The sequence below is a fragment of the Trifolium pratense genome, linkage group LG4 (assembly GCF_020283565.1).
Source record: "Trifolium pratense cultivar HEN17-A07 linkage group LG4, ARS_RC_1.1, whole genome shotgun sequence".
Classification (NCBI taxonomy): domain Eukaryota; kingdom Viridiplantae; phylum Streptophyta; class Magnoliopsida; order Fabales; family Fabaceae; genus Trifolium; species Trifolium pratense.
In genome coordinates this window covers 23,718,273-23,786,120 of record NC_060062.1, presented here as the reverse complement: position 1 = coordinate 23,786,120, position 67,848 = coordinate 23,718,273, and the positions used below count along the sequence as shown (strand labels likewise).

The window sequence follows — 67,848 nt, the reverse complement described above, 5'->3', positions numbered from 1 at the left end:
CACACCAAGTCAGCTTGCACAATATGAATTAATCATTCTAGAAACTTCTTAGAATCAACACACCCCCTTAATTCATGTTGTCCACTCTCTCAATTCCCATTTCACTTCTCAATTTTTCAAATATCTGTGTTTTTACTGCAACTTGCTCATCACTTCTGCAGTGCATTAGGGCCAAGTTGCCATTGCTTACCTGCTCTCTTAAGTAATGGAACCTTAGCTCTATATGCTTGCTTCTTCCATGAGCAATAGGGTTCTTTGCAAGATTGATAGCAGACATATTATCAATCTTCAAAGTAACTGTCTCACACTTGTCTTGACTGATCTCTTCAATTAGGTTTTTCAACCAAATAGCTTGACAAGTGCTGAGTGATGCTGCTATATATTCAGTTTCACATGAGGATAAGGCTACTACAGGTTCCTTCTTTGAACACCATGATATTGGTGATCCACCATAGAAAAACATATAGCCAGCTGTTGATTTTCTATCTTCATGATCACCACACCAATTTGAATATGTGTAGCCTATCAGCTTGCATTCTCTGTCTCTGTCACTTGCAGGGAACATAATACCATAGTTCATAGTCCCTTTCACATATCTAAGTATCCTTTTTACTGCAATCATGTGTGAACCTTTAGGCCTTTCCATAAACCTGCTAGCAATCCCTACACTGTAAGCCAAGTCTGGTCTTGTATTGCACAAATACCTCAGAGAACCAATCAGCTTTCTATAGAATGTAGGGTCTACATCCTCTTCTTCTGCACACTTAGTTAGCTGTGACCTTGGCTCAGCAGGTGACAATGCAACATTGCATTTGTCCATCTCAAACTTCTTCAAAATCTCTGATGCATATCTAGTCTGGTGCATTAAGATTCCTTGCTCATTCCTCAGAAATTCAATGCCTAGAAAATATGTCATGAGGCCTAGATCTGTCATTTCAAACTCTTCCTTCAAGTCACCCTTGAACTCACTAATATAAGATTCATTGCTTCCTGTGATAAGCAAATCATCTACATATAGACAAATTATAATGACTCCCTTTGCAGCATCTTTCTTGACATACACTCCATGTTCTGTGACACATTTCTTAAACCCTATTTCATTTAAGAACTTGTCAATCCTTTTGTTCCAAGCTCTTGGAGCTTGTTTCAGACCATAGAGCGCTTTCTTAAGCTTATACACCTTAAGCTCTTGACCTTTCACTTCATAACCAGGTGGCTGGGCAACATACACTTCCTCTTCTATAGGACCATTCAGAAAAGCTGACTTCACATCCATTTGATATATTGGCCAATCATTTAGGTTAGCAAGAGCAGTTACTAACCTAATTGTTTCCATTCTAGTAACAGGTGCAAACACTTCATCATAGTCAATACCTTCTTTCTGAAGAAATCCCTTTGCCACTAGCCTTGCTTTGTATCTGGTTATCTCACCCTTTGAGTTCACTTTCAGCTTGTAAACGCACTTCACATCTATTGCTTTCTTTCTCTGTGGAAGATCCGCCAGCTCCCATGTTTGATTGCTTTCAATTGAATCCAATTCTTCTTTCATAGCACCTCTCCACTTTTCACTTTGTAGAGCACTATGCACATCAATTGGTTCAGATTCAGCCATGAATGCTAAATGGATCAACTCACCATCATTGTTCACTTGACCATCTGAGTTCATTTCACACTCTTGTAATCTTGCTAGTAGAGTTCTAGGCCTATTTGATCTTCTCACCTCAGGCACTGGCTGATTTACTTGTTCTTCACTAACTTCTTCAATCATCACACTAGTTGACTTCTTTCTGTCATTAGTGTTCCAGTCCCATTCCTTGAGTTCATCAATTATTACATCTCTACTGATCACCACATTGTTGTTGATTGGATCATAGAGTTTGTAACCTCCAGTTGAGTGATAACCAACCAATATCATCATTGTTGACTTATCATCCAACTTCTTCCTCAATTGATCTGGTGTGTGTTTGAAAACTAGTGAACCAAACACTCTCATATGATTCACATTTGGCTTGTGTCCTGACCAACATTCTTCTGGTGTGATACCCTTCAATCTCTTTGTAGGGCACCTGTTCAATGTATAAGTAGCAGTAGAAACTGCTTCACCCCATAACTCCTTAGGTAAATGCTTTCCCTTCAACATACACCTCACCATATCCATTATTGTTCTATTTTTTCTTTCAGCAGTCCCATTTTGCTGTGGAGTATATGGTGGGACTATGTCATGTACAATGCCTTCACTGTCACAGAATTTTGCAAATTCATGTGATACATACTCTCCACCCCCATCTGTTCTTAGGGTTTTGAGCTTCTTACCACTTTGTCTTTCAAACACATCACTTTTCTTACTTATCGAGTAAGTCCATAGTTTTCTGCTAAAGTCATCTATGAAACTTACAAAGTACCTGTTACCTCCAATTGAGTTCACTTGCATTGGACCACATACATCTGAATACACCACTTCAAGTACACTATTGGTTTTACTTGCTGCATGCTTGCTGAAGCTCCCTCTGTGCTGCTTTGACTGTACACACTCTTCACAAATCTCTTCAGGCACTTGCAGGCTTGGCAAGCCTGTCACCATCTTTGATTTTTGCAGCAAGCTGAGATCCTTGAAATTCAAGTGCCCCATTCTATAGTGCCATCTCCATTCTTCTCTGCTTGATGCAGTCATCAAGCACTTGTGATTCAGAACATTGAGCCCAATCTTGAATGTCCTATTCTTTGACATTTCAGTTTTCAACATCAAGTTACCTTTAGTGTTGTACACTTTCAGCAACCTATTCTCCATTACAATTCTGTAATCTTTCTCTAGCAATTGGCCTATACTGAGTAGATTACATTTCATACCTGGTATGTACAATACACCAGAAATCACTGAACACTTGCCATCCTTTCTCTTGATTGTTACATCACCAATGGCTTGTACTGCAAGACTGCTATTGTCTGCAAACTTGACATTGTGATTCTGAGTAGCCTTTAGGCTTGTGAACCAATCTTTCCTCCCTGTCATGTGTGTTGTACATCCAGTGTCAAGATACCATTTCTCTTGAAGATCACTTTCATCTTTTGTAGTTACAAGAAACATAACTGAGCCTTCATCATCATCATCATTTCTAGCAATTTTGGCCTCAGCATCACTTGATTCCTCTCTGAATTTACATTCATCTGCAAAATGACCATAATTTTGGCAATTATAGCATTGTATGTGTTTCTTATCAAACTTGCCTCTTCCACCTCTGCCACCTCTTCCACCTCTTCCACCTCTTCCACCTCCATTGTAACCACCTCTACCACCATTGAACTGTTTCTTCTGATTTCCACCTCCTTTGGTATCTTGATTCTCTTTTCCATTTCCATTCTGATAACTATCTTTTCCCTTATTGCCTTGCCATTTTCCCTTTCCTTTCTTATTCTTGTTACCCTGCTGAACTTGTAATGCTACCTCACCATTGGATTTATCAGAATTTCTCTGATTCATCCTTTGCTCATGTGCTTCTAAAGACCCTTGCAGTTCCTCAACCTTGATAGTGTCAAGATCTTTAGACTCTTCTATTGCAGCTACCACATAGTCAAACTTAGGAGTTAAAGATCTCAGTATCTTTTCAACTCTCATTGTACCAGACACAATTTCACCACATGCTTTCATTTCATTAACTAATTTTGCAATCTTTGTAAAGAACTCACTTACAGTTTCTTTTTCTTCCATTTGTAGCTGTGCAAACTTGCTTCTTAGGGTTTGTAGCTTCACTTTCTTCACCTTCTGATCTCCAGCATAAGCTGTAGCCAAAATATCCCAAGCTTGCTTGGCTGATTCACAATCTCCAACCTTTTCAAAGATATCAGGGCTTACACTTTGATGAATTATGAACAATGCCTTGTAATCTTTCTTCTTCAATTCTTTGTGTTGTGTTCTTTGAACCTCTGTTGCACCTTCTGAAAGTGGTTCCACACCACTAATCACTTGTTCCATCACATCTTGATAATTGAACAGAACTTTCATCTGTTTGCTCCAATTATCATAATTCTTTCCATCCAAAACTGGAAGATTCGCAGGGAATTGACCATTGTTAAAGGTTGCCATGGTTAAAGCACGAACCAGGCTCTTGATGCCAGATGTTGGCGCAGCTGAAGCTTTTGGCTTCGATCACTTTGGCCTGCACAGGCCTAGCAAGCAAGCAAGGATACACGCGCGCGCTGCACTGCACTCTGGCCACGCCAATGAGCACAGTTTCTGCAGGATCTACTATCCTTGTTGCTGTAACAATGGTGAATGACTGGAAAGAATGAAAAGCACTTGATTAACAGAGGAAGAAGAAGAAGATTAGAGAAAAATAGAATCAGTTTTATTCATCCTCAATGGGGAAAAGTAGTTGAATTACAATCACTAATCATGAGCCATTTATTTATACTACTAGATCATCACATTAGTTGATGATTCTCTTAGGCCCTAACCAACTAACAACTTCCTAACTGACTCTAACACACTCTAACAACCTAGGTGAATCAAACCTAACTGATTCTAACAAACTACACTTAACAAACTAACTAACTTGCTTCTCAAGCAATTAGTTACACTTTCACTTTTGCTTAACTTGCACACCAAGTCAGCTTGCACAATATGAATTAATCATTCTAGAAACTTCTTAGAATCAACAAAGCTCATTAACCATTTGAGCCCAATAACTTGGATAAGAGAACCACTAACATTTAATTCATCATCAAGCTAGAACCCAGAAATCGAACTCAGGTTCTTCTGAAATCCGTCCTTTTTGTTATTTTTATTGAAGTGATATCTCAATCGTCATAATAATAAAGAGAACAACCAACATTTAATTATAGGAAACATATATATCGTCGTTAGAGTTTTGAACCACTAATGGATTACATGAAAACGTGCTTTTGTTTCAATTGCAATTTGAACCTTTTCTTTTTCATCCTCCCAGCAATATTCATTTGAACAAACTTAATTCATCATCAAGCTACTTGTCTAGTGGTGCTATTTAATCTTTTGAAATCGCAGAAATATGAAAAGCTAGAAGCATTAATTAAAAGTCCATACACTTTATCCCCCCCTCTTTCTTTTGATGCTATATTTCTTAAAATGCCACAAATATTAAATAATTAAACTACCTAAAAAATTAAACTAGAAATAAATTGTTTTTTGGCAGAAATTTGATCTTTGTGGACTATATTTAATCACAAATCACAAATAATTTAATGTTGTGGCATCGTTTTTTAAAATTGATCTTTTAGTGGCGGTCTAATTAACCGCAACAAATTAATAACTTATTGTTCTTTTTTTTATATTTTATTTGGACGGCGTATTTGTAGCTATTTGAATATACACAAATGATTTTGCATAGAAAAAAATATATATACATTTTTAACTATGTTATGACCCCGTTTAGATTAGTTTATTTTTGAACTTATGTAAATAGCTTATGTAATTTTTATGTATTATTATAAGTTTTTCAATGTAGTTTATTATAAAATAGCATACAAAATAGAATTTTTACTAGTGTGAACTTATAAAATAGCATAAAACATAATTTTATTGCATAAACTGTTTGCATAAACTCAAATATAAACTAGTCCAAACAGGGACAGTATGTAGTCTCCGTTTTTGTTGGCCACCAAAAACCATAAACTTTCAATTTTGGCCTTTTTTGCGGTAAAAGTTTTTTTTTTTTCTTGTAATGTATGGAAGATACCATCATGCAAGTTTAAAAAGGGATAGATTTAAATTTATATTCATGTCACATATGGTGCAAACATACTAGATCTAGCTATATTTTGATGAAGTAGTGTGGCTATTTTTTTATGCCATTAATTTATTTATCCACATATCCTTTGTACAACAACTAAAGTGTTCTAAAATTTCTATATAATTTTTCTCTCCTCATAACATATGCATGCAATATGTCCTATCATATCAAAATCATAAAAACAATGACATTTACGTGGGAACTCCTTCTCTATCGTTACCGAATCTTTGACACTTTAGAATTTATGCAAATTAGGCTAATGCAAATTATTTTCACTAATTGAATGAACAAGACATCACATTAAGACCCCTCTATATATATGTACTCTTCCTATACATTAAACTCATGCCTATTAGTACTACAAACTAATACTACACTAGCAAGTTCCAAAATGCATACCCTAAAACCATTCTCTTTTACACTAAAAGTACTACTCTTTCTACTTTCTCTTTTAACTCTAAAACCTCTTGTCGATGCTAATACTCGAAACCTAATCGGTTTTAACATCCAGCAAGTTACTATCAACACCAACAACGACTCTTTTGCATATGAATTTGATGATGAAGACATCATTAATAGAACTCCTTTAACCATCGAATCTGATATAATTGCAGAAGAATTTCGATATCTCATGAAATTCGGTGTTAAAACTTACGGCAATCATGACGTCGATACATATGCCATTCCAGACACCGGAAGCGATCTCATATGGCTTCAAGATAGGATTTGCAATGATGGAAAAGGTGTATTTAATTTTTTCCTTATCGAATAACAAATGTTATACTATCTGGTCCTTAATATAAGAAAATGTTCATTAGATACATCAATTTATCAATGTATTTAAAAAAAATGAATTCTTTCTTATATTAAGAACTGAAGGTAGTATTAGTTAGTCGGTTTTATTCTACCAATTTATTATTCATTTTTTAAATATTATTTTTTTTTTTTTGAAATTGTGATATATATTGGTTTTAATCCTTAAACATGTGTATGAAAAATACTAATAAGATATTCACTTACATCTCAACCAAATGAAATGAAAATCATGGGACCTGAATATATGAGCTTGACAACTTTTTTAATCGTCCTAATGAGATACATTTGTTTGGTCACAAGCTTAAATAAAATCTACTCTTTTTTTTTTTTACTCAAAATAGAATCTACTTAGATACACAAATAAATGAAAAAAGTAGGAAAGAGAAAAGTATCAAATAATATTTGTTTTTCTTTTATAAGCAATATTATACGAGAGTATAATAGATAAAATATAATCTTAAATTATCAAAACGACAAGTAATTTGAAACAATTTTTTTTCTAAAATGACAAGTAATTTGAAACAGAGGGAGTAATTATTAATATGTTATATGTTAGTTTTTTTCCTTGCCAGAACTTGAATCCTGGACTTCCAACTCCTTAACCCTTAGCTCAACTAGCTTAACCAGTTGAACTACCCTTCCCACCCAAATAATAATATTTGTTTTTAAAATAATTCACTGATATGTATTTTAATAAAGTGCGCCTAAATGACTTTTTATTTGGGATTATGACATGTATAAACTTTTTCTATATTAAACGATGGGTTAGGATTAAATGACACCTGCAATAATTCTTTACCGGATAATCGTATTACAAAATCGACTGTTGGATTGAAAGATACTATAACATAGATCATATATATAAAATATATATAACATTAATCAGAAAACATTTGATACGTCAATGAGATTCATCTAAATTAACGTCTTATGAACATTCAAAAAATGAGTTCATTTTGATGTATCTTGTTGACCTATCAAATGATTTCCGATTAATGTTATATTCAATATATACGATTTGTGTTATAGTATTTTCAATCAAACAGTCGGTTTTGTAATACGATTATCTGGTAAAGAATAACCAGAGGTGTCATAATTTTAAGTTTGACACTTTGGTATCATTTGATCCTGACCCATTAAACAATATTTGTGGACCAATTAAAATTGTTCACTTCAGCGATGTACTAGTACATATCCAAATAACATGTGTATTTTTTTTTATAAATAATATTATGTGTATTTAAGTGTTCACAATTTCTCTCACTTAAATAACTCACATTCATGTGTCAAAAAAAAAAAAAATCTCACATTCATGTGACCAATTGAGATGTCACATAAACATTTCACTTCTGGCTTCATAAAAATTTAGTCTCAAAGTCTCCGTAGCTCAGTTGGTAGCGACATCACACTATATGTGCAGGAGCCTTGGTTCGAACCCAGAACACTCCACTTATTCACCTTTAAGCTAGATTTTCTAGCCACTAGGCTAACAAAAAAAATTAGTCTCAAAACATATAGATATAGCTAGAAAAGAATTAGTAATTCGTAATTTTTAAACTTATACTATAAAACTGTTAATTTAAAAATAAAGAGATTAAAATTGTGTAACCAAAAAAAAAAAAAAGATTAAAATCGTAAATGAGACAAAATTGAGTGACTAAAAAACTGCATTTAACTCTCTCTATGGCTCAACTCTTTAACTCTTTAATTTGTTGCAATTACATGCAGATAATAAAAATTGTTATGAAGCCAAAGTCAATGAATATAGAGAAAAGCCTAAGGACCCTATTGATTGTTGGGTTGATGACCAATGTAATAAAACATTGCCAGCGCTCGGTATCAAACATAGATGCACCAAAAAACATAAGTGCGAGTACAGTGGTATAGTTTATGGAGATGGTTCTAAAAATGAATTAGGAATTTTGGGCCAAGCTGATTTTTTCTTCTCCGCAATCACCAGCAAAAGTAAACCTGATCGCCGCGTTGAAAGGAAAATGACGATTGGATTTTCACCAAAATTGGGAGGTGATGAAGGTGAATCAAAAAGCTTATACCAAGGAATTGTTGGACTTGGATATGGAAATCTATCATTGATAAAACAATATGCAAAAACAAGACGGAGATGTTGTGCATTCTCTTATTATCTTCCTCAATTTCGTCGCAAAGATGAAGACGCTATTAAAGCTAGAAGCAAGTTCAAATTTGGAGATGATGTGAAAATTTCGGATAAAAACACGTCTTTATTGTTACCAAAAAACAAAGATGACGAGTGTGGCATTCGTTATTGTGTTCAACTTGAAGGTGTTTTTCTCAAATTTGAAGATGAAAATCATGAAATAAAAACTGACACTGATCATAAGGTAATGATTATTGATTCGGGTACCACAAAAACATATCTTAGACTTACTTGTAAAAAATTTGAGGAATTTATAAATAAAATAAAGGAGAAATTAAATGTGGAGTTAACAAAGTTTGAAGGTTATTATGAGAATTGTTTTGAGAAAAATGATGAGAATAAGAAGAAATTGGAGAAATTGGAGAAAATATCATTTAAATTTAGTGGTACAAAAATAGAGTTGAAGAGGGAAAATTTTTTAGATGATGATTTTACTCCTCCTCCTATAACTATAAAATCCAATGGGGACCAAAAAAAATATATTTGCTTAACGGTGGAAAGAGAAACTAAAAGGGAATATCATATACTTGGAAGTAGAGCTCAGATGGATTTTTTGGTGGCTTTTAATGTTACTGAAGGAAATAAGATAGTGTCCTTTGATCATCTTGAAGTTGAAGATAATAAGCATATTGAAGAATCATTGGTCCTTTCAGAATAAGAATAAGTATAAATATGCCATATGCCATGCATTTGGTAATTAAGGCTACTACGTACCTCTAGTCATGTGTGTCAAGAATAAGAAATGTGTGGTTATATATTAATTATATATATATATATATATGTATTAGTAGTTTTCAATAAGCTAGTTAGCATGCAGTATTGTTATGTAAGTTACGTTGTGTGTAATGTGTGTATGTGAGACTAGAGTTTTGAGTCAAATTGAGTTGTGTCACTGTGTAATGTATGTATATTAATTTATTAATAATAATGGTATGATATGATAAATTTGGAGTTGTCTCACAAACATAACCGTTATAAGCTGGGGTGGAGCCAAGATTATGACTTCGGGGACCAAAATAAAAAAAAAAAAAAAGTGATTTTAGTAAATAAATTTTGAATTTTTATATTGGAAGAAAAACAATCCACATACAATAAAGATACGACCTGAAATGAGTTTTAAAACGATAAGTTTCTTTGTCTTATAAGTTCATTTTATAAGTATAAGTTAGTTTGAAAATAAAAACTAATTAATATGTTATATGTGTCTATCGAATCATTGAATCAATAATCATTCATATCCACGAACAACTTCAATTGTTTTGTGTGTGAGAAGGTTAATGTTGGATATGCCTTGAAATCTCAGTTACAAGAAGTCAGAAAAATCTTTATTAAATATTTGTGCATCTTTGATGTTTTGAAGATTTTTTGGGAAAATTTTTTTTTTGAAAGACACTCTGACTTGGATTTGTTTTATTTTAAAACAGATTTATTATTAATTTTTTGGCATATATTTTTCTATAAATAGGGAGTGTTTTATTCATAGAAAAATAAGAGAGCAACTCAAGAGAGTAGAGATGTAGAGGCAAGGATTATGGTTTGCCACCACCACACAAGAGCTAGGGTCTTAGAGAGGAAAAAGAGTTTTTCTCTTGGTACAACTCTAAGGTGGGCGAACTATCTTTGTGGTACACCTTGGGAAACACTTATTAAATTGATGTCAATTGACTATGTTCAAACTTGTTCAATCTCAAAAGTAAGTTGCAGTCATACTTTAATACAGCGTACACATAACCATCATGAATAAAAAGCTTAATAAAATTATAGTATATGGTAAGCAAGATTTAGTGTAACTGATGTACACCAACTAGTTCTCTATAAGAAGAACTAATACCTTGTAACTAGTATATTTAACATATAATCTTCTGCTAGTTCTTATATATACATTATGAAAGTCCTGACTTTTTCATTGCGATAAGCTTGAATCTGAACATGAACAATGAAGAAGAGTATTAGCAATAGGGCAGAGAGCTTCGGTTAGTTGGAAATGGAATATAAAGGAGTAAATAAGGACATCAATAAGAGTACATGATTTTCAGGCACTAATAAGAGATCATTGACCTTTTATGTGTTAAGGACATCCATCTTTCAAGAATATGAGATCAGTGAACTAAAGAGATTATAATGATCACTCGGTCAAAAATATAATCTCACATTACAACAAGTCAATGTTATATATTATTACTAATTTTAGAACAAAATATGATTAAAGAATCAATGATATAATTTTGCTTACCCAAATATTTTTCGATCTATGATTGACCCAAGGGGAGTCCTTCTTGGTGTGTATTTATACGAAGACCTTATGCAACATGGGGTATCTAGCCGACTCTTCAGCCTTTCGTAAGCATAAAAATAAGACAAACTTTAGTTTTGTGCCAACCGCTTAACTTATTTTAAAACACTTGATGTAATTAAACTCGGATTAAGAGAACATTCTAATTCTAATTAACCAATAAAATCAATCAGTAAGTCATACAAACTCATAATTCATAAGTGCTTTCAAAATAACTTCCATCTTAAAGAGGGTCGCTATATTAGTGCTATTAAAATTCCAATTCACTCATCCTATAAACTTTGAATCAGGTTCAACTCCTGATTGTAAGTGCCTACAAACTTTCTTATAAAATAAAGAAAAACCTTTCGGTTGTTATATATTCATGAAACTTTGCCAAATATTTGTTTTAGGCAATCTCAATATATTGATTCTTGGTTCAGTTTTTCATTTTCATGAAACTGACGCTATTTTGCTGTTTTCTAGTAGTGACTGTTGAGTCAACAGGTCAATGGAGTAGCCACTGCGAACAATCTACACAAATTCATCATCAATCCCAAAATTCCCATTCAATTCGCGACGGAGGAAGAACAAGCCAGCAACACATTCTGCGATTCGTATCGCGAATGGCTTATACAAGATCAAACTTTCACATGGCTCCTCTCTACACTCTATGATGGAGTGCTTTCGCGAGTTCTTGGCTGCAAACATATGGGACATAATTCACAAATATTTCAATTCACCGTTGTAAGCTCGTGCGCGTCAATCATGATCTTAATTGAAGAACACAAAGAAACTTGCAACATCAATTGGTGAATATCTTCTACGAATCAAAACCATTATAATTGATTCGCTTATGGCTATCGAAGACACAACCTTCGATCAAGAACACATCAACGCTATTTTGAAAGGTCTTCCAAAAGAATTTAATGTCATTTTGATGATGTGAATATAAAATTCAATTCAAAGTATTTTCTTTAAAATAATGGCTTTAGTAATTTTTCCAAATATTTTATTTTGTATATTTTAGAATTTTAATATACAGGAGAGGGAAATGAAATTCAAACTTCTATCAACGGAGTGAAGTGTAATCTTATCCAATATGTTATGTATAAGGGAGTGAAGTATAATTTTATCCAATATGTTATCTTGACAACACATTTTCCTTGAGTTGTTTACCTGTTTCAATTTTGTTTTTCTAAAACAACCGATGTATCTCAATAATCTGGTTCATCAAGATCTGACTGATGTTGTCCCCCATAAAATTCTTAATATACAATTTCAACCGGACGTGAGTAGACTCGACCTTATTTGTGGTTGTGTTGTCAAGATGCATGACGCGGTTAGGCCAAGCATACACCACTCTCTCTTTCACTGGCACCAGAATAGTACTCTCCACATAATCCATAAATGTGGGAAACTCTTTACATAGTTCTCGGAAGGTAAGGAAATGAAGGTCATGGACTATATATACAGTTACCCACCGCTAGGGGAATGTTGTAACGGTTCAACAATGTTTCCGTCATTTAAGTAGCGGGGACGGCCGGTGGTCAGAAATTGTGTGGTATTTAGTAACAATCAAATGGTTAAGGACGATGGAGGTTTTGATTAGCAGTCAATGAAGCCAAGATTCTATAAATTCAACCTTTTCGCTTTCATTTTTTCTCATTCTCATTTCTTCTTCTCATTTTTCTTCTCTCAATTTTTTTTTTTTTAGTTTAGGCATAGGTTCATACTCCGTGGTTGATTAGTCATAGTGGTAAGTGTCCTTAGGGTGTCAAAAACTTGGGTGCAAAAACCTTTTATAGGCACACCCCAAGAAGACTAACTGTTATGACTAATCGATACGAATCACTTGGCGGTAAAGGCCGGGACGTTAATTTAATGTAAACTCTTTCTCATGTTTATATTTTATCAAATTTTATTTCTTATATAATGTTCTTATGTATTGTCATAATTTGTGTTATAATTTATGGTCTGGTTTTCTATTATTTTTTGTCAAATAGTCGTCCGCTAAGTAGTGGACGGCAAAGCGTCATAGGGCCTCTGGTAGGATGTGTGTTCTCAACTGATGCATAAACTAACAAATTTTAACACGTACGTTACTTAAGTAACAGACAGTATTCCGCTATGGTGGCAAAAGGAAATCTTCACTATGATTTTGACAACTTTGTTAATCGTCGTAATGAAGAAAAGGAGGATATATTTTTTAATTGTGAATAAGGAAAAGAATTGTTCTTTAATTGCAGTAATCGATTTGCATAGGAGAACTTAAAACAAAAGTCATACTATAGAGTGTAGCACTTTCAGTTCCTTTTTCACCTCAAGCACACGTAAAGAACTTTAAGGAATACTATATATAGATAGTCAGATATATGTTTCAAAGCCACCACAAGCTTGAGCACTTCCAACAATAATTTGGTTTGTCACTAAATTTTAATCATCATACATATAACTCTATTTTCTACATTTTATTATTTGAAATTATATATTGGACCAGTACTTGTTCTTCTTTTACATACGTATTATTTTACACTTCTTTTTGCACATTTTATTTCTCTCATTTGCATATTTTATTTATTTTTATCCTATGATGTGAGGATCAATTGATTAAGTAATGATGAGCTAACTATATTGTTTTATATTTCTATTTTTGTCTTAACTATTCAATTATAGGGAAAAAGATATTGATCAACAGTTGAGATTGTAATATGCCTCCAAAACCGGAGAAAAAAATATTTTTTGGCGCACCATTGCAAGATGAGGACTTATCAAGAAACGTTCCTAGCAATGATAAGGAGGAACCTGAACTTGAAATTGAACCTTCAGAAGTCACTGAAATTATTCCAAAATGTTGTGAATTTGATAATCAGATTAAATTGCTTAGTGAAGCATATCACTTGGTATATGGAGGTCCAACGAATTTGTTGAATGATTCAACTAATTTAACAGAAATTAAGACTCCTATGAACAATACCGTGCTACATATTGCATCTTTGTATGGCAATGATGAAATTGTGACACTTATAATTGAACATTCTCCAAAACTTTTGTTCAAATTTAACAAAAACAATGATAGTGTTTTACATGTTGCTGCAAGAGGTGGACACATCTCAACCGTTAAAATACTATTAGCAAGTTATGCTAATTTTAAAAAGACGGATATAGCCACAGCATGGTTTGAATACACTGGATTTGAGGATGATGATTTAGAAGACTATGATGCCATCTCAAATATGGAGGACCTATTAAATTTTGTGACAAAGGAGAATAATCAAGGAAACACTATGTTACATGAGGCAATGTTATGTGGCGACAAGAAGAGCATTGATAGGGATAATAATATTTTCAAAATTTGTGAAATTTACAATTCAAATGATCGGTTTGGGAGATCATTGTCAAAGTGTTGTTATGAATATGCATTAGATATTGTTAACCATGCCAAGAAATCAGTGCTTTACATAGCAGTTGAGAATGGATACAAGGATGTAGTCAAACTAATCTTGGAGAAATCCCCTAAGAATGATGCGAAGCCGGAGGGATTATCGCCGCTTGTTGCATCAATTATGAAGCATAATCAAGGTATGTAATTAAATAGTTTGTTTAGATAGATGAAATAACAAGTCACTGAAAACTCATACACATAAATGGAAGGACCGGAGTTCAAACTTCGATTATGACATTCAAGCTAACAATTTTAACATTTTTATCAGTTGACACAGACTTTGTGGACTATGGTTCGAACCCCATTAAATAGTTTTTTTAATCATGTAATTAAATAGCTAGGTGATAACATTGTTGCTAAGTCACATGAATGAAAAAAGTTAAACTTGTTATTAATTGATATTCCATTTAGTCTCATACTCCCTCCGGCCTTAGCAAAAGTTATTTTTTAGATTCATTGAAAAATCATCTAAGTTAGATACATTAAATAACGAATGAGACGGTCGAGACATATCCATAATATGATTTCAGTAATGATGATTGCAGCCGTTGATTTTTGATCGATCGATCGTTGATTTTTTAATCGTGTAATATTTATGTGTGTGACAGAAATGCTAAGCATGATACTAGAAAACAAGCCAACTTGGATCCATTCAAGGGACAAACATAAAAGGCTTCCTCTTCATTATGCAGCATCAATAGGTTATCTTGAAGGTGTTGATTTATTACTTAAGAAATGTAAATGTTGCACAATTCAAAGAGACAAATATGGATATTTCCCAATTCATTTAGCATCTTACGGTGGCCATGTCGAAGTAGTAAACAAGTTTTTAGAATATTGTCCAGATCCAACAGAGATGGTTGACACTGTTCATGAACGTAACATTCTTCACATTGCAGCAAACTATGGAAAACATGAAGTGGTACATTACATATTACAAAGTCAAATTCTTGAACATGATAAGATGATAAATCAAAAAGATAATGAGGGAAATACTCCTTTGCATTTGGCTGCAAGATCATGTCATCCAACAACTGTGTACTACTTAGTTAATCAAAACAAGGATAGAGTGGATCTTGATTTAGTTAACCAAAATAATGAAACAGCTCTTGATATTGTTAGGGCACTTTATGAGCTTGATAAATCATCTTTGAGACAGGTAAGTAGTTCTATTCTATCTACTCATACAAAATTATAGGAGTAATTGTAAGCATGCTACATATATGCTACATAGCTTTATCATTGAATTTAAAAGCGGTAGAAGTTTTCAAATCTTATGTGTGATCTTTGAACCAATATCAAACGAAGTTAAGAACTCAAATTTTATATGAAACACGAACTCCGATATGGACATCTGACCTGTCACGACACGAACACAAATACGTCGATGCTGTTAATGTAAAAAAATAGGACACTGGCACTGCTACATAATTAAAAAAATCTAAATTGAGAATCAAAACTTATACATGTGCAAGTGCAAGATATTTCATTAAAAAAAGGTTTTAAAACAATATATCATAGCATTTGTTGGTTTGTGAAAGGAATATGGTAGTAAAATAATGTGAAACTGATGTATAGAAAGGCAAAGAGTTTTGATTATAACTTATATGTTATTACAAGTACTTCACTACTAAGGCAATTTCTACACTATTGCTTGTACACTGTGAGTGTAAAACACGTCACAACATTTAGTTTCAAAATAATCATACAAAAGTGAGGTGATGCGACAAAATATTGAATTTTTATCGGATGTCAATATAATTTCATTCAAGGTGTTTACTCTATAATTTCTTATACTACATGTCTTTTTTTATGTTTCTTTTATGACTCATAGATGTAATAATGTTTGCAGCATCTTACATGGACTGCACTTAAATCTGCTGGTGCAAATCATAGTCCTAGAAAACCATCACTCTATATTGATTCCAAACAAAGTGATTCAAATTCACCCAAAAAAACAGAACAAGAGAAAGACAAAAAACATGACCAGGTTGAAGAAAAGAACAAAACAACTGAAACAAAACAGAGCAATGAAAACTCAACAAAAACAGAGCAAAAACAGAGTAACACAGAAAAAGAAAAAGCCACTGAAAGATACAAAGACAGAATAGAAAACCTCACAATTGTTTCAACTCTTATAATAACAGCATCAGTAGCAGCATGTTTAGCTGTTCCAGGTGAATCAGAAGGAAAAGCAAACAACCTAAATCATGCAATGTTTCATGTTTTCATTATCTTCATCACAGTATCATTGTTCAGTGCCATTAGTGCTACTATCATACTCTTTTGGGCAACACTTGGATTAACTGAACTATTAACTTTCTCTCTCAAAATCGTAATGCCGCTTCTTGGAATCGCTCTCGTTTCATTATCTTTGGCTTTCATGGCTGGTCTTTACACTGTTATCAGTGAACTTACTTGGTTGGCCAATGTGTTTCTTGTTATGACTGTGATTTTTGTTTTAGTTGTGATTTTTTTGTATATACTTCTTTTCCTTCCATCATCATCAACTAACAAATCCTTGCGGTACATTTCTCACTACCCTTATCTTTTTTTAGCATCACGTACTGAGGTTAAAACTGATCAAGATGCTAATGCTTGGTGGTAGTGGGAGTGTAACTGAATATTGTGTATTGTGGCTAAGTTGGGATTCATCACTAAAATTATATGTACATCTCCTTTTATTTTGTGTGTGAAATAAATTTATGTTATGTGCCTATTGTGGCCAATAAATGACAGCAAATATTTATGTTTATGGGCCTATTGAGATTTTGATAAACTTTTTAGTCAAGCAAGCTCTGACACCGTTTATAAGAGACGGCAATTCTCACCTTACAAGTCGGTTTTGTAAGGTTGAGTTGAGTCTAATCCAAAATTCTAATATTTACCAGCATACCCTTTATTATGACACATATTTGTTGATTGCTCCCACTTGTACACACAATGTTACTCTTTATATTATTCAATGTGAGTAAACATTTATTACAGTTCTTGATTCATATCTGCCAATCTTGGAATGTTTAGAACATTTGAGTAATCTTGAGTATCTTCCTTACATATCACACGACACACACGATTTGTTATTGTTGCCTTCTAGTGTATAGAAAGGTTCTCAACAGCTGAAGTTACATAGGATCGAATTTACTCTGCGAGCCATGCTAGGAAAAGAAAGGGGTAGTAGGAAATGTATCTCAATGACTTTCTAGTTGATGATGTAGGGAGGAAAAGGATGATATACAATAGAATCACAAGCACAACAAAAATCACAGTCACAACCAGAAAGAGATTGGCCAACCAAGTAAGTTTACTGATAACAGTGTAGAGACCAGTCATGAAAGCCAAAGTTAATGAAATGAGAGCAATTCCAAGAAGTGGCGCAACAATATTGAGAGAAAAAGTTGCCAATTGAGTTAATCCAAGTGTTGCCCAAAAGAGTATGATAGTGGAACTAATGGAACTGAACAATGATATTGTAATGAAGAAGATGAACAATTGGAACATTGCATGATATAGGTTGTGTGCTTTTCCATCTGCTTCACCCGGAACAGCGAAACATGCTGCTACTGATGCAGTGATTATAAGGGTTGAAACCAATATCAGTGTGTCTACCCTGTCTTTATAATATGTGTTGGACCCTGTCCGAAAAAAATATTGTGCAGTGTTGTTGGAGACATTTTCAATACTCTCATTCGAATTTGACTCACTTTGTCCTTTATGTTGTTCAGAGCTAGAGACCTTCTCATTACCCTGCTTCAAATTTGGCAAGTCTGTGGAGTCGCTTTGTCTCATTTTATCATGGAGGGCTAATCTTCTAAAACTTGGTTTCGCACCAGCAGAATTCAGTGCAATATATGTAAGTTGCTGCAAACATAAAAGACTAGTTATGCTGAAAATCAATTTTGGTGACAAACACTACAAATTATAATCAATCTTGAAGGGAAAGTAAACTCTACTCATAATAACCATATTGAGAATCATTGTAGTACTTGCCTGTCTCGTAGACGAATAACTGAGTTGAGAAATTGCATTAACAACGTCAAGAGCTGTTTCGTTGTTTTCGTTAATAACATTAACCTTCACTCTTTTATCCCATGTTAAGTAAAATATGGTTTTGGAATGACACGATTTCGCAGCCAGATGCAAAGGAGTATTTCCTTCGCTATCCTTTTGATTTATCATCTTATGATTCTTATCAAGTTCACGAATTTGATCACTTTCTAATATGTAACGTACCATCTCATGTTTTCCGTAGTTTGATGCAATGTGAAGAATATTACGTTCATGAGAAGTGTCAAGCATTTCTGTCGGATCGGGGCAGTATTCTAACAGCTTCTTCACTACTTCTACATAGCCTCCTTGAGAAGCTAGATGAATTGGGAAATAACCATATTTGTCCCTTTGAATTGTGCAACATTTACATATGTCAAGTAATAAATCAATACCTTGAAGGAAACCTATAGATGATGCATAATGAAGAGGAAGCCTTTTATATGTGTCCATTAAATGGATCCAAGTTGGCTTCTTTTTTAGTATGATCCTCAACATTTCTGACACATATAAAGAATATAACTTACAACATCGATATTGTACCAATTCTAACTATTAGACTACTCGACAAAAATAAAAAATAACAAGATTTTATTACCTTGATTGCGCTTCATGATTGCAGCTACAACAGGTGATAATCCCTCAGGCTTATCATCATTCTCAGGGCATTTCTCCAAGATTAGTTTAACTGCACCCTCATCCTCATTTTCAACCGCAAGGTAAAGTACCGATTGCTTTTCATCGTTAACAATATCTAATGCGTATTCATAGCAACACTTGTCTTTAGTTTTGTAAAGTTCACAGACTTCGAAAATCATGTCCCTGCCAATGTACTTGTTGCCACATAACATAGCCTCATGTAACATAGTGTTTCCTTGAGCATTCTCCTTTCTCACAAATTCTAACATATTTGACATACCATCATAGTCTTCTAAATCATCCACATTTTTAGTGTATTCTAACCATGCCATTTTTATATCATGCCGTTCAAAATTAGCATAAGTTGTTAATAGTTTTTGAACGGTTGAGATGTGTCCACCTCTTGCAGCAACATGTAAGACACTATCATTGTTTTTGTTAAATTTGAACAAAAGATTTGGAGAATGTTCAATTATAAGTGTCACAATTTCATCATTGCCATGCAAAGCTGCAATATGTAGCACTGTATTATTCATAGGGGTCTTAATTTCTGTTAAATCAGTGGAATCATACAACAAATTTATTGGACCTCCATATACCAAGTGATATGCTTCACTAAGCAAATTAATTTGATTATCAAATTCACAACATTTTGGAATGATTTCAGTGACCTCTGAGTGTTCAATTTCATGTTCAGGTTCCTTATCACTACTAGGAACATTCCTTGGCAAGGCTATGTCTTGCGCTAAATTGGTACTCAAAAATACAGGCATATTACAATCTCAACCGTTGGAATATCTAGTAGCAAATGATCTTGTGGTTTAACGAAAATTCAAAATGCAGAAAATATATATATATATATATATACTAAAATGCAGAAAATATAGAGTTATTATGATAAATTAAATGACAAACCAAAATTGTCAGAACTGCTTCAAGCTCTCTAAGAAAATAGCCTTTCCCTTGGGTACCGGTGAGTGACCCATAAACATATATCTATATAGTATTGAAATTGATTCTTCGAAGTTCTTTACGTGTGCAATGGTATGTACTCTCCTTTACCTTTTGTTCTATTTAAGCTTTTACTTTGCATATATAACTACAATTAAAGATATATAACTACAATTAAAAGAACAATACTTTTCTCTGTTCACAATTAAACTTCAAAATATATAAAATAAACTACTTTATAAAATGGTTAGGGATGTCAACGGGACAGGGATTGAGCGGAGATTATTTTATCACTCGTTGCCTCATCATTTAAAATGTTTCTCGTCCTCATTCCCTGCTTCGGGATTCTTCCACCATCTCCGTTCCCGTGGACCCCTGCAGTTTCTACGAAGATCCATCAACCTTAAAAAAAGTATCAAATTTTTATTATTTTCAATCAAACTAATTGTAAAAAAATAGTAAAGTTTAATTATAAAACAAATAAAATAAAATATTAGTGTGAGTCCTGTCACAATAATAAACATCATAATATAAACAAATGTATACACATTGTATAAAAATATAATTAAAAATAATTTATAAAGTACTTAAATATACATTTATAAATGTTATTTTAATAAAATTTTCGGGGACGGAGGATAAAAAAAGTAGTCCAATTGATAGTGAGAATGAATTGAACATGTATTTTATCCCATGGTACATGGTTCAATTCCCACATAAGGCAAAAATTCCACTAGAGAGGGGGTGGAGAAGATCTTGATGTACAAGCGTCTTTTTTTTAATGGAACCATATACTATGGGGATAAAGTACATGTTCAATCTATTCTCACTCCCAATTGGAATTTGGAGGCTAATGCAGTGAGCAGGTGGCTTAACAAAATTGCATAGTGACTTTGGTATGTGATCTGGGTTTGGATATGCAATTCGCAATTCGCAACTTTCAAAGAATTAGGTACAGAAAATATACATAGTCAGAACAATGTTTGGGTTCGTTGCGCGTTCAAATATAATACTCGGTATGTTATGAATAAAAAAATATTAACAAACTAAATAGTACCATCAATAACCAAAACATCAACACCACTACAAATACAAACATGCAGTAGCGACATACAACTTACAAAATAGAATCAAAATATGTTACACCAGAAGTGCAAAAACACTGCATAGCCATGCATAGTTGATGGATAATTTTCGCAAGTGAACGAAATACCACGTAGTAATAAAAATATCGATCCACAGGGATTGTGTGATTAAACGAGTCTAATAGTGTTCATAAACATGATGCAAAGAATACACATAATTTGGGGGTTTGGTTGAGTAATTTGACGGTAAGAAAATCGTGCTAATTCAATAAGTGGAAAAGCGAGGTAGAATCATCGGAATCACCTAGCCTATAGCTTAATCACATGCAATCTACCATACAATATGAATTCACTCAAGTATTCGCAACTGGATCAACATGATGGTGAATCGCAATCTCTTGTCAAAATCCACCCTATTCGTTGTCGATACTCCTCCGATCTCTCGGATGAAAGCTACCTACAACGAAGTATTTGAAAACGCGTTGATCGTTCGCTACACTCTATGTTTCAATCTCTCGACCGGAAACACTCAAGTGCTTAATGCAATTCAGTTCAGAAATTAAACCAATACTCTCGCACGTGACTTAAATCTAGATCCATTACAACGCTAATGAAGAATCGTAAGGCATTAAGTATAGATTTGCATTAAACGAACACTATGAACAGAGTGAAATCATACAATATAGCAGGATTACATTAGATTATTCTACATTCTAAGCTATCCTAGATCCTACCTCCACGAGAAATCTAGCTCCTCATGTTGCTTCGTTCGCCTCCACGCTTCAACTTCATGGCTTGAGAATCCATGCCGCTGATGTGCTCGAAGCTATCCAATGAAATCCAGGATCCAATGCTCAAAAAATCAGAATATCAATGAAATGTAGCAGAAAATTCGAACCCTCTAACAGAATTATGCAGAAACCATATATACTGAACGCAACCACGCCGCGCGCCAGATCTATCACGCCGCGCGTGGTTGCAAATTCATCAACTACGCCGCGCGTGATAACGGTATCACGCGGCGCGTGATCAAGTCAGAGAACAATCCACTTCTTGAACAAGGCTTCACGCCGCGTGTGGTCAGGTATCACGCCGCGCGTGATCAGAGTGAAAATAGAGGCTCCCTGTGATCTCCATCACGCGGCGCGTGATGGGCTACGCCCCAGCGTAGTGAAAATCATCAATTTCCTGCAATTTTTCCTGTTTTCTTGCAAAACAAGTAATCTAGCTCATGATTAGATTTCTCTTATATTTATTGCTAAAAACCTACTAAAATGCATCTAATGTTGCTAAAATAGGCATGGATTAGAGAGTGTGACGATCCGTCATCACAACCCCAAACTTAAACCTTTCCTTGTCCTCAAGGAAACAACTTTTACCTCAAGCTTTTGCGTCAAGACCTTGGCATTTTCCTTAAATTCACTCGAATCATACATATGTGAGAATCACCTGATGATCAATGATCCACCTGCAAGCAATGCTCAATTGCACAATCGTTCCCGCAAGACATTTTCAAGTAGTTCACACTTTTCGACCAAGGCTCTATGATTTCATCACACTACTCACATGCACTCTTCAGTTTTGGTAATTCGCTCAAATCAACACATCAATGCAAGTCAACAATAATTTTGCAAGTAGTCTAAGAATTCATTCGGTTCACTTTGTGCACACACATTAGAGGTCTTTTAGGGTTATAACGTGGCTTGACTAGGGTGGATGGTGACATTTTTGGATAAGTAGTAGAAAAACTTGGAGTTAGATCCCCCTATTAGTCAAAGAACATTTTCATAAACCAAACCTTATTCTTTTGAAATATAGTGGACTAGAGAACTTTTTCAAATCATCAAACAAAGTTTTGCAATTCTTTTTGAATTCAAGGCTATCACTTCTTTTCTATATTATTTTTGGTTTTTTTCACATTCATTCATCTTTTTTTTTTTTTTTTTCATTTTTCATTCTCTTTTTTTCTTACTATTTATTTTCATTTCTTCTTTGCCTTGCAATTTTTGAAATTTTTCAATCAAAACTTTTATAAGTTCTCTAGTACCCTCACCCCAAACTTTATTTGTTGCTAATTCCAAAGAGCAACCCCAAACTTAGTGGTGAGCAATGCGCATCAACCACTAATTAGGTGCCTAACCTCCAAGAAAGTCATTCCTTTTTTCTTTCAAAATGTTCTTAAGGTTGTGCAAAATAACATTTTCTTTTTCAGCTCAAATTGGTTAAGCAAAGGATAATTATATGTAAGGGTGGATAGAAAGGCTCAAAGGTACCAAGGAACATGCCTCGTGTGTGCTACAAAAGTACCAATCAAATAAAAAGACGACAAGCAAAATCGAGAGACAATACATGAGTGGATATCACACATAGAAGAAAAAGGAGTGTTTGGCTCAATACCTCTCGGTTGGGTCGAATCAAAGAACCGGTCAAAAAGTGTGCGTTCCCCTCCTTTGCCTCTTGATCACATGAGTGCAACAAGCTAATGCACCGCAAGTTTCACAAATTACACACGGAGAAAATCATGCAATTGATACTCAAGTAACTAGAAGGAACATGCCAAAGTATTGAAACAAATTCTAAAGGTAAAAACCATTCCACAATCAAACAAGACAAAGTTCAAATTCAAAGTTTAAAATAATAAATCCAGCCAAATCCAAAGGAACATCAACAATTATTCATAAAGTAGCATAAGAGTGAAAGGGAAGAAAGGACCGTAAACTCATGGGTTGCCTCCCATGAAGCGCTTCTTTCTCGTCATTAGCTTGACGCTTCATCATCACACGTTAGGGAGGATACTTCAACTTTGATTCAACCCGGCTCCTCTTGTTCTCTTCATTCAAAGGAGCAATATTAATATCAAATAGTAATGATTTCACACTTCCCGAATCACTCTTGAGACCTTCCCATTTGCCTTTCAAATTGGTTCTTTCCTTCTTACTAGACCGTGATGGAGATTTCTTAGAACCTTTCTTCACCGAAGCTTTCAATGTTGAAGTGGAAGACTTTTGAGGATTAACAACCGGATTGGGCTCTTCATCTTTGGCCACCTTGTACAAACAATAGATAGGAACCACACCATCCAAGTCCCATCCTAGGTCGTCATTCACTTTCTCCGCTTCTTTTAACACGTCATTCTCTTCTAGTGGAGTGAGCAAATCACTTATGATCACGGGTTTCCTAGAGTCGCCACCCAAAAACACATACTTCCATTTAGGAGGAAGTTCTTTCAATTCCGGTGGCTTTTTTATCGCTTTTGGCTCTTTCTCCTCTTCTAGGGGGTTATCCAAGTTTTGAAGAAAAATTTCAATCTCATGATCCCACTCTTCGTCTTTGTCATCTTTTACCACTTCCTCTAGCACTTCCACTTTGAAACATTCGGATACCACTCCACAAAATTCAAGGTCTTGGTTCTTGACCCTCTTCATCCTAGGATAAGGCATTCTAGCATATGGTGAAGGAACTTGAAACTTGGGGTCCTTCACAAGAGGTTTCTTGCCTTTCTTGGCACTAGACTCATTCTCCACTCTCTTTTCAACTTCACCCTCATAAGCTTTTTCTTCCTTATTCTTTTCTTCTTTCTTATTTTCTCTTCTATTTTCAACTACACCATCCCTCATCTTTTCAACTACACCATTTTTACTCTCATCCTTCTTAGGATTCTCCACTACTTTTTGTGATGAAACTTCTCTACTCCTCAAATTAATGGAACTACAACTTTCATTACGAGGATCCGTGGTGTTTTCACAAAAACCACTTTGAGTTTGTAGAGAAGAGACTTGCCTTGCTAATTGACCCATTTAGTTTTCGAGATTTTTGATGGAGGCTTCATGACGTTCGCTTGACACTTCTTGGTTTGCCTTCATCACCTCAAAATTTCCTTGAGTCATCTTCATGGCTAAGATAAGAGTATCTTCAAAAGATTCAAGGTGATCTTCAACATGTTGATCTTGAGGAAATGCTTGATTCGGATTAGCTCCATAAGAACAATTCATGTGATTCTTCACTCTAAGATTGAAGGTGTTGAAATGAGGATTATTTTGAGAGGTTGCTTGTAACGACCCAAAATTTAGTATTCGTTGTTTAATTATTTTATTACGCGAGGGCGTGATTTATAATTAAATTATTAAGCGGCGAATAATCATTTAGCGCAAACGTAAGTTAATGAGCGAGAAGTTATGTTGATTGGGCCTTGGGGCGTGTAAGTGGTTATTGGGCTTAGCCAATTGGGCTTTGATCCATGAGAATGGAGAGAGCTATAAGTAGCAAGTCAACCATGAATAGTCTCATAAGTTGCAATTCTTGAGAAAGAGCAAGAGGAGGAGCTCATGAGGGAGAGGGAGAGCTCGTGGGAGAGAAAGAGAAGAGCAAGCTTGTGGATTCGTCGAGCTAAGGTACGAGAGTTAGATTACATATTCGTGAGTGATTCGAAAGAGGGGAGGATGTCGATTCCTCCATTCCCAAACTCTTTCCACTCTATTTTCTTGTGGGTTTTGTGGGTGATTTTCTTAATGGAAAATGGATTCTTTTGATCCTAACATGTGTAGTGAACTCATGGTAGATGAGGTAAACAACTTTGGGGAGTCGAAAGTGGGTATATGTAGATGTTTGATCAATGATTTGCATGTTTTGTTAAACTTGCTTAAAATGCAAGAAATTGGTATGAATTTGTAAGTGTGATGTATGTGGGTGTTTGTGAGTGTTAATTAATGTTCATAGATACCATATATGCTTGAATTAGCTGTTTATAAGAATTTATAACATGTCTAGATGGATTTTTGAGTGGATTCAATGTTAAACCGCCTTAGAGAAACTCAAGAACAGATATTTTTCTGGTATAGTTCGCTAAGCGACCAGGAGTTCGCTGTAGCGAACATGTTCGCTGAAGCTCGCCAAAGCTCGCCATGAGCAGGTGACTTCCTGGTGAGGTTCGCCAAGTCTCGCTAAGGCTTCGCTTAGCGAAGGCCTCTGTGACAGCAATTTTTGTTGATGTTTGTAAGTGTAATTAGGCACTTGTAACATGGTTTAAGGGTGTCCTTACATGTTTGTTGATACATGTTGATGTTGTTAATTCTTATTGTTAATCGTTATATGATTGATAAACGTGTATGCAATAAGTTGTAGCTTAAAGTGAGTATGTATATGTTTTAGCATTAATTTGCAATGATAAGAGAATGATGTATGTTTTATGACATAAGTGTAAATGAAACCTTGTGTGTATAAAAATGAGTATGCAGATAATTATCATGTGAATAATTATGAATTGAGTGATAGGATATTGTGTTATCCTAATGTGTTAGATGTTGGAATTGTGTTTCCGCATCAGTGAATGAATAGCTTCGAGCTAGATAGCGTCATGTATTTGATGTGTTTAAAAGTAATCATGCATTCATGAATAATTGTGTTATGGGAATCATGTGAATTCCAATAATTGATGAAAATGGTTTATGTTTATGAAAAGTGGTCGAAGATGGGATCATGTTATCCGAGATCTGGAACCCATATCCAAACATGATATAAAACTGTGTGACTCCTCTTTATGGGAGAGATGGTTGATGATAACCATATCCTACATGATATAAAACTGTTATTGAGCTTATCCAAGGGAGATAAGGTGGTTCGGTAAGTTCCGACGCATCCAACAAGATGTAAAACTGGGTTCATCTTAAATGGGGTGAATAGCAGGGGGTGAATAGCAGCATCCAACAAGATGTAAAACTGGGTTCATCTTAAATGGGGTGAATAGCAGCATCCTGCATGATGTAAAACTGATGTAGAGTCCGTGCATGACTATAATCTGAACAGTCCGTACATGACTATAATCTGAACAGTCCGTCATGACTGAAATCTGAACAATGTAAATTGGTACCACATGCATTAGTCGTGTCTAGGGATGACATGACATTGGATAATTGGCATTAGATGCATTAGGGTAAATGCACATGTATTTGATAATTGTTATGTGACAATATCTGATTGGATTGTAATGTGTTTTCCGTATGTGTTAAGCTTTGGTATTTACTAATTGTTTAATACTGTGATTGTTGCCATGACTTGGTATGTGAGCAGAGTCCGTCATGACTATAAAATGAACAAGTGTAGAGTCCGTCATGACTATAAAATGAACAAGTGTAGAGTCAGTCATGACTATAAAATGAACACTTTGGTAGTGTCCGAGAAGACGTGAAACTATATGATTGGTGTGTTTGTAAATGAATGATTAATTGGTAGTCGCATTTGACGATGTATGTGCGTGAGTTAGAAATGTATGATAGCGTGTGAAGTGTGTAGTATACTACTCACACTTATATTTATGTTTATGTTTTCTAACTCTCTGCTTTGTGTTAATTGCTGGACCTTTGGGGGTCCAGGTTGACAGGTTATGTGTTAGCCTCGTCCGAGTGCAATGGTGAAGCTCTGCTCTGATTGAGACACGGGAAAAAGGGGTTTTTATATGTATATGCATGTAGTCCTCTTAGTATACTCTGTTGGTCTTAAGCTTTCATTTGAAAAGTATCCGTTTTGTATAACTAATAACGCATCGTTCGATGTGAGGTTTTGTTTTTAGTTCATTCGAATATTTTACTAGATAAATGTATTAGTATTATCTTTGAATGAAGTTTGTGATATTCAAACCAGCGCTTTATAAATCAGATTTTCAATTTTTCCGCTGCGTATTTTCGAAAAAGATTTTATAAAGGCAGAGTTAATTAAATAACGGGTTTGGGTGTTACAAAGTGGTATCAGAGCAGGTCGTCTTCGGACTGTGAGGTTATGTGTCAATTAGAGCCGGTCTGTGCATTCAGATCGAGTGAGCATGTGTGCCAGTGGTGTCTGTTTGTTTTTGTTGTGTATTATTATGTTTATAGCTTGAGTGTTTACTTAAGTGTGAATGTATTCTCGTGTTGAGAAATTGTTGAAAGCATGCTATATTTTATATATATATATATATATATACATGTTTGAATTGATTTTGTGGAATTCATATCTGTGAGTGATATGAAATGTAATGCATGTACTTGACTCGATGTCTTGTGTACATGGATGTTTCATTGTCTTACATATAGTTTAGTTATAAATATATGTATAGACATGTGGTAGTAATTATGTATGCTAATTGTTACGTAGGTTGTTACATTAGCATAGATGGGAATAGTGTGTTTATGTATTTTGTAGAGGTGTGTATGTCAAGAGGACTGCACCGGGGTTTTGAGTAGATGCTTAGATATCTTACCTTATGTTTACCTTTTGCATACGACATGCATGTGAATGCTGTCGGTATTAGATTTCTCTTGGGAGGAATAAATTTGGAATCGATAGGACGGTTAGGTGCTTACACCGAATGTTCTAGTGGAAGTGTAAAGGTGGGTTTGAGATAAGTGGGGGAGAAGATTTTGTCTCTCCAAGATGTTTCGAACGCGAGGATAAGGACGAATAGAGATGTTCTTGAAGTGGATTGTTTAAGATTGAGTAACGTCGTTCGAAGTGGAGTCCTTATTTGGAGAATATTTTGGAGGAAGTATCAGATGATCATTTCGGAGTGAGTCGGAATGAAGTTGTTTAGCCGTAGGGAGAATGTGGCCATTGGGGAACGATGGAGCAGATTGAATGTTAAGTGAAAACTGTTGCTGGGAAACGGAGAAGACGTGTGCGTCGAGGGTAAGAAAACCTAGTGATGATCATACGACGAGTATGCGAATGGTGGATACCTTGAGGGTTAAGTTAAGTGGGAGATTGATGTCAAGGATGGAAGGTGTGGTTAGGGAACTGAAAACCCGATTACAATAAGTGGGACTGGTGGTGTTTCTAGCGGAACTCGTAGCAAGAATGTTCCATTGTTTGGTTGTCTTTCACTTGATGGTTCATCCTCAAAGAGGAGGAAGAGTGATAAAGATGGAAGCTTTGTTGATGAAAAGTTTTCAGAGGAATCTGATGAGAGTTGTGTTGGAATCAACAAGACGGAGATCATGGTTGTTTGGAAATCAACTTTTGATAGTAGCTGAGATTTAAATACAGAATTACTAGGTGATCAAGAAGAGCCTAGGAAGGATTTATAAAGGTTGAGTATGTTTGAACCGAGTAGTCATTTCTTGGAAGGATTTGAGAAGCTTAGAAATAGAGGTGGAGCCTTGTAAACCGTTAGTGTTAGTTAACCACGGAATGAGAATGAAGTTATGAAGATATCATAATAAGATTAGCAAACTTTTTTTTTTAAGTTATCAAGTGGCATATGATTGTACAAGTAGTAGAGTTATTCCAAGATGGAAGTGGGATAACAAATCGAAGGATTTCATAAGAAGTTTATAGAGGAAGGAAATGAATCCATTTGGACGTTAATCAGACAACTAGTGTCTAAGATTGGATGAAACCTTAGAGGTTGATGAGAAGCTAAGTGCGAAGTGTTACCTTTGGATGTTTGGGGATAAGAAAGTTAGCCTTTGGAAACGTGTCGAGCACGAGTATTAGAGAGACGTAAGGAAGTGACTTATGTCAAGTAAGAATTTGCGGAAAGGACTATCTCACACATAAGTGATTGTTGTGTTTGGAAAATGTGTATTAAGAATTTGGAAGCAATGCTCAAAGTAAGTGTCAAATGATGTTTTGTAGCAATTGGAAAAGTTAACTATGAAATGGAAAAGTCGGTGGAGATTAGAGATGTCGGACACATCGTATCTATGGGAATAGTATAGTAATACCATGTGGGAAGGAAATAAATGATTATGGATATTTTCATCGTGAACGGTGGGATGATAGTGAGTCGACGAGTGACTTAAGGTAATATTTTGGATAAGAATATTTCGACGGGAAATAATATCGGGAAGGTCATGTTAAGGAAGTCAGAAATTGGATAAGAGATTATTTGGAAAATAAAATAGTTATGTTGAATGTTCGACGCAATGGTTTGGGAATTGCAAGGAAAAAGGAATTTGACGGTTGGAATGAGATTCGGCACAGTGAAACGATTTAAGAAAATGTTGAGAACCTATGGAACTTAAGGAGTTGCGGAGTATGCAACAGAGGTGTCTTTTCGGAGTGCATTAGACGGAGTAGAATTTGTTTTTGGGGCGGTGCTGTGAGTACCGAAAGATGTTAAGAGAAAGTTTTAAGTAGTTTGACGAGAATGGTTTATGCCATCATCACGATTGTTGACTATCTATCGACAAATCGAGGGATTAGCTGTCCTTGATCTATTGTTGATGAGTAGACGAGATTGTGTCGATTGGGATTGACTGATTTTGTCAAACTTGGTTTGGTTTGGAGTTTGTATGTTTTGTTGGTACGAATCCGGAAGAAGTGTGATTTTGAATCGGAGTTTGTGTAAGAGACCGTATCGGTTAAGGTATTATGACTAGAAAACCCGTTGGTTAGAATGCAAGTTGGGAATTAGAAAGTCGGATGAGGGAGTTTATCCGGAGTTGTGTTTGAGTCGGGTAATTTTCGAGGGCGAAAATCTTTTAAGGGGGGTAGAGTTGTAACGACCCAAAATTTAGTATTCGTTGTTTAATTATTTTATTACGCGAGGGCGTGATTTATAATTAAATTATTAAGCGGCGAATAATCATTTAGCGCAAACGTAAGTTAATGAGCGAGAAGTTATGTTGATTGGGCCTTGGGGCGTGTAAGTGGTTATTGGGCTTAGCCAATTGGGCTTTGATCCATGAGAATGGAGAGAGCTATAAGTAGCAAGTCAACCATGAATAGTCTCATAAGTTGCAATTCTTGAGAAAGAGCAAGAGGAGGAGCTCATGAGGGAGAGGGAGAGCTCGTGGGAGAGAAAGAGAAGAGCAAGCTTGTGGATTCGTCGAGCTAAGGTACGAGAGTTAGATTACATATTCGTGAGTGATTCGAAAGAGGGGAGGATGTCGATTCCTCCATTCCCAAACTCTTTCCACTCTATTTTCTTGTGGGTTTTGTGGGTGATTTTCTTAATGGAAAATGGATTCTTTTGATCCTAACATGTGTAGTGAACTCATGGTAGATGAGGTAAACAACTTTGGGGAGTCGAAAGTGGGTATATGTAGATGTTTGATCAATGATTTGCATGTTTTGTTAAACTTGCTTAAAATGCAAGAAATTTGTATGAATTTGTAAGTGTGATGTATGTGGGTGTTTGTGAGTGTTAATTAATGTTCATAGATACCATATATGCTTGAATTAGCTGTTTATAAGAATTTATAACATGTCTAGATGGATTTTTGAGTGGATTCAATGTTAAACCGCCTTAGAGAAACTTAAGAACAGATATTTTTCTGGTATAGTTCGCTAAGCGACCAGGAGTTCGCTGTAGCGAACATGTTCGCTGAAGCTCGCCAAAGCTCGCCATGAGCAGGTGACTTCCTGGTGAGGTTCGCCAAGTCTCGCTAAGGCTTCGCTTAGCGAAGGCCTCTGTGACAGCAATTTTTGTTGATGTTTGTAAGTGTAATTAGGCACTTGTAACATGGTTTAAGGGTGTCCTTACATGTTTGTTGATACATGTTGATGTTGTTAATGCTTATTGTTAATCGTTATATGATTGATAAACGTGTATGCAATAAGTTGTAGCTTAAAGTGAGTATGTATATGTTTTAGCATTAATTTGCAATGATAAGAGAATGATGTATGTTTTATGACATAAGTGTAAATGAAACCTTGTGTGTATAAAAATGAGTATGCAGATAATTATCATGTGAATAATTATGAATTGAGTGATAGGATATTGTGTTATCCTAATGTGTTAGATGTTGGAATTGTGTTTCCGCATCAGTGAATGAATAGTTTCGAGCTAGATAGCGTCATGTATTTGATGTGTTTAAAAGTAATCATGCATTCATGAATAATTGTGTTATGGGAATCATGTGAATTCCAATAATTGATGAAAATGGTTTATGTTTATGAAAAGTGGTCGAAGATGGGATCATGTTATCCGAGATCTGGAACCCATATCCAAACATGATATAAAACTGTGTGACTCCTCTTTATGGGAGAGATGGTTGATGATAACCATATCCTACATGATATAAAACTGTTATTGAGCTTATCCAAGGGAGATAAGGTGGTTCGGTAAGTTCCGACGCATCCAACAAGATGTAAAACTGGGTTCATCTTAAATGGGGTGAATAGCAGCATCCTGCATGATGTAAAACTGATGTAGAGTCCGTGCATGACTATAATCTGAACAGTCCGTACATGACTATAATCTGAACAGTCCGTCATGACTGAAATCTGAACAATGTAAATTGGTACCACATGCATTAGTCGTGTCTAGGGATGACATGACATTGGATAATTGGCATTAGATGCATTAGGGTAAATGCACATGTATTTGATATTTGTTATGTGACAATATCTGATTGGATTGTAATGTGTTTTCCGTATGTGTTAAGCTTTGGTATTTACTAATTGTTTAATACTGTGATTGTTGCCATGACTTGGTATGTGAGCAGAGTCCGTCATGACTATAAAATGAACAAGTGTAGAGTCAGTCATGACTATAAAATGAACACTTTGGTAGTGTCCGAGAAGACGTGAAACTATATGATTGGTGTGTTTGTAAATGAATGATTAATTGGTAGTCGCATTTGACGATGTATGTGCGTGAGTTAGAAATGTATGATAGCGTGTGAAGTGTGTAGTATACTACTCACACTTATATTTATGTTTATGTTTTCTAACTCTCTGCTTTGTGTTAATTGCTGGACCTTTGGGGGTCCAGGTTGACAGGTTATGTGTTAGCCTCGTCTGAGTGCAATGGTGAAGCTCTGCTCTGATTGAGACACGGGAAAAAGGGGTTTTTATATGTATATGCATGTAGTCCTCTTAGTATACTCTGTTGGTCTTAAGCTTTCATTTGAAAAGTATCCGTTTTGTATAACTAATAACGCATCGTTCGATGTGAGGTTTTGTTTTTAGTTCATTCGAATATTTTACTAGATAAATGTATTAGTATTATCTTTGAATGAAGTTTGTGATATTCAAACCAGCGCTTTATAAATCAGATTTTCAATTTTTCCGCTGCGTATTTTCGAAAAAGATTTTATAAAGGCAGAGTTAATTAAATAACGGGTTTGGGTGTTACATTGCTTGCACCATACATTGAGCTTCTAGTTGTTTGATAATGATTTGTAGAAAGACATTATTGAACTTGCAACTAGTTAAGAGTGCCTCTTGATTGTATGATTCAAACATGTCTTCCTTCAGCTTTACGATTTGCTCGTGCTGTTTTCTCAATCTCAGAATCGAATTCCAGCTCAATTGGACCTGTTCTCCGCATGCACCAGAAAACAAACAAGTAGAACGCTCTCGACAGAAAAATGTAAAAACAGAAAAATCAAAGAAAACACAGAAAATATAAACACTATTGCCTTGTCGAATCAATCACAATCCCCGGCAACGGCGCCAAAAACTTGATGGATAATTTTCGCAAGTGAACGAAATACCACGTAGTAATAAAAATATCGATCCACAGGGATTGTGTGATTAAACAAGTCTAATAGTGTTCATAAACATGATGCAAAGAATACACATAATTTGGGGGTTTGGTTGAGTAATTTGACGGTAAGAAAATCGTGCTAATTCAATAAGTGGAAAAGCGAGGTAGAATCATCGGAATCACCTAGCCTATAGCTTAATCACATGCAATCTACCATACAATATGAATTCACTCAAGTATTCGCAACTGGATCAACATGATGGTGAATCGCAATCTCTTGTCAAAATCCACCCTATTCGTTGTCGATACTCCTCCGATCTCTCGGATGAAAGCTACCTACAACGAAGTATTTGAAAACGCGTTGATCGTTCGCTACACTCTATGTTTCAATCTCTCGACCGGAAACACTCAAGTGCTTAATGCAATTCAGTTCAGAAATTAAACCAATACTCTCGCACGTGACTTAAATCTAGATCCATTACAACGCTAATGAAGAATCGTAAGGCATTAAGTATAGATTTGCATTAAACGAACACTATGAACAGAGTGAAATCATACAATATAGCAGGATTACATTAGATTATTCTACATTCTAAGCTATCCTAGATCCTACCTCCACGAGAAATCTAGCTCCTCATGTTGCTTCGTTCGCCTCCACGCTTCAACTTCATGGCTTGAGAATCCATGCCGCTGATGTGCTCGAAGCTATCCAATGAAATCCAGGATCCAATGCTCAGAAAATCAGAATATCAATGAAATGTAGCAGAAAATTCGAACCCTCTAACAGAATTATGCAGAAACCATATATACTGAACGCAACCACGCCGCGCGCCAGATCTATCACGCCGCGCGTGGTTGCAAATTCATCAACTACGCCGCGCGTGATAACGGTATCACGCGGCGCGTGATCAAGTCAGAGAACAATCCACTTCTTGAACAAGGCTTCACGCCGCGCGTGGTCAGGTATCTCGCCGCGCGTGATCAAAGTGAAAATCAAGGCTCCCTGTGATCTCCATCACGCGGCGCGTGATGGGCTACGCCCCCAGCGTAGTGAAAATCATCAATTTCCTGCAATTTTTCCTGTTTTCTTGCAAAACAAGTAATCTAGCTCATGATTAGATTTCTCTTATATTTATTGCTAAAAACCTACTAAAATGCATCTAATGTTGCTAAAATAGGCATGGATTAGAGAGTGTGACGATCCGTCATCAATAGTAACATAACATCATCCTTTTGAATAAAATAAAGAAGCATCATTTTTGATAAAATACTAAAAATAAGCATATTTCTTAGTGTTGGTATTTGCCTTGTAATTGAAAAATAGGAAATTGAAGTTTGCTGCTGGTTGCTGCGCCAGCCGCAGCATGCATGGCGCCAGGCGCCGGCATGGGATATATATTCCTGTTCTGTTTTTGCAGCAGGCGAAAGGGAGAGAAAATATGAGGTTTTTTAGAGTTCTTCATCCAACATCAATCTAGGATCAAAAGGGGTTTCTTTTGGGTATATTCTAGGGTTGGGGAAGTGTTTCTAACACCTTGTAATCACTTATCATTGAAATCTCTTGGTCACGGGAAGAGATTTTGGAAAATGGTAGATTTAGGAAAACTTTAAATCTTGCAACTCTTTTTGTACTGAATCTCGTTGTAATCAAGAAGGAAGTTTGATAATGGATTGGAGAGTCTCTCTCCCCTAGAGTAGGTTAGTTTGATCATTGACCTTTTAAATTCATTATAAAAGTGACGTATCTAGTCTATCATATAAAAATTAGTAATAAAAATTTGAATTAAATATGTCTTGCTCCCTATAAAATTATCAAATTTTATTTTGGTCTTAAAAAAAAGTGGCATTTTTGGTCTATTATTTTTAAAAATTGTTTTATTATAGTTTTTTTTTACGCATGTTTTGTTGTTTTTTTTGGGTTAAATATGTTTTGGTCCCTATAGTTTTTCAGAATTTTCGTTTTAGTCCTTGATGTTTGTTTTCACACTTTTTAGTCCCTGAAGTTTCATCACTCAATGTTTTTAGTCCCTGCCGTCCACATGAGTTAAAGGATGATGACGTGGCAGTGCCACGTCACAGCCACATTTTTTTCTTGCCACATCACCAATCAGTTTTTTTTTTTAAATATTTTTGTCAGTTTTTTTTTCAATTTTTTTTCCAAATTTTTTTTTGCAACCTCATTCCCAATTAAAAAAGGAAAAGAAAAATTAGTTTGTTAAAGATTTGTTTTTTTAGTTTGTTAATGTTAATAATTAAATGAGTTAAATATATTTTTAGTCCCTATATTTTTTTTACGATGAAAAAATATCCTACATTTTTTTCCATTAACACTTTTAATCCTGACCGTTAAAATTTTAACAGACTTGGCATCTATTTTTACTAATAAATAAATTTAATTTAACTATAAAAAAAACAAAATAAACTTTTATTTATAAGCACAAAAACAAAATAAACTTAATAAACATAACAAAAAGTGATGTGTCCGATGGTTTTTTTACTAAGTTTAGTATTGTTAATCATTAACAAACTAAAAAACAAATTTTTAACAAACTAGTTTTTCTTTTTCTTTTTTAATTGGGAATGAGATTGCCAAAAAAAATATGGAATTTTTTTTTATTTTTTATTAAAAAAAATTGATTGGTGACGTGACAAGCCAAAAAAATACATGTGGCAGTGACGTGACACTGCCACGTCATCATCCTTTAACCCATGTGGAGGGCAAGAACTAAAAACATCGAGTGATGAAACTTCAGGAACTAAAAAGTGTGAAAACAAATTTTAGAAAATAAAACGAAAATTATGTGAAACTATAGGATTAAAAATATATTTTACTTTTTTTTTTATCTCATTGCAGCATGTTTTATTATAGTTGAAGTTTTAAATTATTAAAAAAAAAAAAAAAACCCTAAAACAAACTGCAATTAAAGCCGTCGTTTCGTTCCATTCAACAAAATTCAAAACACGCAGACGCTAATTTGTGAAAAGAACAGAAAAATTGATTCTTTCTTCTTAAAGAAACAAGCTGTGGTGTTCGTTTCGTTGGGTCGCTCAAAGATCAAAGAAATTGGTATGCTCGATCTATGCCGGAAATCTATTCTGATTGCTACGGTAATATTCAATCTTCTGCTTCATAAAATCAAAACACTTTTTTTCTATTTTGATGAAAACCCATTTTTGAACATTCAATCGTCTGCTTATAAAAGGTATAACTTTACCCATTTTTCTCATTCTTGATCATTCAGGAACATTCAATCTTCTGCTTGAGAAAAAAAAAACCTTAATCGTTCAAAAATGGGTTTTATGACAAGATCATGTTTACGATTGATGATACTGATTTTTTAATTCATGATATTTCAAAAAAATTCAATCTTCTGCTTCAAAACAAGAAACTTTAATTGACTAAATGTGTTCTGTCCCAATAACGACGATGGGTTGTCGATTAAATGTCACTGAATGTGAAAGCTAGTTGTTGTCGTAATCGGTGTCCGTTTTTCTATTAAAAAAATTATGAATTTTTATTCATAACAATGCATCAATGGATATATATTCTGATTTGATGACCCTTGGTCCCTAAATTCAATTCTGCAATAGCAATTAAAAGTGATTTTGCAATATGAACTTAATGACCCTTGTTCCTAATGTTTTATAAGTTTTGTATGGGATGAATGCTCAATGACATTTGAGGAAAATGCATTATGAATGCTTTCTTGATGCCCCAAAAATGTTGGATAAATTACTTAATGACTCTAGTCCGTGAATGTGAAAAGGCTAGTTGTTGCCTTAATTGGTACTCAAGCAATTGTCCCTATCGGTGTTCTCTTTTCTATTAAAAAAAATTATGAATTTTTATTCATAATAATGCATGAATGGATATATATATTATGCTTTGATGACCCTTAGTCCCTAAATTCAATTCTGGTATTGCAATTAAAAGTGATTTTGCATTATGAACTCAATGACCCTTGTCCCTAATGTTTCATAAGTTTTATAATGGATGGATCCCTCAATGAACTTTGAGGAAAATGCCTTATGAAAGCAAAGTAATGTAAAAGTTGGATGGTGGCTTTCAAAGCAAAGTAATTTTAATATGAAATTTATTCAAAATGTGGATGGATAGACTTTGTTCCATGATTTTTGTAAGTGTGGCCCAAAAATGCTGGATGATGCCTTAATGTGATAGTTGGTTTTGACCCTAGTCCCTAAATGCTATTATCTATTGTGCTTTGATGGACCCTTAGTCCCTAAATGCAATTTTGCAACTACAGTATGAAGTGATTTTGAAAATACAAAAGAAAGTGTTTCCTTGTGTTTGATTGGTCCACTGATAAGGGTTTCAAAGGATTTCTCTAAGGAAGAAACGAGTCAACTGAAGCATAGTACAAAGAAACGAACTCTTTGGAGTCGTCTATGATATTTATACTGCATTGCATCTCATACACTGATCATCTGCATTATTATGCAGAACCTGATCCAGCATTGAAAATAGGATGTTGCCAGATTTCGCCTATTATATATACCCCATAATTACAAGGTGAGTAGCTATCCTGTATCAGTTTTTACTTTTATGGTTGGCAAAGTTCACTTAAATATAAATTCATGTTACGGTTTTATATATGGGCTGTAAGCGCTATGTGTTTTTAGTGGCTGTTACAGTGTTACAGTTACAGTAAGTTAGTTTTAAATACTTGTTTTTTGTTGAGGAATTGAGTGCAAACTATTTGATATGTGCATTCAGAATTCTGTTGGAGGACATTCTGAATTTACTGGTCAGCACTTCAACCCAAAGATGAAAAATAAAATTGTCGGTTGGTTACTTTACTTCATCCCCACAGCTTGCCTGTACTTTGCATGAGCTGTTTTCTTTAGCCTAAATCCTACTACATAATCCTTACTGCCAAATTTCTCATTGATGTATTAGATTAGTTTGATAAACTTGGACTTGTTTGGATTGACTTATTTGAGCTTATCTACTAACATAAGTTTTGTGCGGCTGTTAATTTGAAAATATGTGCATAGATCCACCTTGACGCCGGTAGCATCCAGTGGCCTTTCCAAAGAGCTCACTCATGACAGCACGTGCAGGAACACCTTTACTGAGTGCATGAACATGATCCCTATAGGTGCTGACGACAGAGTCTTGTTTCTTAAGAAGCTTAATGAATCCAGTTGGGACAGCTTCTTGGTCATTGTACAAGTGAACAAAACCAAACATTTTGCCTCTGTAATACATTTGGGCACACATGTTTTCAACAACCCTATGAACAGAAAAACTCATTCTTTCTTCTTAAAGAAACAAGCTGTGGTGTTCGTTGGGTCGCTCAAAGATCAAAGAAATTGGTATGCTCGATCTATGCCGGAAATCTATTCTGTTTGCTACGGTAATATTCAATCTTCTGCTTCATAAAATGAAAACACCTTTTTCCTATTTTGATGAAAATGAGGGTATAAAACCCTAAATCAAAAACCCCATTTTTGAACATTTAATCTTCTGCTTATAAAAGGTATAACTTTACCTATTTTTCTCATTCTTGATCATTCAAGAACATTCAATCTTCTGCTTGAGAAAAAAAAAAACCTTAATCAGTCAAAAATGGGTTTTATGACAAGATCATGTTTACGATTGATGATACTGATTATTTAATTCATGATATTTCAAAAACATTCAATCTTCTGCTTCAAAACACGAAACTTTAATTGACGAAACGTGTTCTGTCCCAATAACAACGATGGGTTGTCTATTTTTTCATTTTTGAGTTTTCAAGAACTTTCAATCGTCTGCTTCGAAAAACAATTTTTGTAAGAGATTAAATGTCACTGAATGTGAAAGCTAGTTTTTGTGGTAATTCCTACCCTAGCAATTGTCTCTATCGGTGTCCGCTTTTCTATTAAAAAAATTATGAATTTTTATTCATTACAATGCATCAATGGATATATATTCTGATTTGATGACCCTTGGTCCCTAAATTCAATTCTGCAATTGCAATTAAAAGTGATTTTGCAATATGAACTTAATGACCCTTGTTCCTAATGTTTTATAAGTTTTGTATGGGATGAATGCTCAATGACATTTGAGGAAAATGCATTATGAATGCTTTCTTGATGCCCCAAAAATGTTGGATAAATAACTTAATGACTCTAGTCCGTGAATGTGAAAAGGCTAGCTGTTGCCTTAGTTGGTACTCAAGCAATTGTCCCTATCGGTGTTCTCTTTTCTATTAAAACAAATTATGAATTTTTATTCATAATAATGCATGCATGAATGGATATATATATATATATATATATATATATATATATATATATATATTATGCTTTGATGACCCTTAGTCCCTAAATTCAATTATGGTAATGCAATTAAAAGTGATTTTGCATTATCAACTTAATGACCCTTGTCCCTAATGTTTCATAAGTTTTATAATGGATGGATCCCTCAATGAACTTTGAGGATAATGCATTATGAATTCTTTATTCATAATGTAAAAGTTGGATGGTGTCTTTCAAAGCAAAGTAATTTTAATATGAAATTTATTCAAAATGTGGATGGATAGACTTTGTTCCATGATTTTTGTAAGTGTGGCCCAAAAATGCTGGATGATGCCTTAATGTGATAGTTGGTTTTGACCCTAGTCCCTAAATGCTATTATCTATTGTGCTTTGATGGACCCTTAGTCCCTAAATGCAATTTTGCAACTACAGTATGAAGTGATTTTGAAAATGCAAAAGAAAGTGTTTCCTTGTGTTTGATTGGTCCACTGATAAGGGTTTCAAAGGATTTCTCTAAGGAAGAAACGAGTCAACTGAAGCATAGTACAAAGAAACGAACTCTTTGGAGTCGTCTATGATATTTATACTGCATTGCATCTCATACACTGATCATCTGCATTATTATGCAGAACCTGATCCAGCATTGAAAATAGGATGTTGCCAGATTTCTCCTATTATACCCCATAATTACAAGGTGAGTAGCTATCCTGTATCAGTTTTTACTTTTATGGTAGGCAAAGTTCACTTAAATATAAATTTAAGTTACGGTTTTATATATGGGCTGTAAGCGCTATGTGTTTTTAGTGGCTGTTACAGTGTTACAGTTACAGTATGTTAGTTTTAAATACTTGTTTTTTGTTGAGGAATTGAGTGAAAACTATTTGATATGTGCGTTCAAAATTCTGTTGGAGGACATTCTGAATTTACCGGTCAGCACTTCAACCCAAAGATGAAAAATAAAATTGTCGGTTGGTTACTTTACTTCATCCCCACAGCTTGCCTGTACTTTGCATAAGCTGTTTTCTTTAGCCTAAATCCTACTACATAATCTTTACTGCTAAATTTCTCATTGATGGATTAGATTAGTTTGATAAACTTGGACTTGTTTGGATCGACTTATTTGAGCTTATCTACTAACATAAGTTTTGTGTGGTTGTTAATATGGGAGAACTTATGAAAACTACTTAGGACAATTTTCATAAGTTTTTTTTGCCAAGCTCTCCAATATGGCTTATAAAAATAGTCTGTAGCATATATGAAAATAATTTATCTTTGTTTTATCATTTGCTATTAAAATAGCTTGTGTAAGCTTATATATAAGCTCTTATTATGATTGGCGTTTGTGCTATAAGTTGCAAACTTGCAATGGCATCTACAAATTTTTATATGTTTTGCAATTCAATAAGGCATGAGATGATGGGCAGATGCACAGGGAATTTGCAATGAAGGCAGCTGCCCACCCCAAAGTTGCAATTGTGATCCTGTAATCATTACCTTCATTACGAGTTGTCGCGATTTTTCTACATTTCATGATGCTTTTCGCCAGTGTGCCTAACTTTGGTTGAAGACTAGGGAGATGCTTGGCTTCCCCCTTGGTTTCATCTCAGAACCTGATCAGTCTGTAGTGCCAAAGGATGTTTTGAAGGCTGCATGTGAGAAGGTTAGTTTGCATAAATAGGTCACCGGTCACGCAATCACCTTATCTTGCGTAAATCTTTGGTTCTGCTAATATTTTGGAAACACTAGTGCTGATCAGATAAATAGTTTTATCTCAATTTTATCTTGATTCATTCGCTGATCTTTCATTTTTTGGTTACATGTCAGCGATATAGATATAAATACTTGGCCCTTCATCTTTAGTTTAAGTTTATAGGGAAGTTGGTACTAGTCCTTGGCATGTTATTAGAGCCTTTAAGATGATATGGTTTGGAGTTCACTCCTTGCATGCACTCTTCCTAATCAAAATTTATGCACAAAATTAGTCAGGTTTATTTCCATCAGATATTGAAAAAATCTTTGGGATTTCACCTAATAACTTGAGATTTGAATCAATACTATGAATAAAAACATATTTATTACAAAATTCCGCTTCAACAAAAAACGCACTTTTTTGTGGCTTTGTTTCTGGCGATGTCTAAATCATGGCTGCCTGATTGGAAACTATTGGTGTGATATCAATGGAGATTTGATTAGAATATTGAGTAGGCATTGGACTTATTTGATATTAAAAGTAGTACATTATCAATATATGTCAGGAATCATAAAGTTAAAATAATGAATTCATTCACATATTCAATAGCAATATTGTAAGCATTTCTAGGTATCCACGCTTTAAAGAAACACGACTATCCTGTATTTCATGTTACAATTACTTGATTTGCTTATTAATTCAAAACAAACTTACAGATATGGTAGGGGTTAAATCATATTAATTTTTAGCTTGAGTACACATTTTATTAATGATCATTGTTTGACTTTATCTATAAAGTAAAGTAAAATTCTAGCTTTGCTTTGCTTTGGTTTCAGGTTCATGATCATTGTTCTTGCAATTGGAACTGAAGAGTTGCCACCTCAAGATGTTGTTGATGCAAGCAAAAAAGTATAACACATTTTCATCTCATTAAAATCATGATATTTTTACCTACAATATATCAATATTGGAGCTTCATCTCTTCCATTGACAAATATACTTTTACCTTTTTCATATTTCTGTTTTGAATTTCAAGCACTTTCATTTCATTTTTTTTTTTTAAACAGACTGTTGTCATCGCATTCATTATACAGGAGGTTCGAGGTCCTCCTGTTTCAAAAGCATTTGATCAAGAAGGAAATCCAACAAAGGTTTCATTGTGGTTTATATTTTTGTTATTATATCCTAAATTGTGGTTCAAGAATGCTGCCTTAATTTAGCTTTCTTATGTCAGGCTGCTGAGGGTTTTTCAAGTAAATATTCTGTTCCACTGGACTTGGTATACAGAAAGGTTGATGGTTAGTATCCAGAGTCAAATTGTTTCATGGGTTTGGATGTGTTTATTTTTTACCCTACTCATCAAATCAAACAATTATTTTTTTATTGTTGGATTTCATTGTACACTACTAACAACACACAAAGTTGAGTAAATAACTAAGGTAAAATCCTGAAATGTCACTTCCAATGCAACTGGTTACAAGGAAAATACTCATCGGACCATATTTTCATCTTATATAGGATTTTTTGTCTTCCTGTTTTATACTTTTTCTACCTGATACAGAATTCTTTATTGAAGAAAATATGGATGAGTTGTATTACCACCTACTAGTTGATCCTTTAGAATTTTTTCTACCTTACGAGTTGCTGATTTGTAAAATGTGAACTTATTGCTTTTAGAAATTCTTGAGCTTTTAACTTGAGCATCAAGAGCTGTAATTCAATTTGTGTAACTCGTCAATTTTCATGTGAATATGCTGCTATACCACAAGCCAACTCAATATAATAGGTACTTTAATGTGATTTCTTGATATTGCAGGGAAAACAAAATATGTAATACGCTTGTATAAAAGAGTCTTCAAGACATGCATTGGAGGTTTCTATTCTTTATTTTTGAAATCTAGCCATTTTAAGCTTGTTTTTATGTTCTTGGTAGTGTTATTTGGAAAACATAAGTACCATATTTTGGTGTGGTATTTGTTTCTTAAAGGTAATTTTTTCTACTCTTGTCAAGATTTGCCTGCTACTATTGCTAAAATTTCATTTCCAAAGACAATGCGTTGGAATTCTAAGTTGCCTGCTACTCGTTGAAAACATGGTTACTAAGCTAAGTTGCCTCCTGGATATCAATGAAGATACACAACAAACTATCAGAGAAGCTGCCTCACTTGCCATGTTTGACCTTGCCACATCAGTTGTCATTGAATTTACTGCACTTTAAGGAGTAATGGGGCGTCACTATGCCCTTCGAGTTGGATAATCTGAGCAGGTTGTTCAATTTGCCATGTCTGACGTTGCCATATCAGTTTTCATGCCCATTCCAGTTGTAGTACTGCATCTTATTTGGTTACTAACAACTTATTATCTTGCAATTTTTTTCTTCTTTTTCTTGTCACTTTAAATCTTGCAGATCACCGGGGCCTTGTTTGAGATCACACTTCCTAGATTTTCTGGGGACATAGTTCCTAAAAGCGACGCCGGTATAGTTTTGGCAATTGCTGATAAGTAAATATGGTTCCTTAATATGAATATTTTCCTGCTTATTCTAATCAATGTAGTCAGGTTCTCGCACTGGACTTAGGTTCTTGTGATCTTACGAGCTCGTCAAGGCCAAACGAGCTTATAACTTGTTCCAGTTCGTTTTTGGACGAGTTGTCTCTATCGGTGTCTTCTGAAGCAACTGCAAAATGGTTTTGATCCTAAGAGCTCGTCAAGAAGCAATTGTTTCTATCGGTGTCTTCTTTTCTATTCAAAAAAATTATGAATTTTTATTCATAACAATGCATGAATGGATATATATATATATATATATATATTCTGATTTGATGACCCTTAGTCCCTAAGTTCAATTCTGCAACTTCAATTAAAAGTGATTTTGCATTATGAACTTAATGACCCTTGTCCCTAATGTTTCATAAGTTTTGTAAGGGATGAATGCTTCAATGACCTTTATAGAAAAAGCATTATGAATGCTTTCTTGATGCCCCAAAAATGCTGGATAAATTACTTAATGACTCCCCTAAATGTGAAAAAGCTAGTTGTTGCCTTAATTGCTACTCAAGCAATTGTCCCTTAGTCCCTAAATTCAATTCTTCAATTGCAATTAAAAGTGATTTTGCAATATGAACTTAATGACCCTTGTTTCTAATGTTTTATAAGTTTTGTATGGGATGAATGCTTCAATGACATTTGAGGAAATTGCATTATGAATGCTTTCTTGATGCCCCAAAAATGTTGGATAAATTACTTAATGACTCTAGTCTGTGAATGTGAAAAGGTTAGTTGTTGCCTTAATTGGTACTCAAGCAATTGTCTATCGGTGTCCTCTTTTCTATTAAAAAAATTATGAATTTTTATTCATAATAATGCATGAATGGATATATATTCTGCTTTGATGACCCTTAGTCCCTAAATTCAATTCTGCAAATGCAATTAAAAGTGATTTTGCATTATGAACTTAATGACCCTTGTCCCTAATGTTTCATATGTTTTGTAAGGGATGGATCCCTCAATGACCTTTGAGGAAAATGCATTATGGATTCTTTATTCATAATGGAAAAGTTGGATGGTGGCTTTCAAAACAAAATAATATTATTCAAAATGTGGATGGATCGACTCTGTTCCATGATTTTTGTAAGGGCGCCCCGGAAATGCTGGATGATACCTTAATGTGAACGGTGGTTGTTGACCCTAGTCCCTAAATGCTATTATCTATGGTGCTTTGATGGACCCTTAGTCCCTAAATGCAATTTTACAACTACAGTATTAAGTGATTTTGCAAATGCAATAGAAAGTGTTTCCTTGTCTTTGATTGGCCCATTGATAAGGGTTTCAAAGAAATTCTCTAAGGAAGAAACGAATAAACTGAAGCAAAGTACAAAGAAACCAACTCTTTGGAGTTCTCTTATGATATTTATACTATATTGCATCTCTTATACTGATCATCTGTATTATTCAAATGCAGAACCTGATCCAACATTGAAAATAGTTTGTCGCCAGATTTTGCCTGTTATAGCCCATAATATCAATTTTTACTTTTACGGTTTTATATATAAAGTTAACAATAATCGTCAATTTTATTTGGTGCAGATGTCACCTTACTTTTCACATGGGATGTAAGTGCTATGTTATTTTAGTGGCTGTTACAGTTACAATATGTTATTTTAAATACTTGTTTTTTGTTTGAGGAATTGAGTGCAAGCTATTTGATGTGTGCATTCAGAGTTCTGTTGGAGGACATTCTGAATTTACTGGTCAGTACTTCAACCCAAATATGAAGTAAGAAAATTGTCAACATGCTTGCTTGTACTTTATTCTAACATTCATGATACATATCACATTATGTTAGGATGTCTGATGGGGTGCATGGGGTGCTCCTACTTCACAAGTAACTCTAACTTAATAATATCTTTTTAGGCAATGGATGAAAAGAAATATATTTATGAGCTTAATGACCCTTTTCCCTAATGTTTCATAAGTTTTGTAAGGGATGAATGCTTCAATGACCTTTGAGGAAAATGCATTATGAATGCTTACTTGATGCCCAAAAAATGTTGGATAAATTACTTAATGAGTCTAGTCCCTGACTTTGAAAAAGCTAGTTGTTGCCTTAATTGCTACTCAAGCAATTGTCTCTATCGGTATCCTCTTTTCTATTAAAAAAAAAGAATTTTTATTCATAATAATGCGTGAATGGATATATATTCTGCTTTGATGACCCTCAGTCCCTAAGTTCAATTCTGCAACTGCAATTAAAAGTGATTTTCCATTATGAGCTTAATGACCGTTGTCCCTAATGTTTCATAAGTTTTGTAAGGGATGAATGCTTCAATGACCTTTGAGGAAAATGCATTATGAATGCTTACTTGATGCCCAAAAAATGCTGGATAAATTACTTAATGACTCTAGTCCTCGACTTTGACAAAGCTAGTTGTTGTCTTAATTGCTACTCAAGCAATTGTCTCTATCGGTGTCCTCTTTTCTATTAAAAAAAAAGAATTTTTATTCATAATAATGCATGAATGGATATATATTCTGCTTTGATGACCCTTAGTCCCTAAGTTCAATTCTGCAACTGCAATTAAAAGTGATTTTGCATTACGAAATTAATTATCCTTGTCCCTAATGTTTCTTAAGTTTTTTAAGAGATAGATGCTTCAATGACCTTTGAGGAAAATGCATTATGAATTCTTTATTCATAATAGAAAAGTTGGATGGTGGCTTTCATAGCAAAGCAATTTTAATGTGATTTTTTTTTTTTTTCAAAATGTGGATGGTGTCTATAGTCTTTTTATGACCCTAATTGTTAAAGTTTCACTAGTGGTATGGTATGCTTTAATGTGGATGTTGTTTATAGTCTTTTTATGACCCTATATGTGGATGAGCTCACTAACTCCAAATTCGACATTAAGATGGATATACTTTGTTCCATGATTTTTGTATGGGATCGCCTTAATGTGAAAGCTATAGTTGTTGCCTTAAATGAAATTTTAATATAAAATTTCATTCATAATATAAGGCATGGATGTTATCTTTTGTGCTTTGATGACCCTAGTCCCTAAATGTAATTTTAAAGCATGCTGATGTGGTAAAGGCAAGGTTGATGGTTCAGGTGTTGATGTGGCTTGATGCACAAATCAGATCAACTTTCTATCCTAAATTTTAAAATGAAAAGTCTGATCAACAGGTATATGATTCTTGTTTCAATTTTTTATGTTTGATTTCACGAGTGGAGGTTATTATTCAATCTTATGCTTGATAAAAACAAAATAACCTTACTAATTGAGCAAAAGGTGTTTTTTTTCGTAAGTCCCTGTTTGGTACCAATATTTTGAGCAAAATAACTTTTTGTTGTGTTTGATGGGCCCACTGATAAGGGTTTCAAGGGAATTCTCTAAGGAAGAAACGAGTCAACTGAAGCAAAGTACATAGAAACCAACTCTTTGGTGTCTAAACTATTTCTTATAATATGGCATTATGATTAATGGAGGTAGTAACTGAAAAAAGGTAGATTATGGAGGTAGTAACTGAGGTTGCATATATGATAAAATTCGATAAAATATGCTGGGTGCTCTCCCATTGGTATAAGATTTGTGCTGATAATTATAAATGTATGTCTTGGATTTAGTAACCGATAAAAGGTAAAACCTTACCCTTTTTTATCATTCTTGATCATTCAATAAGATTCAATATTCTGCTTGATAAATACAAAACCTTTTATTGCTGTGGTACAACATCGGTTTGTAAGATAAATAGTTATATTCTTTATATTGATTTTAATTTCTATGTTTTAGAAATGTTGGAGATTATACTACAAAAGAAGCCAACTTGGATACATTTAATGGACACATATAAAAGGCTTCCTCTTCATTTTGCATCAGCTATAGGTTACCTTCAAGGTGTTGTTTATTTACTTGGAATATGTAAATGTTGCACAATTCAAAGGGACAAATATATTAGGTCATTTCCCAATTCATCTAGCTTCTCAAGGAGGCCATGTAAAAGTAGTAAAGATGTTGTTAGGATGCTGCCCAGATCCAACAGAAATGTTTGACACTATTCATGAACGTAATATTCTTCACATTAATTGCATCAAACTATGGAAAACTTGAGGTGGTACGTTACATACTACATAGTCGAATTGTTGCACATCATGATATGATATATCAAAAGGATAATAAAGGAAATACACCTTTGCATTTGGCTGCGAAATCATGTCATCCCAAAACCGTTTTTTACTTAATATATGGGATCCAAGAGTGGATCTTGATGCTGTTAACAAAAACAACGAAACAGCTCTTGATGTTGTTAATGCAATTTCTCAACTCGGAAATTTGTCTACCAGACAGGCAAGTACTGCAATGATTTTTAACATGTTTATGACTAGAGTTTACTTATACTTCAAGATTGATTATATAATTTCTAATGTATACATTAAGGCATAACCTTTGCTTGGTGTATTTTGCATATACTCCCTCAGTACGTCCTTTTGTATAAGCCACCTGCAAAAGAGTGCGTATAAAAAAGACGGAGGGAGAGCATTAGTGAAAGGTCACAATAAGAACATTATCAAAATTTGATCCAATTTTTATATATGATACATAGATGTAATGTTTGCAGCGACTTACACATATTGCATACTGAAATCTGCTGGTGCAAAACCAAGTTTTAAAAGATTTGTTGTCGATAATAAATCGAGACAAAGTGACGCAACAAGCTCGCCAAAGTTGAAGCAAAATAATGAGATGGTACCTAGCGCTGAACAATATAAAGAACAAAGTGCTCAAAGTCGAATGAGAGTATTGAAAAAGTTTCCAACAACACTGCACGATACTTTTTTTTGACAGGCTCCGACACACATTATAAAGACAGGGTAGAGACACTCACATTGGTTTCAACTCTTATAATCACAGCATCAGTAGGAGCATGTTTTGCTGTTCCGGGTGAAACAGATGGAAAAGCAAACAACCGATGTCATGCAATGTTCCAATTGTTCATCTTCTTCATCACAATATCATTGTTCAGTTCCATTGGTTCCACTATCATACTCTTTTGGGCAACACTTGGATTAACTCAATTGGTGACTTTCTCAAAATCGTTATGCATCTTCTTGGAATTGCTCTCATTTCACTAACTTTGGCTTTCATGGCTGGTCTCTACACTGTTATCAGTAAACTTACTTGGTTGGCCAATCTCTTTCTGGTTGTGACTGTGATTCTTGTTGTGCTTGTGATTTTATTGTACAATGTACATCGTCCTTTTCCTCCCCTCATCGTCAAGTAGCAACAGTTGCAGGTATATTTGAATATGTATCGTAACTAGGTCGGGTTTCTACATTAAATTCAATATACCCCGCTTAAGTTTGTAAACTGATCAAAGTGTTCGGTTTAGGGGAGTGTAAGTTGGGTGTGTTTGTGTTAGGCTTGGTGCACGCCCGTGCTTGTGTGACAAGGATAGGCTCAGTGCGCGCTATTATAACTGTGTGTGTGCTAGTGATGATGTGTGTTTGTAATTCTTATATAAGGCCATTGCTCAAGTGTGAATAAACTAGAGAATACCCTTTGTATCACAACATCTCTTCAACATGGTGATGGTAGCTAAGTAAGGGTGGAATTTTATGACAAAACTGGATACTCTTGTGGCAAAAATCTACAACGCGAGGTACTTTCCTAAAAGAGACTCTTACATAGCACAACACAACCCCAAATAAAATATATTTGGGCACACACATAAATGAAAAAATTAAATGATAAATAATTTAGTCACATCACTTACTATTAATTAATCATTTTACCTTCTATTTTTTTGAATTCATGTGTGTGTCTAACATGTATTATTTGTGGTTATGCCTAATCAAATATTCCTCATTTCCTAATTCCTTTTTTCATTTATTCCAATCTTGGCAATAACCCGAGCTATGCTTAGCATAACATTTGGAAGTCACGTCAAGGACTAATGAATGGATGCAGGTGGAAAATAGGAAACGGTATACAAGTTAAGGTTATGAGTGAACCTTGACTTAAAAAAGATAGTTTACGGGTACAAGATCAAGATGTGTTTAATATGTTTGTTAATAAACTTATGCTTTCAAATAAGAAAATATGGGATAGTGAATCCTCGATCCCAAAAAAGTAAAACAAAATAGAGCAATTATAAGGAGACAGGAACATAAGAAAAAAGTCTGAACCACCTCTCCAGTAGATAAAGTAGTACCAACAAAGACTTTAATAATTAATGAACGTTCCTCCACGCCACAATCTACCAAAAATATCTCTTTTTGGCAAAATGTGCGATATAACATTTACACCTCACACTTGATTATGACATGCTACCCTTTTGAAGGGCAAAATTGTATTTTTACACAAACATGTCCTATATAAAACCAATCACTCATAGTCATATCCTAACATTATCTCCATTACAAACACATGCACACAAAAATAGTGTCGGTGTTTAGTATTGGTGTTGTTTTAAAATGGTGATGTTGGATTCACAACATCATGAATGTTTCTATTTCATGTTTTTGTTCTTCTTAGTTGTTGTTATTGGGTTTGTTAATGGAGTTGCAGTGCCTGAAACAGTGCATTTGGATACTGGAGGGTTGAGTAGAGAAGTGTTTCCTAAAGGGTTTGTGTTTGGTGTTGCAACTTCTGCTTATCAAGTTGAGGGTATGGCCAACAAAGATGGTCGAGGTCCTAGTATTTGGGATGTTTTCATAAAAAAACCTGGTTTGTGTTTCTTATCCAATCTTATTTTATTATTACTCTTAATTCATTCAAAAATTATAATGTTATTGGAACACATTTTTAGGATACAAAAAGTACAATATCAAGGACAATTTTGTCATTTTTGTCAATAACCGATTATCCCAAACGCTTAAGCTATAGGATAGAGCCATATCAATTATTTTATACTATTTCTAACACGCCCCCTCACGCAAGAGACTACTTGGGCTTGAAGCATGGATAATGCATTGGCTCACCTACCATACGGTTAAGTTCCACTTTTTAATTAGAAAATGAGGGCAGCGGGGATCGAACTCTAGACCACTTAATCATAGAAGCTCTGATACCATGTCAAATAATAACCGATTATCTCAAAACTTAAGCTGTTAGGATAGAGCCATATAAATAGTTTTATATTATTTATAACGATTTCAATCAACAATATTTTCATTAATGAGAAATGTAATTGGAATAACAGTTCTATTTACATAATGATATTTAGACGGATGTTTTATTTTTTTTTACTAATCAAATGTTTTTATATTGTAAGTAAGAAAAACATTTTTAGGACCCGGATTCCAAGTTGTTAAAATTTGACACAGTTTCTCCCATTTTCTAATTTGAAGTGTTTAAGAAGATAAGACTCGCCGGAAAGTGAGAGACTTAGATATTTTTCTATAGTCTCATGCATTTTTTTTGGTAAGTAGTCTCATGCATTTGGTCACCTTATTTAGCCATTCATCTCATTTCTAAAAAGGTAGAAAGATAAATGAAATGAATATTGTGTATTTTTCTTTTTCTTTTTTGGTTAGGAAATAGGATTTAATTGATATGCACCGACGATGTAAAATAATTTTACACTGTCAACCAATACCAACCATGTTTTCCGCCACATCACCCCACTTCACCCCACTTTCTTGATATGACATGGAAAAATAATGGTTGTTTATTGGACGATGGTGTAAAATTATTTTACACCGTCGGTGTATATCAATTAAACTCTAGGAAATATTGTGTATTTTAAATATAATTAAATATGAACAATTAATATATTGTGAATCTGACTAAATAAAGTGATCAAACATACGAGACCATACATGAATATTTTGTGAGAGACGCTTTCGTAACATTTCCAACCAAAAATAAATTTTCAAACATAAATTAAAAAACAGTAACATAAGTGCAAATATCCATCTCAAGAATCTCAATTTAAAAATTTTAGTAAAACTTAAATAAACTACAGTTTAAAGGTATTCAAACGAATTAATAATTTTAATATTTATTCATTTTTTTCCTTGGTGAAATTAATAAAAAACATAAGTCCTTTTTTGGTTAAATTGCATGCTAATGCTCATATTTGAACTCAAGAATTTGGTTAAACTAAAAGAGATTTGTGTCATATCAATTAAGCGTGTTTGCATCTTTTCTTTAGTTCTACATTATATAATCCCATAGATAAATGTTGAGATTAAATTGGTTTAGCTTTTTTTTTATAAAAAAAATTGTGAAATATTTAATCGTTTATTGTTTCGATTCATAACAGGGATTGTCGCAAATAATGGCACAGGAGATGTTTCTGTTGATCAATATCATCGCTACAAAGTAAGTGCCTTTAAAGCTTAAACATTAATAGAAATTTAATTCAAGTTATTTAACCTTGTGTCACAAGTAATCCTTAGTATGAATCTTACAATTTGTGGCTGGAAATATAAAGTTTGCCAATTAAAGCACTTCCTCCGTACGTGGTACTCTATAAGCAAAATTGTATTTTTTTAAGTTCATCGTATATTTAATATTTATGGGAGTTCAGATTCATTAAATATACTGAAACCAGAATTTTCACCTAGGCTATTTGTAAAGAAAAAAAAACTTTGTATATAGTTTTGCAAATTGAATTATGGACTTTCTTTTATGGAACTTAATTAATTTGCTAATTACATCTATAGTTCTTGATGAACCTTCATAATTATTGTAACTTAATAAATACCTTTGATTAAGAGATGATGTGAGCTCAAGTGTGTTTCATTTGACAATTGACAGGAAGATATAGATCTTATGGCAAAGCTAAATTTTGATGCTTACCGGTTCTCAATCTCATGGTCCAGAATATTTCCAAGTAATTCAAATATTACATATTTAATCAAAACAAGATGAAGAAAATTTATAACTCATTTTATAATCGATTAAACTGTTGATGGGCTGCAGATGGAACTGGCAAAGTAAATTGGAAAGGTGTAGCATACTACAACAGATTGATTGATTACTTGCTAGAAAAGGGTAATTTTTTATGTAACATAGTGTACGTTTGGTATCTCGGTAAGTATACTAGAATCACAGTGACATACCGTGATTTTGTAGAAACTATAGAGTGTAGCTTTTAGAAAATTACGGTGGATCACGTGATTCGGACTTAACCAACGTAATACCAAACATAGGCATAGTCTATAAATAATAACATAGTTTTAGAAATGTAATGTTAATGCTAATTGCTTAGTGATTTGTTTTATGTTGCAGGCATTACTCCTTATGCAAATCTCTATCATTATGACCTTCCTTTAGCTCTTGAGTTGAAGTACAATGGGTTATTGAGCCGTAATGTTGTGTAAGTACTAAAATACCCTTTTCAAAAGGTAGTTTACTTGCGTACTCGTTAGAGTAGGGGTCGCGAGAGTGCAGAGTGTACCGCCCTGCCATAGTTGCGAGTCTGTTTATCGTCATGAATGTTGTCATAGTCAACAAGATTGAAACTTCCAGGAAAAACTTCGAATTGGGAGGGGATCCTCCCGGTGAACTGACACTATGAAAACAAAATTGAACAATTTCTTTCACTTTGAGAAAATATTTATGTTTCATTTCTTTTTTTCACTTATAGTTTGAGAATTGTTACATCGTATCGTTTTTAATTTTGATACACAATCAATACAACACAACCATATAAGTGTGACTTTTAGAAGTATATACAACTGATGTCAACAATATTTTCAATAATATAACGGTTATGATTGATCAACAGTATGAAAATTTTATATATATATATATATATATATATATATATATATATATATATATATATATATATATATATATATAATTTATATCGATGAATGTTTTATAATTACACAGGAAAGATTTTGCGGATTATGCAGATTTCTGTTTCAAGACATTTGGAGACAGAGTTAAGAACTGGATGACCTTCAATGAACCAAGAGTTATTGCTGCTCTTGGTTATGATACTGGCTTTTTTGCCCCTGGAAGATGTTCAAAAGAATATGGAAATTGTACAGCTGGAAATTCAGGAACTGAGCCTTACATTGTAGCTCACAATTTGATTTTGTCACATGCTTCTGCTGTTCAAATATACAGAGAGAAGTACCAAGTAATATTTATTATTCTAAGTCTTTTAAGATTAATTATATGTTTGAATTCGCGGTGAGTTTGTCAGAATTATGACATGTCATCATAATTTTGGCAAGGTTACACCTTGCAGCTTCAACAGAATCACGTTGTGCAGTGATTTTATCAAACTCACTGAATCTGAACATGCGCCATGTTGTTATGTTGTGGTGATGATTGTGGTTGTGGTTTTCTTTAGGAAAAGCAAAAGGGTAGGATTGGAATTTTGTTGGATTTTGTTTGGTATGAGCCTCTTACAAGATCAAAGGCTGATAACTATGCTGCTCAAAGAGCTAGAGACTTTCATATTGGATGGTAAAAAAATTTAGTTTAGGGACTAATTTACCGTTTTATTAATTTGAGGGTTTAGATTTCTTGACACTTACGAACTCTAGGACTAAAATACTGATTTACTCATTTTGTTTAAGACGGAACTTAAGTGCAATTTCATATGAAATGTTTGTGTTATTCGCCAACTAAAACAACACAAACATTAACGCCGTAAGAATTGTAACTAAGGGTGCGTTTGATGTGCTAAAAAATAAGGGGTTGGACAGGACAACTTCTGTTGTACTGTGTTTAATTTTCAAACTGTTCCTGGTACTGGACAAACTGGGGGCCAAGGGACAGGACAAAACTTGAAATTCCTGTCCCCACAGAACCACGGGACAACTTTTTGTCCTCAGCACAAGTTGTCTAAAATACCAAAATAACATTTTATCCACCAAACATCGTACAACACAAAGTTTGTTCAATACCTTAAACATTTGTCCTGTGCTGTTATGTCTTGTACTGTCCTGCACTGTTCTGTCCAGTATTTATGTTTTGCAGATCAAGCGGACCCTAAGTTTTGTACTTATTTATTTCGGTGTATGTGTTTAAGGTGTTTAATTTTCACAGGTTCATTCATCCCATTGTTTATGGTGAGTATCCAAGAACCTTGCAAAATATTGTTGGGAATAGACTCCCAAAGTTCACAAAGGAAGAAGTGAAAATTGTGAAGGGATCCATTGATTTTGTTGGTATCAATATATATACTACTTTCTACGTGTATGATCCTCATCAATCAAAACCAAAAGTCCCTGGCTTTCAAATGGATTGGAATGCAAAGTTTGCTTGTAAGATAATATTGCTTTCTTCAAATATATTTAAAAATATTAAATAAACGATTAATACAGTCTCTAATGTAACACTCACTCTCCGATTTAGTCTTTAAAATATGTCATGTTAGTCCCTAACATCTTATTAATAAATTTTATTTACTTTATGGACTATACTTTTAAGAATTAAATCGGAGAAAATGTGATACTTTGGAGAATAAATTAATGGTATATTTTAAAAGTATACTTTTCTTGTTAATTTTCATGTCTGACATTGATTATTTTTTGTTGAACATTGAAGATGCTAAGAATGGAGTACCTATTGGACCAAGGGTAATTTTGTAAATAGTGAAAGTTAATTAATCATGATAAAAATATTAGTGATAAAATCATGCAAATAATTATTTACAAGTGATACTTTGCAGGCATATTCATCTTGGCTTTACAATGTACCATGGGGTTTGTACAAAGCATTAATCTACATCAAGGAGCATTATGGAAACCCAACTATGATCTTATCTGAAAATGGTAACACCTTAGGCTAGTTTTTAGCTTTGTTTGAAATTTTGAATGATTTCTACTCTATGTTCTTTTTTCCTTAAATATATTTAGCATTTTGCAAATATTTTGATTTTCAATTTTAATTAGTTTTCTTATTTTGTTTTTTTTAGTCCTTGAAACAAACAAAAAAGTTCTTTTGGTCTTTACTATTTTGGTTTTAATCCTTATAATACACTTTTTTATTAGTTTTAATTCTTTAATATGTAGACCAAATTAATTTTAGTCACTAAAATATGAATCATATACGCAAGACTCGAGATATTAGTCTTCGCAGTTGTGTGTGAAGGATGCGAAGTATGTCTGATTTTATTAGTTTTAATTCTTTAATATGTAGACCAAATTAATTTTAATCACTAAAATATGAATCATATAAGGAGTAACCTCAATATGAGCATATATTACATGGATTAAAATCAAAGTAATGATTAAAATAAATTTTCCATTTGATTTCAAGGACTAGTATATACTTTGGCTTAACTATATATTTGGTCCCTTACGTTTATTTTAGGTTTCAATTTGGTCCCTTACGTTTAAAAAGTATCAATTTGGTCCCTTACGTTTAAAACGTATCAATTTGCATATGTGTACTGACACGTGGCACTTGGACACGCTGACACGTGTACTGTTCAAACGGTGTTAGTGAAAAAATTAACGGAAAGGACTAACTTGAAACCTAAAATAAACGTAAGGGACCAAATTGATACTTTTTAAACGTAAGAGACCAAATTGAAACCTAAAATAAACGTAAGGGACCATATGTATAGTTAAGCCATATAATTTTAAGGATGAAAACATAAATTGAAAGGAAGTAATTTGGCTTTGATGTCATATATGTAACATATATTTAATGATATGTAGGCATGGATGATCCGGGTAATGTAACATTTGCCAAGGGATTGCATGACACCACAAGAATAAACTATTACAAAGGCTATTTAACTCAACTAAAGAAAGCTGTTGATGATGGAGCAAATTTGGTTGGATACCATGCATGGTCTTTGCTTGATAACTTTGAATGGAGATTAGGGTACACATCAAGGTTTGGTATTGTCTATGTTGATTTCAAGACTCTCAAGAGAACCCCTAAGTTGTCAGCATATTGGTTCAAGCAGCTACTCATCAAAAAGAAGTAAATAGTTGACTTTAATATTACGGTAGATTTGATGAAATCATAGTAGTAAGACAACGTAATTTTATAAAAGTTACATAAATGCAACTTTTGTATAATCAGTTGCTTACCGTGATTTCGCCAAAGTAATGATACCGAATATTCACTAAATTTATGTGGTTTTGATAAGAAAATACCTCTCTTTGGTTTGGTCACTACAATTATAATGATCATCTGCCTTGCAATAGTGCAAGTCTTGGAATAAAAATGGTCTTTTTAATAAAACATCATGAGTTTACGAACATCTAACAGTTTACTAAGATTTCCTTCAACAACAAAAAAAAAAAAAAAAAGTTTACTAACATATTATGTGTTTGAAATAAAATTGTGTAACTACTATATTTAATTCTTACGATTGATATATGAGAATTGTATAAGTATATATTAGTCAAACGCTTTTCAAAAAGATTCAAGAATAAGATTCTCAAATAAATGAAGCAAACATGCTCTTTCAACATCGTTCAAGTGCTACTCAGGGCCGTTCGTATAATTTGGTGTTCTATGGATAAATTTATAATTTAGGTCTAACTATTAAATAATATTAAAAAATTTGAATTTTTAAAAAGCATTGTTTTTTTTTATTTAATATCAAAATACTCATATAAAACACGTCCTAAAAACATTAACAATTATTTTGTATCAATATGTTCTATCATATCATTCTTAATATATAAAATAGCTAGATCATTCAACCTTTTTTATCACATTGACGATCTCAAGTAGTTTTTCAATAATTTGAATTTCAAAAAACTTATATCTACAGACAGATGCAACAACAACCCAACATATACTTAAGAGAATTCGATAAGCAATTACAACATTTGGATAACAATGTGTGACTTTACAAACTCAAAAATTTTAATTGCTGACATCAACACATTTAGCACACGCATTTGCAACAAAGATATCAGATATGCCATTTTTGTATTTTAAAAGCTTTCAATTTGTGAAACCATCTGCCTAAAGTATCGGTCATTACAGAGATTATTTGACAGCCTCCCTCTCTGCTTTGGGTAAAGTGTAACACATATGGTACTTCTAAAGGTAACCCTGGTCTTTTAGTTTGTGGACATAATCTTTAGAAATAATCAGCTAACGATCGAAGTTGTTTTGCTTCTAATCTTGGGGTGAGTGATGCTTTTTCTGCTGAGCTTATTGGTGCAATTATCGCTATTGAGATTGCACAAAGGAGAGGTTGGAACCAACTTTGGCTTAAGTGTGATTCCAAACTTGTTACTCTAGCGTTCAAGTAGTCTAAGCTTGTCATTCCTTGGAAGCTTAGAAAATGTTGGAACAATTGCTTGCTTTTGGTGAGAAATATGTATTTTGTAGTCTCTCATATCTATAGGAAAGAAAATCAGGTTGCAGATAAGCTAGCTAATATAGGCCTGAGCATTACTGGTAGTTTATGGTTTGATAGTTACCCTACCCCTGGTGTCTCTGTTCCTTTTAATATTAAGTTTCTAATCGAAGGTTGGCCACGTTGGCTTTCCACCTTTGTTTAAAAAAAAAACACTCAATATTAACTAAATTTTGTACCACATTAAAATTGATAATATATAGTTCAACATCAAATACATTCAACCAAATGGTGGCCATATGACGCAGTACGGAAGCGTGAAGGAAAAACAAGTGTTAATCCTATAATAAACACAGGTTCGCAAGCGACAAACCAGTTAGATAAGACTCTGGAATCCACCAGAAAGAGTAACTAATCTAGAATCCACTAGACTTCCGGAATCCACCCGAATGAGTAATTTGGAATTCACCAAACTTGAGGAAAATCTCTGTATTTTATTAAATCAAAAGGTTGTCTTTCAAGGCTACAATAGTTTAGTTTAAATAGTAGTGAAAAATAAAAATAACAAATCTTCTAAAAGATTGTAAAAATAAAAATAACAAACTTAGCTAAATAAAAATAATAAATCTTGCTAAAATATAAAAATAATAAATCTAGCTAAAATATAAAATTAAATCTTCACTAAATCTTTCTAAAATATAGTAAAATTAAATCTTCACTATTTTCCAAGTGAACCTTTATTGCGCGCCACTTGATCTTCAATCTGGCGCGGCCAACCTTCCTACATCATCATACTAGAATTTACAATGATTTTATACACACACAAGTTTCACATTGTATTGAAAGAAAAAAAAAAAAGTTTCACAGCTTACGTTTTTAATCATCCTTCTTAAGGAAGAAAGGGAGGATATATATCTTTAATTTATTGGGAATAAAGAAAAGTATCGTTCTAACACGAGTTTCACAGCTTGTACTTGATTATTTTTCATAATGAGCAATAAAGGAAGTGTTGGGAAATAATAAGAAAAAATTAAAAAATACAATTATCACACAAGAATATAACGTGAAAACTCCAAAATCGAAGAAAAATCATGGCTATTGCCTAAATTAACAACCAGAGAATAAACACTATTTAAAAATTGTTACAACACATAGACTTCACTCTCAACCACCCCATGCAATACACGCACAACCTCTAAAGTAGGGACGGACCCAAGGGGGGAGGGGGGCAAGCAGGGGCTCCAACCCCCCTCCCCCATGCATATATGTTTAGAGTAGTGTTATATGAACACAAAAAGACCAGACAAAAATACGACACAATCTCTCTCCACTCACAGCATAATTATCGAGATGTGCAAAATATATTAAAAAAAATATTAAGTGAAACTTTGTTGTATTTTTGTTAAAATATTGTGTTGTAATAACATTTCTCATATGTTTAATATGTATAACTTTTAAAGTATATGAGTTGCTAATGACACCTCTTAATTTACTCACTCTTATTTTGGGTGCTTCTAAATAAATTATTGTGATTTTATCTTGTAATTTTGAGTTAAATATATTTTTTGTCTTTATAAAATTAAGAGTTTTTAAGTTTTGTCCTTCAAAAAAATTACTTTTAGTCCATATTTGTATTTTATAGCAATTATTTTGAGGACTAAAAGTATCAATGTTTTGTAAAAATATTTGAAAATAGGGACTATTCTTACCAAACTACAAGATTTTAGAGGATATTTTCAGTTAAAATTTTATAGGACTAAACATAAAAACTTGTTTATTTTACAAGGATAAAAACTATATTTAACTCTATTATTTATTATTAAAAAAAAGAAATTTGGCCCCCTGTGTGATTGATTTCTGGATCCGTCCCTGCTCTAAAGTAAATATTTGAACTACATCCCACAAATAGTCTAAAACAAGAGCATAAGTGAAAGGAAAAAAAAACACAAATATAAACTTAGAGTGTTTTCCGGTGCAACTGTTTGGTGTATCTAAAAACAAAGAACCTATGTGCAATATATAGCATTGGTCTTCCACTTGCTTCATCACTCTGAGCGATATGAGATTTGACAATCAACCCCAACAAAAAGGATGTATATATATTTTCTTGAAAATCTATGAACCGATACAACACAGATATTAAACACGACATGTATCGAACATCAATACTAATAATTATTTGTAAAGATAACATAATTCAATATAATCATAAGTGTAAATATTGTCTCGGTTTCTCACACTAATATGTGTCCGACATCAAGATACGATTAATTAGAAAGATGTTCGTAGAAAAGTATTGTTCTTTAATTGTAGTAAATAATTAACAATGCACACGTAAAGAATTTAAAGAATCAATTTCAATACTATATAAAGATAGTTAGATATATGTTTCAAAGTCACTCATCGGTGCCCAATATTTGCTTACACCAAGGTAAAGCAGATTAAATTGTTGAGCAAGCTTGAAGCAGTTCAGACAATTTTAATTTGCAGGTTTGTGACTTGTAACTAAATTTTAATTATTCATAACCAATGTTTTGAAAACCGGACCGGCCGGTCGGATTGGTCCAGCCGGGAACAGGTGGCATGAGCGGTTCGGATAAGCAACAGAATTGGTTCTGCAAAAAACTCGGAGTAATCCGCTTTGAACCGGCCGGGTCATCAGTTTAACCGGGAACCGCCGAAACATGCACAGTGAACCGGACCGGAATGGGTTTGAATTAATATTTCAAAAAAATGCCAAATATGTAGCTGGTAACGTTCGAGCCGAGGATCTCTACAACTTTAATTTGATAAAATGTGCATCAAACAATTATATTTAATATTCATTAAGAAACATGTTTACTAATTTTAAAAAAACTCACGCCATGACACCTATGCCCATCATTTTTTTGACGGAACACCTATGCCCATCATGTCATATGTATACATAATAAAATAGTAAAATACATTTTTTTGTAAACAAAAATAAAAAAATAACATTGTGAATTATTTTTCCTGTTATTATTTTTTTTTTAACTTTTTTGAGGCATTAATTTTTTATACATATAAGTTTAACTCAAAACAAAATATATATTTAAAAGTACGATGCAATAGAAATGGGAATCAAAATATAATCAATGATGAAATGATAAACTTTTATGATTTATTTTAAATATATGAATGTTTATTAAAAAATTGAAAGAATTTTTTTACTAAATTTATAATTGTTTTACTTAATGATCTCCTCAAGATAAAGTTGTTCAAAATCAGAAAAGAAAAGAAATGAGAAAAAGAAACTAAAACAACATTTAAGTGAATCAAGTTATTGATCAATTGGCCCTCTAAGTTTCATAATTGCTTAATTAAAGTTATTGATCAATTAGAAACTAAAGCAACATTAAAGTGAAATTTTTTGGTTCATTTAAACTTCATTCAGCAACACTAAAATGAATCAGCAAACTCACAATTTTGCCAAAACTAATCTGGTGCAATTAGGATTTCACAGCAACGTGACTGTTGAATTAAGTCTCCAAATGGCAAGAATCAAAATTTTGCCAAGAATAGGGAGTAAACTAATAGCATTAACAGGCTCCTACTTATAGACATCAGGCTTGTGGACTTGAGTATTACTGTACAACAATATATTCCGACCCTTTTTGTTGGTACTGGTCATTCAAATTATATGTCATAGTTTGGTCATTCAAATTATGAAACTTTAACTTCAGCCAACAATTAACAGTAATTACTAATATGTAAAGTGTTAGAAGTCCCACATTGACCAGAGATATGGGAAAAATAGCCTTTATAAGTGTAGTGCAAATCTCAACTCTCAAACTAACTTTTGTGGTTGAGTATAGGCCTCACAAATTCTAATATAAAGAATTTGATTTTTACGATAATCATGGTAAAGCCGAGTTCTCACCGGTGTACTATAATATGCTTTAAACCAACTTCAATTCAGCAATTAATAAGACAACAAACCTACAATTATAATCAAACATGATAGACTACTTTAAAAAAAAAATCAACTCAATATATTTTTTCATGATAATTTTCGAAACTAATAACAATACCAGATATGATTAAGAGGCCACATGATAGTTAATACATCATTTTGCAACTCTGTTAACTATATTATAAAATTCATAACTAGTTATCAAACTTCTAAAAGAGTTGAACTAAGCATTCATGCTTTTTCTGAAGAGGCTAACATATATATGAATCATACACCAGAAAACGTGGACGAAAACACAATATAACCATGAACATGACTGACATTAGGCATGGTTATTTCATTTTGGTTTATAAGTCCGAATTGTAAAAAGGATAAGTACTTTTGTGTTCAATATGTAGAATTTTCTCCCCTTCGTCTCAAAATCAACAAGGTATATGTAATGAATGGATATAGGCCTTAGATATTAAATAGGCCCAAAATACATTAGTCAATTGTATGTGATTATTCATGTTCTAGAATGATCTAGAATAATGATGAGTCATTGATTAGTTTGTTAGCTATATATATTGACATTGGGTGCATGTAATAATCAAGCAAAATGAATGAAGAAGTTTGTTATTTTAGATTTAGTGTAGTTTGTTAGTAGATTTTAGCAATTCTCTCTTCAAGTTATGAACAACCAAAAAGTTGTTCATAACAGTATCCCTTTCAACTTCAATGGGAGAAGAGGTGGAAGAATCGCTACTTCTCAGTTCCTGTTCTACACTTCAACACCCCAATCACGATCAAAACACCTATCTTCGCTTTAATTGATTGAAGTTGATTTGGGAGAGAATATGTTGATTTGGGAAAGAAGATGAACTTAATAGATAATATGTTGTTGGGGTTGTTTGCAATATAAGTCTCACATTACTAATGAAAAAGAAAAAAAAAGGTTAAAGAAATTATATTGAAGAAGTCACACATCACTTAGAATGGTGAAGCAATGGGGAATCAAGGCTATATAATGACCTAAGTTCTTTGTTTATAATTGCACCAATCAGTAGCACTTTAAGCTTATATCTAATTTTTTTTTGTTTTTCTCTTGTAGTCTTGTATTAGAGGGTTGAGGGTAGTTTATGTGTTGTAACAATTTTCACATAGTGTTTATTCTCTGGTTGTCGGTTTTGACAACGACCGTGATTTTTTCTCTGGTTTGTAGTTTTCACCTTATATTCTTATGTTATTGATTGCATTCTTTTATTTTCTCTATGTCTGTTTTTCCCAACAACTAAATATTTGAATTACATCTCAAATACTCTTAAACAAGAGCATAGGAGAAAAGAAAAAAGACTCACATCGACTATATGTGGGAAGAATGTTGGATTTATAAGAGATGTGACATATTAACTTAACACCTTAAGATTTTGGGTTGGGATGTGGCGTCTTCCTCTCTTGTGTGGTCCTGGAGCATTGGCCCATTGTTTCTCCCGAGCTCCCCCGGACTCCCCAACATATGCACTTGCTACTTTTAAAAAAAAAATATTAGGTGGCAAGCACTGATGATGGGGCATCTGAGTCACTTAAGTAATTCGCCACGTCAGCATTGACCTGGTCAAAATTGACCTTTTGTAAAAGTGGCTAAATATAGGAGACCAAAAGTGCTATTTTCAAAATTAGAGGGCTAAAATCGCAAGTTTGTGAAAGTTAGAGAGCAAAAAATACATTTTAGCCTAATGTTTTTTAATTTGCAAGCACGCTGAATTCAACAATAAAAACTTCTTTGATTAAAAAAAATAATAAAAACTTCCTAGCTTATGAAAACAAAAAAAAAAATTCCTAGAACTAATGTGCCGACTGCCAAGTTAGCTTTTATCAAAGTCTAATCTGTTAAAATATTGAAGGCCTAGGTTTGATGTTTAGTTTATCATAAATTTAAATTAGAATAATTTATATAGTGATTAATTGCAGTTTTGAATCTTGTGATTTCTATCTTACTTCCTTATGTCCTATATATAAGGAATACATTGAGAAAAACACAAATACTAAGGAGACTTATTTTTTTATTAAAAATTCTAAAATGTTATATGTTATTCTAAAACTAACCATGAAAATGTATTTGTGTAATTAATGCATAGCATTGGAATAGGTTGCATTTTATACAATTTAATAAGGGTATACAAGGGATTATCTATTTAATAAAGAATAAATTTAAAGAGTGTTTCTTATAAAAAGGACAAAAAAAATTCTAAAATATTCCTTATATATATAGAACCGAAGGGAGTATGATGTTTATTTTTTAGATAGACATTGAAATATGGCAATTCTTGTTGCTGCTAGTGATTATTGAATTAGCAATATTATGTTTGTGCTTCATGAATTTTCTTTAAGAAAATATCCTAGAATTCGGTGAAAAGTTGGAAAAATTTATTTAATATGAATGTCCGTCTATTATAAAGTATTTTGAGATAAATATTGGAGACTTATTTACAAATAGAGTTTAGTAAGCTGATTATCAAGTGATGAATTAATTTTCTCAATATTAGGGGAAGAGAATAAGCAGCTGAAAATATGAACCATTGATTCAAATGAATCAATTGAAATAAATTATTATTGTCTCATCTTGATCCTCATATAAAATAGTTTGAACCGTATGTTCAAAATATAAATCATTTGCAAAGTATATTAAATAAACTACGGCTGCTAATGCTCCAACAAAAATGGATGTCCATGTTGGACAATTTTATATTGCAAATGAGTCTTAACCACCCTGAAACGTGTAGACCAGTCGATTCCAAAGATAAAAATCCTCAAATAAGAAAAAAAAAGATAAAAAGAAAGATAACTCAAGTGAGGATATGAAAAGAGTATTTGACATAATTGATTATTAAGTTCAAGAAGAACTTATCAGGTACCTAAAATTTATGAAATAAATATATCTCGACAAATTATTTTATAAATGGAACCGATGGAACCGAAATTAAGGAAGTCAACATTGACGATATTTTTATATATAATATAGCGTCATATGTGATAAGTGATAATGAGGATCGTGAATCAAAGGCTATTGAAAATTATAGACAACACAATGATTGTGTAAATGAAAAGACGCAGTTGCAACAATTTACTCCGAAATTTAGACAAAAATGGAATTGTGATTCTGAGATCTTGGGTAAAAACGGGCGATATTTTAGTGGGTAAATAAACGCCCCAAATGGCGAACGAATCCACATATGCCCCGGAAGATAGATTATTACGAGCTATACTTGGAATTCAGGTATCCGCCTCAAAGGAAACTTGTCTAAAACTACCTATAGGTGGTAGGGGGCCGAGTTATTGATGTGGGATGAATCCACAAAAAAGATGGTTCTAGCTATAATCGACAAACAATTCAAATATATATTTCACATAAACGTAAAATCAAAGTATGTGATAAAGTGGCCGGGAGACATGGAAAAAATAATTTGCTATAATTATTGTGTATGTTAATGATATAAATATTATTGGAACTCCTTAAGAGCTTCCAAAAGCTATAGATTACTTAAAGAAATAATTTGAGATAAAAGACTTGGGAAAGACCAAGTTATGTCTGAGATTACAAATTGAGTATTTGAATAATAAAATATTTTTATGCATCAAGAAGCATATATTACAAAAGTGTTAAAAGTTTTCTATATGGACAAATCTCATCCATTGGCTACTTCAATGATTGTTCGATTACTAGATGTGGATAAATTTAAAGATCCTTTCAGACCTCGAGGAGAGGATGAATACTTGGTCCCGAAGTACCTTATCCAAGTACAATTGTTGCACTAATATACCTTGCTAATTATACACGTCCTGATATTTTATTTTCTGTCAATTTATCATCAATATATACTTCTTCACCTACACGAAGACATTGGAACGAGTCAAGAAAATAATTCTATATATTTTTATTTTATTATTTATCTTATATTCTTTCTATATATTTTTTCTAATGAAATTACAATGAAAGATATAAAACTTGCAACGTTGTTAAAAGCAATAAGGATAATTTAGGAACTTTTGTGGTAATCGATTTTAATATATTAGTAATAGATTAAAAAATTTATTGATGTACCAAAAAAAAAAGATTAAAAAATTTATTATGAATATTTATGGTAATTTATTAACTTTGATACTAATTAATTTTATCATATTATTATTAATGGTTAGTAGTAAATTTTTTAGTAATATTATTTATGTTTCGTTTATTAAAAAAAAATATTGTTTATGTTTCTTTTCTTTTTTTGATGAAAAATATTGTTTATGTTTATTTTTCTTCGAGTATTGTTTTTTTATTATTATTTGTATATTCCTATTTTATGCGGTTTTTTCTTATTTTTTCTATATTCTTTCTATAATTTTTTTCTTCCTATTTTGTTTATAGATGGTTTTGTTTTGTTCTTATTTTTAACCATATCTTATTTCTATTTATTTTATATTTTTTTTAGTGAAATTAAAATGAAGGGAATAAAACTTGCAACGTGGTTAAAAGTAATATATAAGGATAAATTAGTAACTTTGATGGTAATCGATTTTAATATATTAGTAATAGACGAACATCAGAAGGAGTAACGTCATAGAATACAGAAAAACATATCTAATCCAATCACTCTTGAAAAATGTGTTTTGGAACTGACCTACTATATCAGAAATCTTTTTGTTCGATTTATTGGTTCTTCGATTTTAAAAATGGCAAAATTCAGATCTTCAAGACAATGATTTTAGGCAAATACTAACATGTCAACGATCGATACCTTGAGAAATAGGTGGAATATCTAAAAGATGGAACAAGAAGTCTTATATAGCTGGGCACTTCTATTTAAACACAAAATTTAGGTGCACTTACACAAATTAAAAAAAAATAAAAGAAAAATAAAATTGTAACATCAATTAATATCACTTTATTTTAATTTTTTTACTTGTTGTGAATGTGTCTAAAACCGTTAATTTATTTATATTTGTGCTTTATACAAGTATTTTCCAAGATGGAAATGAACAATGCAATAGATGTGGTCCACTATGTGGACATAGTGCACGTCAAAAACTTATCATAAATTATTTGTGTAAAAAAAAAAAAAAAACTTATCATAAATTATAATGACTACCACTTATTTATTTTTTTTATTTTTTTTTTTACATCTACCATATATTGATACTCTTAAGAAATAAAAACTCGTGACCTTGAAGTTTTTTACGACTTAAATGGTGATTTAATTGTTGACGTTTTAATATCAAATGCATATTTATTTTCCATTTTTTTAACTAAATCGGTATCAATTAGATAGATGTTTTTCGATTATAAAGATTATGAAATTCATTCACCTCATAAAGTTATGAGAAGACATTTATTATCATTTATATTTTGACATTTTTATCTACATTTTTTTTAGCAAGACATTTTTTGACATTTTTATCTACATTTTAATCTAATGTAAACTATGTCCACTCCAGTGTACATTAGAATTTACCATGATTTTATATGCACACACGAGTTTCACAACTTGTACGGTTTCAAACATCCTTCATATTGAAGAAAGGGAGGATATATATTTTTAATTTATTGGGAATAAAGAAAAGTATTGTTTTTTTTTTGAAGGAAGGAAAGTATT

At 33.3% G+C, this 67,848-nt stretch overlaps 4 protein-coding genes and 2 pseudogenes across 7 annotated transcripts; 5 read left to right on the top strand and 1 right to left on the bottom strand.

Annotated features, from left to right (window-relative positions):
- The first annotated feature begins 6,116 nt into the window (after positions 1-6,116).
- Positions 6,117-9,702, top strand: LOC123923239 (probable aspartic protease At2g35615). Its single transcript, XM_045975925.1, has 2 exons — positions 6,117-6,508; positions 8,310-9,702. Exons 1-2 carry the CDS (start codon positions 6,157-6,159, stop codon positions 9,413-9,415), a joined length of 1,458 nt encoding a protein of 485 aa, XP_045831881.1. The 5' UTR covers positions 6,117-6,156; the 3' UTR covers positions 9,416-9,702.
- A 3,695-nt stretch (positions 9,703-13,397) lies between these two features.
- Positions 13,398-17,172, top strand: LOC123923316 (protein ACCELERATED CELL DEATH 6-like). 2 transcript variants are annotated; one of them, XM_045976002.1, is made up of 4 exons: positions 13,398-13,450; positions 13,706-14,611; positions 15,083-15,633; positions 16,327-17,172. In XM_045976002.1, exons 2-4 carry the CDS (start codon positions 13,741-13,743, stop codon positions 17,080-17,082), a joined length of 2,178 nt encoding a protein of 725 aa, XP_045831958.1. In that variant the 5' UTR covers positions 13,398-13,450; positions 13,706-13,740; the 3' UTR covers positions 17,083-17,172. The 2 variants fall into 2 exon arrangements, with proteins under 2 accessions (XP_045831958.1, XP_045831959.1); XM_045976003.1 differs by lacking the exon at positions 13,398-13,450 and having other exon boundaries at positions 13,474-14,611.
- A 355-nt stretch (positions 17,173-17,527) lies between these two features.
- On the bottom strand, positions 17,528-19,994 carry LOC123923441 (annotated as a pseudogene).
- Positions 19,995-36,568: 16,574 nt separating this feature from the next.
- Positions 36,569-44,289, top strand: LOC123919679 (glycine--tRNA ligase, chloroplastic/mitochondrial 2-like). 2 transcript variants are annotated; one of them, XM_045971653.1, is made up of 8 exons: positions 36,569-36,710; positions 38,065-38,133; positions 40,496-40,560; positions 41,291-41,526; positions 42,393-42,465; positions 42,624-42,707; positions 42,791-42,854; positions 43,373-44,289. In XM_045971653.1, exons 5-8 carry the CDS (start codon positions 42,397-42,399, stop codon positions 43,642-43,644), a joined length of 489 nt encoding a protein of 162 aa, XP_045827609.1. In that variant the 5' UTR covers positions 36,569-36,710; positions 38,065-38,133; positions 40,496-40,560; positions 41,291-41,526; positions 42,393-42,396; the 3' UTR covers positions 43,645-44,289. The 2 variants fall into 2 exon arrangements, with proteins under 2 accessions (XP_045827609.1, XP_045827608.1); XM_045971652.1 differs by lacking the exons at positions 36,569-36,710; positions 38,065-38,133 and having other exon boundaries at positions 39,998-40,560.
- A 2,975-nt stretch (positions 44,290-47,264) lies between these two features.
- LOC123924005 lies at positions 47,265-49,657 on the top strand (annotated as a pseudogene).
- Positions 49,658-50,455: 798 nt separating this feature from the next.
- LOC123924004 (beta-glucosidase 44-like) lies at positions 50,456-57,224 on the top strand. Of its 2 annotated transcripts, XM_045976760.1 has the most exons (11): positions 50,456-50,780; positions 52,321-52,379; positions 52,818-52,893; positions 52,983-53,054; positions 53,292-53,379; positions 53,901-54,153; positions 54,370-54,485; positions 55,071-55,288; positions 55,572-55,603; positions 55,696-55,798; positions 56,690-57,224. In XM_045976760.1, exons 1-11 carry the CDS (start codon positions 50,528-50,530, stop codon positions 56,962-56,964), a joined length of 1,545 nt encoding a protein of 514 aa, XP_045832716.1. In that variant the 5' UTR covers positions 50,456-50,527; the 3' UTR covers positions 56,965-57,224. The 2 variants fall into 2 exon arrangements, with proteins under 2 accessions (XP_045832716.1, XP_045832717.1); XM_045976761.1 differs by lacking the exons at positions 50,456-50,780; positions 52,321-52,379; positions 52,818-52,893 and having other exon boundaries at positions 53,005-53,054; positions 53,924-54,153.
- Positions 57,225-67,848: the final 10,624 nt, after the last annotated feature.

What these genes read in the sequence shown, in the direction of transcription:
- LOC123919679 (XM_045971653.1), top strand. Translation starts at nt 42,397, where the DNA reads ATGATCATTGTTCTTGCAATTGGAACTGAAGAGTTGCCACCTCAAGAT. An exon ending in TTGTTGATGCAAGCAAAAAA is followed by an intron (nt 42,466 to 42,623) that starts GTATAACACATT and finishes TTTTTTAAACAG; the next exon opens with ACTGTTGTCATCGCATTCAT. An exon ending in AAGAAGGAAATCCAACAAAG is followed by an intron (nt 42,708 to 42,790) that starts GTTTCATTGTGG and finishes TTCTTATGTCAG; the next exon opens with GCTGCTGAGGGTTTTTCAAG.
- LOC123923239 (XM_045975925.1), top strand. Translation starts at nt 6,157, where the DNA reads ATGCATACCCTAAAACCATTCTCTTTTACACTAAAAGTACTACTCTTT. An exon ending in GATTTGCAATGATGGAAAAG is followed by an intron (nt 6,509 to 8,309) that starts GTGTATTTAATT and finishes AATTACATGCAG; the next exon opens with ATAATAAAAATTGTTATGAA.
- LOC123924004 (XM_045976760.1), top strand. Translation starts at nt 50,528, where the DNA reads ATGGTGATGTTGGATTCACAACATCATGAATGTTTCTATTTCATGTTT. An exon ending in GAGTACCTATTGGACCAAGG is followed by an intron (nt 55,604 to 55,695) that starts GTAATTTTGTAA and finishes GATACTTTGCAG; the next exon opens with GCATATTCATCTTGGCTTTA. An exon ending in TATGATCTTATCTGAAAATG is followed by an intron (nt 55,799 to 56,689) that starts GTAACACCTTAG and finishes AATGATATGTAG; the next exon opens with GCATGGATGATCCGGGTAAT.
- LOC123923316 (XM_045976002.1), top strand. Translation starts at nt 13,741, where the DNA reads ATGCCTCCAAAACCGGAGAAAAAAATATTTTTTGGCGCACCATTGCAA. An exon ending in AATTATGAAGCATAATCAAG is followed by an intron (nt 14,612 to 15,082) that starts GTATGTAATTAA and finishes TGTGTGTGACAG; the next exon opens with AAATGCTAAGCATGATACTA. An exon ending in ATAAATCATCTTTGAGACAG is followed by an intron (nt 15,634 to 16,326) that starts GTAAGTAGTTCT and finishes TAATGTTTGCAG; the next exon opens with CATCTTACATGGACTGCACT.